The sequence below is a fragment of the Haliotis cracherodii genome, unplaced genomic scaffold (genome assembly GCF_022045235.1).
Source record: "Haliotis cracherodii isolate W230 unplaced genomic scaffold, xgHalCrac1.p SCAF_20, whole genome shotgun sequence".
Lineage (NCBI taxonomy): Eukaryota > Metazoa > Mollusca > Gastropoda > Lepetellida > Haliotidae > Haliotis > Haliotis cracherodii.
In genome coordinates this window covers 502,159-572,950 of record NW_027266276.1, presented here as the reverse complement: position 1 = coordinate 572,950, position 70,792 = coordinate 502,159, and the positions used below count along the sequence as shown (strand labels likewise).

The window sequence follows — 70,792 nt, the reverse complement described above, 5'->3', positions numbered from 1 at the left end:
GTAGAAGAATCAAATTGAGGGCTGATTGGTCATACCGGTGACATTTCCCATACTTCCTGGTGCCGAATGAACAAAAGTACAATTTGGTTGCGCCTGGATGACACAAACAGTTTGGGTCCACTGCGCATGACACCCACGGATCCATTATAAGACGTCTTGTGAATGGCTGGTTGTGTAGCATTATCACATTGGCTTCAGATTCGTGATAAACTGAAAAGTGGCATGGTTCAGTGTTGAAGTAGGAAAACATGTGCTTTGAACAATGTTGTGCAAAAGGATATTTTGGCCATGGCGACAAAAGCACACCTGTTTCTTTCAGCAAGTCGAACATCTCACGCAGGTTGCCCTTGTCGAACCGTCCAGAGGCGTCTAGCCAAAATGTGTACTCCGCATTGTCAAAATGAGCCTGAAAATATTACGTAATAATTATTTATGAATGGATAAGTGCGTAGAAAGGGTTTAAAGGTGTACAGATGCACAAAGCTGTTCAACCTGTCCAACTAGGTATCACACTAGTAAAAATATGACAATGTAGGAATAATTGACTGAGATGGATACTCATTCCCAAAATACACTTTTCTCGATTTTGAAGCATACTAATCGTATTGTTTGTTGGTTGGTTAACGCTGCATTCAGCAATAGTCCAGCCACGCTGCGGCGGTCTGTAAATAATCGAGACTGGATCAGACAGTCCATTAATTGAACGCATGAGCACTGATCCAAGCAATTGGGATACGATGACATGCATCACCCAAATCAGCGAGCCTGACCATGCAATCCCCTTAGTCGCCTTATGACAAGCGTGGATTGAGGAAGGTCAAGTAACCCGGATCTTCAGGTTAATCTTAGTGAATAAGGCAATATTCTTTCCGATCTAGGCCCCCGCCCTCGGGGGAAGACATTACCAATGATAACTGATCTGAAGTAAATCATTTCCGAGTTGAACACGACGGTAATCGAACCTTTTCTTAGGCTATGAACTTGAGGACATGACCTTGACTCTTGATATGTCCGAAAACCACGTGGTTACAAATGAAAGTCGGGTAGCGGGCAAACTTTTGTGGGACTGCGTAAAACACGTTGATGCACTCGTTTGCGTTTGTCTGTGTGTGTATGCATGTGCGTGAGCGAGTGCAGATGGTGTGTGCATGTGCGTGAGCGAGTGCAGATTGTGTATGCATGTGCGTGAGCGAGTGCAGATGGTGTATGCATGTGCGTGAGCGAGTGCAGATGGTGTATGCATGTGTGTGAGCGAGTGCAGATGGTGTGTGCCTAAAACTGATTCCTTTCCTTAACTGTACCTGCATGACGAGGGGCTTCCACGAGTAACACTTCAAGTAGGAAAAACGATCAGGCAGCAAATCAAACGGGTAGCGTTTTATTTCAGCCCTTCCATATTTCTGAAGCTGCAACAAATTTGAAATAACAAAAAACATATTTACATCACAGAAGCCGTGGTAGCTGCTTATCTCGTTATATATACTTGTATTAAGTGTTTATGGAAATATGGAGATTATCAACCACCCCCCCTCCTACTTAATATTTTAGATAACATCAACAGCGAATAGCTTGAATTAATGAAAAGTAATGGAAAAGGGAATATGGAGAATATCAACCAATACTACTACGACTACTGCTACTACTGCGTATATTTATATCATTGATATTATCATAAAGTCATAGCTTACCAGTTTGACCTGACTTCTGTTCAGTCCCATGTCGTAATAATAGAAGGAGTAGTTGCTCAAATGAGGGAAAATGTATTTGTCCAGAGTCATGATCATCTCCTGGGATTCATCAAAGTGATCCGCTGACGCTGCCGTAACAAAAGCATATTTCCTCCTCTCCTGTATGTTGAAAACATCCTTTATCCTTCTCAGTGCCCCCTCTTTGAGTTTGGTTACAGGTGTAAGAATATTGCGGATGTTTGCTCGGCTGTCAGCCGCAGGAAGTGGGTTTTTACAGGCAGCTGTGTCATTGCACATGTCCACTGAAACGTTCATAAATATCCACTTAGTGCTGCAGCAAACAGCGGAGAAGTAGTGTTGTGTTTTTTGCTTCATGTGTACTACTGTGATGTATTTCATGACTATAAAGGATCGATCGAGCGCCAGAAAGAAACAGTGGTTGATATCTTCAGCAACGTATGAACTACCTGTTCTATTTTAATCGTCAGTGCGACAGTACTAAAGTGCTCAGGACAATGCAATCCTGGAACCCTTTACAGCCAAACATGTTTTATCCAGTTAAAGAGGTTATAATTTTTGGAACACACATCCCAGCGCAAAAATCATAAACAAATACGAGGAGGAGTGGGTGCATGTGTGTGTGGCTGAGCGCAAGGCAGGGTAACAATAAGTATGACGCTGCAAAGGTACCACCGATTGTCGGCTCTCCGGGCAGACGTTCTGTAAAATAAACTATTGAGTCGGTGTCAGGGCAGACGTTCTCTCAAATACACCACGGAGGTGGTTTCCGTGCAGACGTTCTATCAAATACACCACGGAGATGCTTTCCCGGCAGACGTTCTATCAAATACACCGCAGAGGAGGTCTCCTGGCAGATGTTCTATCAAATACACCACGGGGGTAGTCTCCGCACAGACGTTCTAGCAAATACACCACGGGGGTAGTCTCCGCGCAGACGTTCTATCAAATACACCACGGAGGTGGTCTCCGGGCAGACGTTCTATCAAATACACAACGGAGGTGGTCTCCGCGCAGACGTTCTAACAAATACACCACGGGGGTAGTCTCCGCGCAGACGTTCTATCAAATACACCACGGAGGTGGTCTCCGGGTAGACGTTCTATCAAATACACCACGGAGGTGGTCTCCGGGCAGACGTTCTATCAAATACACAACGGAGGTAGTCTCCGCGCAGACGTTCTATCAAATACACCACGGAGGTGGTCTCCGGGTAGACGTTCTATCACATACACCACGGAGGTGGTCTCCGGGCAGATGTTCTATCACAAAACACCAAGGAGGTGGTCTCCGGGCAGATGTTCTATCAAATACATCATGGAGGTGGTCTCCGGGCAGATGTTCTATCACATACACCACGGAGGTGGTCTCTGGGCAGATGTTCTATCAAATACACCACGGAGGTGGTCCCCGGGCAGATGTTCTATCAAATACACCACGGAGGTGGTCTCCGGGCAGATGTTCTATCAAATACATCATGGAGGTGGTCTCCGGGCAGATGTTCTATCACATACTCCACGGGGGTAGTCTCCGCGCAGACGTTCTATCAAATACACCACGGAGGTAGTCTCCGGGCAGATGTTCTATCAAATACACCACGAGGGTGGTCTCCGGGCAGATGTTCTATCACATACACCACGGAGGTGGTCCCCGGGCAGACGTTCTATCAAATACACCACGGAGGTGGTCTCCAGGCAGGTGTTCTATCAAATACACCACGGAGGTGGTCTCCGGGCAGATGTTCTATCACATACACCACGGAGGTACATGTAGTCTCCGGGCAGACGTTCTATCAAATACACCACGAGGGTGGTCTCCGGGCAGATGTTCTATCACATACACCACGGAGGTGGTCCCCGGGCAGACGTTCTATCAAATACACCACGGAGGTGGTCTCCGGGCAGACGTTCTATCAAATACACCACGGAGGTGGTCTCCGGGCAGATGTTCTATCACAAAACACCACGGAGGGGGTCTCCGGGCAGACGTGCTATCAAATACATCACGACGATGGTTACGTTGTTATTTGCATAAACTTGACATTGACGTTCAATAACAGCAAACGCTTGGATGTCTTCATTGTGTACTGGGGGCACGGGTGGCCCAGTCGTCTAAGGCAACCCGATGATTGGCGAGCCAGAAACCTATGATTGTGGGTTCGAATCCCGGTTCAACCCGATTATGTTTCTATCTTTGTCAGCACCATACCCGTACACGTGGGTTTCACCGAAGTGGTAAATGTCTGAGACCTGCATCACTTCGGGCTTTCCTCCCACATTAAGCTGACACGCCGTGATTAAAATTGGAATACTGTTAAAAGCGGCGTTAAATCCAAATCACTCACTCACTCACACTGTGTGTAGTGATCAAGACGTTCGTAATTGTCTGTATTTGATGCCGATAATCCTGGATTCGAATATAACATTAACCTTACATGCTCTCTTTTCCTTGCCTGTGCATCGTGGCAAGGGCGGCAGCTCTGACCAAATATTCTGCTGCTTCAGCGCTGAAAGGGTATGAATAGTGAATCTCAATGTTTTATTTATTGATTTTTTAATTGTGTTGAACATTTATTGATCAGTGATAGCTGTGTAGGTAAACATGAAAATCTCTTTATTATGTTGGTTTACTAAATCTGACATATGACATAAGACTGCGTTCACTTCACTTAGTCTGGTCAGTCAGTCAACCACATGTACAATAGCTTGAATATAACAGCGAAAGCAGTGCCATCGTGTGTTTTGTATCTGTGTTTGTTTTAACGCCCGTTTCAGCAATATTCCAGCTATATAACGGCGTCCGTTTATAATAGTCTCTGGACAAGACAATCCAGTGATTATCATCATGAACATCAATCCATGGAATGGGATTCCCTATTTTTGCACCGCATGTTCCCGTGTTCTTCAAGTGAACAACTGACTTGCCTTTGCATGTGTTTGTGACGGGTGCTACCGGTGGGGCATGATACGCTCATATCTTCGCGAACATCTGGTGTCATCACTGTTTTGTAGTGATTCTTAAACACACGGAATCGGACAGTCGACTACGCTTTTAGCAGAGATTTCTTGTGAATATGGAAATGGTTGTGTCGCCTTTTTGAAACAGGTACCACCGATTGGGCGGACGACGCTCACCTTTTCTAGATCACCTGGTATAATCACCATTTCATTATGCTTTTAACATATGCATATGAGATCGTACAATGGCTTGTTTATCGCTCTTATTACTTAACGGATCTGTTTATAGAATAAAATATAGTAATGTCTCCTATTTGTTCACAGTGAATTAACAAAATTATGGAATCTTACTTGCTACTTTTTGCCGGAATATGTCAACTAATTGATTGACGTCGTCCTCCACGTCGATTTCCGCCACAAGCTGCATGTCTATAATAACAATGTCATTGAAAATCCGTGAAAGCGCAAGCATTTCATGAAGAAACAGAATCTGTTCCACAGGTCGTCTTACATTTGTGTTGGAACACAACATTATTATCTTTCGGTCATTGCTCTGAGATACACATTTGTTTTCGAAATTATTTTGTTCAGATCATCCAGTATGTCCAGCGAGCTATGTTTGGATAAAATTTGTGATAAATACTTTTTTCAGAATTCCCTACGTACATACAAGCTCACTAGAATCAGATCTAAGCAAAGATCTGAGGACATCCCATTACAGGTCACGTCAGAATGACACTTCGCCAACGTTTACCGACTAATGAAACAACCAACAAAAAATCGACATTAACCATTATCAGGAAATAGTTTTCTCGAGATACACGGTACTTGTTTAAAACTGACGACTTCCCTTCCAGGCTTGAAGAAATACGGATTCAAACATTGGACAAAAGAACATCCTGGAATGTCTAATAGCTGATCGAGATGGGATTGCAGTACTTCCCACGAGCTGTGGAAGATACGGAACCAGGCCTGTAACTGTCGTTCACAATACTCCTTTTCGAGGTTGCATTATCAGAAAACACATTCTTACTGTCATTTTCTCGATCTGGTAAGCGACGTTCTGATTGGTCGGATGAAAGGTCGTTCTGACGTGACGCGTAATGGGATGTCCTCAGATCTTTATTTAGAGGTAGCGAGAACTAAGATCTGATTTTAGTGATAAAACTAGGATCATAATCAGGGTGAATCTGTGATATATATACATGATGTCTGGATCCTGACACTCTGGACAGCGAAGTGCGGCATCTTTGGCAAAAGGGAGCACCCGTATACCCAGTATATAATAAATTGGTATAAAATGTCAAGTACATATTTGTATATATTTACCATCTAACTTCTCCATGTCATGCCTGAAGGTCGGACCAGGCCCACGTCGACACTTGAGTTCTAAAAATACAAAGTAATATATGGCGAGACTTTAATACAAATTGGTTTGCGCATTTCACCGTAAGTAAACATACCTAGAATAATATGTACATTTAATGTACAGTACAACTCAAATGGAATTCACCTACTAATGCATTTAACTAAGCGGTATTCGTATCTGCCACAAGAACCAGTTTCCCTACACTTCAAATTCAAAAATCTACACCTACCAACTAGAATGACTGACAACACTCGGTGTTCGCATGTTCTTCACGCATCAGTCAGTGAGTATAGTTTGATGCCGCTTTTAATAATATTCCAGCAATATCACGTCCAGGGACAACCACGTATCCCATCACGCACCACCCGGATGTAGAGATCGTTCTTCTCGAAACAGGAGGTAATTTACTTTTGAGATGTAGTGTATATTGTATGGTTTTGTGATCACTGTACAACTCAAACTGTTGAGTGTTCTAAAGATAAAAGGAAAGTCAAGTATTGCCGATATGAATATCAAACAACTTGGGGTTTAATTGATGACATGATGAGAGAAGTGCCGCAACGTTCTGTATACTATGACGTCATTGCATTGTTACATCGTGATGTCATAGCAATATCTGACGTCATTAATGAAATATCGCTGCAGATTAGACATTGAGTCAAATACGTAAATGAGCAAGTTTTTATCGATAAGTGAAAAAAGAACACACTAAATCGGGGTGTTTTTAAAGATAAACGTTGCATCCATATCTGTTTGACATATTTGAAACAGACCCGTGAAGATCCGGGGTAGAATAGGTCTTCAGCAACCCATTCTTGTCGTAAGAGGCGACAAGCGGGATCGGGTGGTCAGGTTCGCTGATTTGGTTGATGCATGTCTTCGTATCCCAATTGCTCTGATCGATGCTCATGATGTCAATCACTGGATTGTCTGGTCCAGACTCGATTATTTACAGACCGCCGTCATAAAGCGTGCAGCGTTAACAACAAACAACCAAACAAACAATATTTGAAACACTATTTACTATTAATCATACTTTTATGAGAAACTATGAACACTGAAGGAGTTCCATATGTGCCTGCACGTATATGCTAAAGTAAAATCTAAATTTGGCCTTGGAGTTACCAAGTGCGCCCCGCTCAACACAATGCAAACTAGACTTCTTTGATTTCAATTGGACTGTTAGATGAAATATTATGTGTTTGTAGAAATAAATTACTTCGGAAAACATTCGTAACAAAGACCAGCAAACATCTTCAATATAAACTGCAGGGCAAAAGAAAGTATCCACCCATGGTTGATGGTTGCTAATTATAAAGGGGATCTTTTTGATACGGGGATTATAATTGTTGGAAATTAAATCAGCATTGTACCTGCGACTGTTTTCAGCCTCGTAATTTTTGTAGTATAAGGTATTTTTTAAGGGTATACTTTCTTTTGCCCAGCAGTTTATTTTACTAATTCTACATACTCAGCTTCTTAACGTGTCTGCCTGTGGTTCTTCTTGCCTCCCCGATAAACAGTAAGCCAACAGCACACGCGAAACCAAGTAACGCCACTGAAAATTGTATAAGTGATAGTCCTTGACGAACATTGAAGGTAATTGCAATTAGGAAATCTGTATTCAATGCAGTAACCGCTTGTGGAATCAAAATGCTGAAATCCGTTTTGAAAACACGAGAGAGAGAGAGAGAGAGAGAGAGAGAGAGAGAGAGAGAGAGAGAGAGAGAGAGAGAGAGAGTTTCCACTTTGGTCCTTTGTAACTTCAGTGTGTGTGTGTGTTTCCACTTGGGCCCTTTGCAACTTCAGTGTGTGTGTGTGTGTGTTTCCACTTGGGCCCTTTGTAACTTCAGTGTGTGTGTGTGTGTGTGTGTGTGTGTGTGTGTGTGTGTGTGTGTGTGTGTGTGTGTGTGTGTGTGTGTGTGTGTGTGTGTGTGTGTGTGTGTGTGTTCCACTTGGACCCTTTGTAACTTCAGTGTGTGTGTGTGTGGGGGGGGGGGGGGGGGGGGGTGGGGGGTGGGGGGCACAAACACTATATGTATGCCATTATTAATACTTTTAAGTTAAAAACCAAATGAACATGACAGGCAGGAAATGCGCATCCAAAATCTCATCAGATGTAAAGAAAGGGGGGTGGCCACCCTCAGAAAATGACCTGCTACAACCCATTCGAGTCTTTGGGGGTGGATTCAAAGTCCTAATGGAAAAGGATGTGTGATATTGAATGATTAAAGTATGTTCATGCATACTATAGGCTTAGAATTCCATCAAAGGCTCGTGTACCTGTTATCATCTTCTGCAGCAGGTGCTCACTTGATGCTATAGTTTGCCACATTATCCTACATTTACATTTACTCGTTTGTGAGTAAAACATGTTGAAGTCACATAGGCATAATTTCCGCCATGTTGCGTACGCTTACTCGTATATGGAAACAGGTAAATGTAAGTGTACAGGTACAAGTAAATGAGCGCATTCCCATATGTGTTCGTATACCGGTGGGGGCGGTGGGGTAGCCTAGTGGTTAAAACGTTCGCTCGTCATGCCGCAGACCTGGGGTCGATTCCCGACATGGGTACTATGTGTGAAGCCCATTTCTAGTGTCTCCCGCCGTGATGTTGCTAAATGCGGCGTAAAACCATACTCACTCACTCGTGCACCGGTAAATAGGTGAGGTGAAAAGGGCTTAACGTCGCGCTTAAGATTATTTCACTCATATAGCGACGTACATTCACGTGTGTGACCGGAGTCCGGAGACACCATGCTGCAGTTTAAGACGGATGCCCCAGGTGTAAATGTACATGTACGTGTAAGTGTAAGAAACAATGGTCATTGTGACTTTTCTCTCACCAAATGCAACCTTAAGACGCGACATGATGGCTGCATCCGGGCTCTGCTGCTTGCACGTGCCTGAAATGATGACGTCATGCGTGAAACTAAGGTATAAAAGTATCCAGTTCCAGCTTCAGTGCTACAAAACTATACAGTGTCAAAAGAAGAAGATGGAAAAGTCCCCAAACGGAGCAGGTCGTAGTTCATATCCCTGGCACTACCAACGTCTCACCCGTGAACATCCGTGGTAGAATAGATCTTCGGCACCTATGCTTGCCGTAAAAGGCGACTACGCTTGTCGTAAGAGGCGACTAACAGGATCAGGTGGTCAAGCTCGCTGACTTGGTTGATGCATGTCACTGTATCCCAATTGCTAAAATGTAGATCGATGCTCATGATGTCAATCACTGGATTGTCTGGGGCAGTCTTGATTATTAACAGACCGCCGTCCTATAGCAGGAATATGGCTGAGTGCGGCGTTAAACAATAAATAAACAAAACAAAACCACCTACGCCTCGCCCATTCCCCCAGAGTACTTGCAAGGTACCCACCCACAGACATTGCGACATAGCAGTGACCCCCAGGTGCGGGACGGGCCCTGTAGTGTTGTCAGTTCGCCGCCACTTAAAAATATAAACGACGAAATATATTTCATAATCATAAGTAAACTGTGCTAAAAGCAGTCTCCATTGTGCTTACCACATGCTCCGGCTCCTCCTGAAGGGTGGGACGCAGTGTACATAATAACAGGTCCATTCATCCAGCAACTAATTACAGACAGTAGGCGATCATCGACACACATCACCTCTGTCTTGGCTCGACCTCAAGCATGTCAAGTAAATGTTGACTAGCACCGCCTGAACCCCTGCCTGTGTTGACTCTGTTGAATTTTTCCAATAAACAATAATCATATCATCTGTTGTCGTACACAGAGTGGTGATCACTGTGCTCTAATATGTACACCGTGTTTCGAGTTTTAAAGAGTTGGAGATAATAAATAAACGAATAGGCACAATGTTGTTTTCGATTATGTTTCACTTTTATATTTTCAAAATTAAAGGAAGGGCGTTGGTAAGCAGGCAATATTTCGGTAAATTATTATTTGGAGTAATGAAAATGTTTTTTGTTTTTTTGGATAAAGAAGACAGAACTAATGTGTACACGTACATCTGAGTTAATAAAGATTTAAATTTATACCTGGTTTCCACAAGAAGCGTGTGCATTACACGTACGACATGAGTACCGCCGAATCTAATCTGCCGGGAAAAGAAAGCATAGACTCGAAAATTGGATTTGACCAAAATATTATAAACGTTATCAAAATGTTACTAGGCTGAAAACAGTCGCCGAAACACTGTAAGGTCCAAGACACCCGTATAAAATACATCACCATCGAAAAACCATGTTTTGTTTGTTTCATTTTAATCCACCATCAAACATGGGTGTATACTTTTTTTAACGGAATTTACTTCTGTATAAAGACAAACAACTCCATTATTTGATTCTGGTGTTTTTTTCATTGACACTTATTTTTTCTACGTTGCATAAAACCCACTGCAATTGGATTGTGATGCCAAACAAGGGGAAGTAAGGTCGAGAAGCCCCACACGGGTGTGTAGTTATTAGGTGTCAGTCATGTACTCACATAGGGGACGCGGTGGGGTAGCCTAGTGGTTAAAGCGTTCGGTTGTCACGCCGAAGACCCGGGTTCGATTCCCCACATGGGAACAATGTGTGAAGCCCATTTCTGGTGTCTTCAACTGTGATATTGCCTGAAAACTGCTAAAAGCGTAAAACCATACTCACGTACTGATGCATCGAAAGGTTAGATTGCCAGGACATATTCTGGATAACATTTCAAGAAGTAGTTCCTGGTTTGAGGTTTGCATTGTCAGGGTACGCGGCGAGGTATTTGACTTGTTGTCTGATAAAGAACGGGCTGTGATATTCGACACAATAATGAGTTATCGCAAGGCGGCTTAAAAACAAGAAGTACAGGGTACTGCTGCAAACTGTTCAACAACATCACAAATTACAAACATCGTTACAAGTAAAATCAACACGGGCATATTTTCTCAAAGCCTGTCCTTGTTTTGCTTTCAGCGATTTTTCATGGATCCTATTACGGTATTTTTTAAGAGCCTGAAGTGATGAAGCATGCAGAGTGGAAAACATAGATAACGAATATATGAAGGGTGAAGTTGAAGGACATGGCACTTCAAGATAATACTGGACGTTGGACTCGGTGATTTCGGTGCGTAGGTTAATGTTCATACAACGTAGTGATTTTTTATTACATGCTACTCAAAAGAAGTCATGGCAGATTATTATGAAAGAATCGAGTGTTCTTGATTTTTTTTAGTAGTATATATATATATAAGCATCTTTACAGTTATTCATGATTTATGAACAGAAATATGTAGCAATCCACGGCAATACACAAGGTTTCATCACGAAAGCATACCGACTGATGTCATAAAGATTTCATACATTTATGACCGGGTCCGTTGTCATACTAAATGTCGGATTGCTGTCAATCTTTTCAATATTCTGTTTGTTGTTTAACGCCATACTCAGCAATATACCAGCTATATGACAGCGGTCTGTAAATAATCTGCAAATAGTCTTGACAAGACAATCCAGTGATTGACATCATGAGCATCGATCCACGCAATTGAGATACGAATAATATAGATATATTATAGTGTTATGTTATTGTATAATATGAATATGAATATATGTTCAGAAGCCGACACCGTGGTTTAGTAGAAAGAGCGTCTGCCCGGCGAGTGGAAGGTCGGTGGTTCGATCAACGGCAGCGTCATATCAAAAGACGTTAATAGACGCTTTTTGTTGTTTCCCTTCCTGGCGTCTGGCATCAGGCAGAAGAAACTAGGACCGGCGGCGCGGAGACAGTATACGGTATCGGAGTGGGGTATTCATATTAAACTTCGAAATGGTATATCTGTGAGCTGGTACTATAAACCGGAATAAGTCCTCTCTCGTACAACAATTAGCCACACACACACACACACACACACACACACACACACACACACACACACACACACACACACTCACACACACACACACACACACACACACACACACACACACACACACACACACACACACACACACACACTCACACACACACACACACACACACACACACACACACACACACACACACACACACTCACACACACACACACACACACACATACACACACACACTCACACACATACACACATATACACACACTCACTCACACACACACACACACACACACAGACACACACACACACACACACACACACACACACACACACACACACACACACACACACACACACACCGAAGTGGTAAACGTTTGAGACACGCATCACTTCGGGCTTTCCGCCTACATTAAACTAACAAGCCGTGATATAACTGGAATACTGTTAAAAGCGGCGTTAAATCCAACTCACTCACTCACTCAATGCGCCGTTAAGTCTCATTTCACACCACCTATATATTCCGTTTGTTTGTTTGTTGTTAAACACAGCATTCAGCAATTATTCCAGCTATATGACGGCGGTGTGTACATAATCGAGTCTGGACCTGAAAGTTCAGTGATTGATAGCATGAGCATTGATCCACGCAATTGGGATACGAAGACATGCATCAACCAAGTCAGCGAGCCTGACCACCCATCTCGTAAGTCGCCTCTTACGACAAGCATAGTCGCATCTTACGGCAATCATGGGTTGCTGAAGACCTATTCTAACCAGGATCTTCACGGGTCCGATTTAATGGGCGTCAGTTCACTTTCGCAGGAATAAATATGTGTCAAATGATTGTTTTGGTTTTAAATACCAACAAAAGTGAATCTAACAAGTTTACATTGAAACTATCATGAAATACGACGGACGATATGTGAATAAATGATGACTGGATAAAGAAAACTTGCTTACCTTCAAGTGACTCTCACACCAAGCCAGGTTCCGTCTACAGTAAACTAGGCAGCTGAACTTTCGGACTGACGACGATTGGGCGATCTTATTCCCCTTGTTAACTATTGAACGGTCCCTACTCCCACGCTATAAACTCTCGTCAACAGATAGCCTAGTCCCCCGGTCTCCGCTCTCCGGCATATTTTCTGATCACGTGACGCTGTGTAACTGTTATTTTTTGTCAGATGAAGTTTCCAGTTGTGTTGTTGGGGCGACGCCCAACACGCCATCGCGGCTGGAGACCCTGCTCGGTATACCGTATTCAGTGGAGTAATCGCCCAGGCGCATTTTTGTTGTTGACGTGCGATGATTAAAAAACCTTTTCATTTTAGACTACCGAGACTTAAGCTTCAGTCGAGCATCATATAACCGACACGGATATAACGTTCTGACGGTTATAACGATCTATTTCAAATGCCTGCATGCAAAATAGACGCAGGTAGGGAATTCTGTTAACGAAATAAATAAGGGCTATTGAGACCTGATTTTCCACCTCAAATATATAATATTTATAATATTTTCTGACGTGAGTAAACTGGTAATCTCAATCAGATAAAAAATGTATTTAATAACATAAATAATTGTTACGATATAAACGGACATGATATATCTACGTGGTATCTTGATCAAGGATTTTAGAAATTAGTTTTATACATTAATACCCATGGTTACAAGCCCATTCAACTCGTAAAACCCCGTACACCCCGATAATATTACATGGTCGTTATAAGACATCAAATACGGTACTTCATCCTGAGCTGCGAAGATGCATTTAGCAGATACGCAGTGAGTCTAACATCACGGGGCGAAATCAATGCAATGGGTTTAAAGTAGATTTTCAAAATATTTTAAGGCAATGATTATTATTTTATATAATAACCTCTAGATACTATAAATGATAAGAACACGTTGTCCCTATAAAAGACTGGCGTCCTTGTAGGATCGGCGTATCTAGACTTGCCAATTATAAGTAAAAGATTACTATACAAATACAGATTTATCCTTCAGTAGAGACTCGGAGCAAGACGATGTTGAACGTTTTAACCTTAGATAAACATATAAAGTTTGCACATGACTGAGACATAACAAACTCGCCTGAACATCTAGGCCATGTTCAGTCGAGGTAATAATTAACATGGAGTGTTTAGACAGACATTATTAAGACCACAGACCCATGATACGTGCATGTACAAACGTTCACAGAGCATGATTATTTGTTTGTTTGTTGTTTAACACCACACTGGGCAATGTTCCAGCTATATGACGTCGGCCTGTAAATAATCGAGTGTGGACAAGACAATCCAGTTATTCATATTATGATCAACTATCATTACCTACGCCGTCGGAGTTCGATCACATGCAATAAACCAATACCCAACCTGACCATTTCCTCGCCACATTAGGCCAGCACACATTGCTTGGAATAATGCTAGCGTATGGAAAACGAGTGAGTGAGTTCGAGTGTAGTTCAAAGCCTCTTTAAACAGTATTTCTGTCATATCACGGCGTGTCAGCTTGATGTGGGTAGAAGCCAAAAGCGTTTCATGTTATATACGTTTACCACTTTGGTGAAACCCTCGAGCATAGAGCATAGGGATAGAGCGCCAAAAGCTACATAAACAGGATGAAGGGGTATTCGAACCCACAGTCAATGGTTTCTGACACCCCTAATATAAAGAAGTGCGGCTCCTTTGTCAGCTTGAAATATTCGTAGAAAGAGCATGCTCTATTGTACCTCAAAAGTTGTGGCAAGGAATATTGTTCGACAGAAAGGGAAATCTGAGAAGGGGTCACAGGTAATTATAACTGTAACAAATATGACTAAAGTTCAACATTAAAATTCTCATTGTTCAAAATAACGATTCAAATTACATAGTTTTCCATAAGTAGTTGTCTAATAATACTCCGAAGATATATTTTTTAATTTCGGATATATTGACTAAACTTAGTCGTTCAGGAAACACCCCCACCCCAGTAAATTATACAAACTAAAAATTATGCCTCCCCCACCCTGAATTGAGAACTGTCCTAACTTGTCCCGGTTGCCATTGCGCTGCACTCTCAGTTATGGCTGCCAAAGAAATTGATATCAGTAACAGAGCTGTTCAAGAATTGCAGGAAACCAGAAGCCAACCCAGTACTGTGAGTGTGATGCTGTTCAACTTCAACTTGTTGACTAACTATTCCTGCTGGCATGACGTTGCTGTCACCCTGGAGCTTGGCTGAGCCTTTTTTGAGCCGAAGACATGAGTGACAGTTTCAGCGCCCTGTCAAGTTCATGATGTCGCGGCATTCCACGCCAGCATACGAAAGAAGTGTGATTGTTGTGGCCCTGACACAGTGCTTTGTGTATGCTTTGCTTAAGTTTGCCTCTTCAGAAATTGATTTAATCATTTTTGACAAACTGTTGCGGCCAAGTGCTGGTTCCGTGTACCATGCCAGTGGGCGGCGGGATATATTCTTGTGAGTTTTCTTGAAAATATTAATGATAATTTTTGCATTTCATACGGTAGGTTACGCGAGGCAAAGTCAACCCATTCAATGCCGACACGTAACATTTCCATATTTTCTTTGTTATATACATAAGTCATCAGTATGATTATTAAATATATTTCTTCTCTTCGTTTGAATATCTTAATCAAGATTTATGCGCTCCGAGTTTATCACTATTGACCTGATCTCCTCAGTGCCGAGGGTGATGAAGTGGGCGAGAGTCACCAGTAGCAGCAGACGTCATTCCGTCGCTAGCCAGTGTAGGCCATGTCGCCTGTGTCGGGCCTTAATGTGCTGTAAATACACTGTAGGTACAGTTTACATATACCGAAAACAAGTAACAATATATTGTCATGTTTGAAGCTTTTCATACATTTTTCTAATATTTTTGCTTGTTGTACACGTAGTTTATCGTGATTTTTTTTCAATGTGAGAATTACCAAACATGTCCCTATCAACGTTACAATTTGTATGCAATTAATGTTTGTACCCATCTCATCCATTGTCATCTCATCATGAAACTAGTCTGGGTTAACAACGCCTGTCACAATCGTCGCCAAAAACATCCGTAAGCGATCCGATATCGAACGATGGGTTTTCGGCAGCCATCTTTCATGGATCGATATGGATCGATGTATTCTTACTGTTACGTGTCGATTAACCAATTGAGACAATATGTAAATCCTGAAATCTGTACGTAAAAGAGCCAACAAGTGGTATACAATGAACAAATGTATTACAAAATTAACAAAGTTTACGGAGTTTACAAATCAGCACAAATTACTGCACTGCAGTTATGATGGCAGTACAATATTCAATGGCAATAAATATTATGATGGCAGTTGTCAGTATCAAATACAAAAATACAGTGGTAATAGCAAAAGTCAGTGATAATATATATATATATGTGTACTCACAACATAGAACATTACAAAAATTTCCATATGTTTCTATAACATACTCTCACTCACGGACCGGAAGTATACACACTGTACTAGCATCTAAAAATAGTAACTTTCTGACGACTGCTTACATTACCAAAATAAAATGCAATGAGCGTCTACCAAATCTCAACAGACACAATGTAACACCGTTACAATCATTGTTTAACAATACGATACAGTGCCATATAACAATACGCACTTTTGTGAAAAGAGGTTTCTGTTGTCCCGGACAGACCGAAGGGAGACAATGTCTGCCACGGGGAAGGGCGGGAAACGTTGACCAATTATCTGTGTAGGACAGCGTGAATAATTGACGTGTCAGGCTATAGGACTAAACATACAGTGTGCTTTGCATTTCGGGGGTAACTATTATAAGGGAGTACAATTCCTGATTATCTAAAAATACACACTCACAAAGTTGCGGATGTAATTTTAACAATATCTTAATGTCTCCAGTGATCTCCTTATCTGATAGGGGGACCAAAAGCTGGAATCTGTGGTTGAAGTAAGATATTTTACGATTGTGCCGACAATTTTAGTGAGTGCGTGAAAGTGGCTAAATGCCGCTTTAGACAAGTATAGTGGCGGCCAACGCTTAAAATGAGGCTTATTTAAGGAGTATCCCCTCCAAACAGTAGAACAGAGCACGACCACATGTTTCTTCACAAGATGTCATTTATGCATTAGAAAACGATGGTTGTGGTGATTTGTTTTGGTGATAAAATGCACACTGGTGTATCAAAATTAAGTGAATTAAATAAATGGCTCTAAACAAGTCAGTTTGCATATTCCAATGCTCATTGTATAAACTAAATCATTGTGCTGACTTAGGAAACCTACAAGTAATGGGCCAAAATGTGTAAAAAAACATGCCAAAATCACTCAATTTTCCATTTTCCAAGTACAGTAAACTACGGTTACAACGAACACGCTTATAACGAACTGACGGATATAGCGAATTTACTTTTTGGGTCCCGACCATCTGCTTTCATTATGCTGTATATATGCTTATATTTGAGTTCGTTATAACCGTACTTTACTGTATTACAAAACTAAAGATAATGTAACCTGCATATTGACAATCATGTCATGTGATATCTCAAAGTCTTCCTAAATGCTTAAGGTACTTATGAAAAGATCCACAATTAATGTAGGTATAATGTATGACAATTTAGTAAATGTGATCCCACCCATCTCATCCTGTCAAGGAAACAACAAATATATATTAATAACATGTTTAAAAAATACTATGACAACACTAAAATTCTTGTACACCAATTTCTTTTATTTGAACACATGAATCGTTTAAGTATCTTACAAATGTGAGCTCGAGAAATGTGATTAATCCAATATGGCGGCCAAATCGCCTGTAGGATGGCCGCCAATACAGTAAAATTACGATATTTCGTCTTCACTTCGGAATGTATGAGAAATGTAATTGTCAAAATTTAGGTTTCGACTAGGATCTCCATCTATCGTGTTTTTGTCATATATAAGATAATTATCGCCTCTGTCATGTACTATAATTGCCGATCATATTGACTTACTTTGAAGTCTCAATGTGAAGCACTTATATGCTACTGCTTCAATATTTTCAGTAACTCAAAACCAAATCCATTATTTTACTCCAATACGGTAAGATAATTCACTCTCTGCCAACACTGCCACTGTCACTCAAGCCTTCAGGTTCATATGATATATGATCTGTCACTGCAGATGAGATGTTGTCGTCTGAAACATGGCTCTCAACATGCGTTGCTTGAAAGCATCTTCTATAGGTGGAACACTGTAGCATGGAACATCTTCTATAGGTGGAACATTGTAGCGTGGAACATCTTTTAGACTCATGATATTATGATTGTGACGACAGAAGATGTATGTACACGTACCTCGTGTTGATTCGCATGCGGGAGGGGGTAACTAATGAATGGCACCAATAACTATATTCCACACTTTTCATGGACATGTTTAATGTTCAAATCATGTTGATATTGTGGAATATTGAGTCCCTGATATGTGTTACATGTCATTAACGTGTAGAGTTAAGACACACAAGACTTTGTTCCTTTTAACGACATAATCCAAATCCTGTTTACCGCTAAGTATGTTTAAAACCTGTGGTTACAAAATCACAAAAGTTATGTGAATCTCCTAATAAGACGTGTCGGCTTATTTTGATATATCAAATGGCTTGGTTGATAATACTAATAATTTATTACGGTTCCTTTTTCCCATTTATGCATCGGGTGAGTTTTGCTTCATGTACAGTAACCATGAGGAGAATCGGAAACGCCCTTACGCCTTAACCACTAGGGTACACATCGCTGCGTACTAACTGTCCTTTGCAAGAATCGAAACGTTTTATGGACTGTATGCGAGTAGCGTATATGCGTAGGCAGTGCTTCAATATTACATTATGAACAACAAAACTTTAATGTTACATTTTATTCATGAACAGTTACCAATACTTTATTTTGTGGCAGCGGCTGTCGGTCATTTGGTGGGCAACTTTTGAATAAGGCTCTGGATTCTGTAATAAAACACAGTTTGAGAAGTTGAAACTAAATGTACATCACTATTGTGACTTAGTTCAGGGCACCATGGTAGTAGCAGGTGTCTATCGATCATCACAAGAATGAATCAACAATGCGCTATAAGAGACTATCGATCATCACAAGAAAGAATCAACAATGCGCTATAAGAGACTATCGATCATCACAAGAAGGAATCAACAATGCACTATAAGTATAAAAGACTATCGATCATCACAAGAAAGAATCAACAATGCCCTATAAGTATAAGAGAATATCGATCATCACAAGAAGGAATCAACAATGCGCTATAAGTATAAGAGAATATCGATCATCACAAGAAGGAATCAACAATGTGCTATAAGTATAAGAGACTATCGATCATCACAAGAAGGAATCAATAATGTACTATAAGAGACTATCGACCATCACAAGAAAGAATCAACAATGCGCTATAAGAGACTATCGACCATCACAAGAAAGAATCAACAATGCGCTATAAGAGACTATCGATCATCACAAGAAGGAATCAACAATGCGCTATAAGAGACTATCGATCATCACAAGAAGGAATCAACAATGCGCTATAAGTATAAGAGAATATCGATCATCACAAGAAGGAATCAACAATGTGCTATAAGTATAAGAGACTATCGATCATCACAAGAAGGAATCAATAATGTACTATAAGAGACTATCGACCATCACAAGAAAGAATCAACAATGCGCTATAAGAGACTATCGACCATCACAAGAAGGAATCAACAATGCGCTATAAGAGACTATCGATCATCACAAGAAGGGGGGGGGCACGGGTGGTCCAGTCGTCTAAGGCGCCGCGATTCGCTGTGCAGAGTTGCGTCCCTTGGGCACGCCAGAAACCTATGATTGTGGGTTCGAATACCGGTTCACCCCGATTATGTTTCTAGGTTTGTCAGCACCATACCCGTGCTCGTGGGTTTCACCGAAGTGGTAAACGTCTGAGACCTGCATCACTTCGGGCTTTCCTCCCACATTAAGCTGACACGCCGTGATATAACTGGAATACTGTTAAAAGCGGCGTTAAACCCAACTCACTCACTCACTCACTCACAAGAAGGAATCAACAATGCGCTATAAGTATAAGAGACTATACATCATCACAAGAAGGAATCAACAATGTGCTATAAGAGACTATCGATCATCACAAGAAGGAATCAACAATGTGCTATAAGAGACTATGGATCATCACAAGAAGGAATCAACAATGTGCTATAAGTATAAGAGACTATCGATCATCACAAGAAGGAATCAACAATGCCCTATAAGTATAAGAGACTATCGATCATCACAAGAAGGAATCAACAATGTGCTATAAGTATAAGAGACTATCGATCATCACAAGAAGGAATCAACAATGTGCTCTAAGAGACTATCGGCACAATGATTCAAGGTTATACGATGCTGAGAATCATCCTACATATTAATAACAATTGTGCAGCATCCTAAGTATATAACCTGCTTGAACCATTTATTTCCTGTCATTACAACCACTGACTTACCCCTTGCAGGCGAAGTCGCAAGCCAGGTCGAGGATGTCGTTGGTGAAGAGGGTGATGCACTCCTGTTCACAATCCTGCTCTGTTGCGTCACTGCCAAACTTCTCAACCACTGATTTGACGAGATTGAGGATTTCGCCGGTGTCCAAGACTTTAAAAACACAATCGTGTCTTTAAATTGAATACTGATACTCTAAAGGTGTGTCTGGTTTTGAAGGTGATTGTCTGATCAGGGAAATAATACCCATTTCCAACAAAGCTGTCAACGTATATGCGTGTGCGTGCGTGCGTGCGTGCGTGCGTGCGTGCGTGCGTGCGTGCGTGTTTGCGTGCGTGCATGTTTGTATGTGTGTGTATGTGTGCGTGCGTGCGTGTTTGTATATGTGTGTGTGTGCGTGCGCGATTGTATGTGTGTGTATGTGTGTGTCTTTGTAGTGTGTGTGCGTGTGTGTGTGTGTGTGTGTGTGTGTGTGTGTGAGAGTGAGTGAGTGTGTGTATATGTGTGTATGTGTGTGAGTGTGTGTGTGTATATGTGTGTATGTGTGTGAGTGTGTGGGGGTGGGTGCTTGTGTTGGGCCGATGTCTGTGTGTATGTGTGGTGTGTGTGTCTGTGTGTGTGATGACTCTCTGTGTGTGTTTGTGTGTTTGTGTGTTTGTGTGTTTGTGTGTGTATTCAATTACATTATGAAACTCTACATGACTGCGAATGAGCCCAATTGTATCTGTGTCATGACACTTACTGTTTGCGAACAGGGCTTTCTTCTCGGCAAAGGCCAGAGGCAGGAGACAGAGGAGGAAGATGGCGACCTTCATGTTGATGTTCTTTCTGCCTCAGAGACAAGCACATGTGTCACGAACGACCAGGGAGATAAACAGACTACAGTCCTGTACTACCTCAGACAAACGCTGCGTTTAACTTATATGTGTATCTATGTACCACTAGATAAAACACACCACGTTCCACCACTGCATGGCTTGTACTAGCTGGGAGACAAACACACCACGTTCCACCACTGCATGGCTTGTACTAGCTGGGAGACAAACACACCACGTTCCACCACTGCATGGCTTGTACTAGCTGGGAGACAAACACACCACGTTCCACTACTGCCTGGCTTGTACTAGCTGGGAGACAAACACACCATGTACCACTACAGCGTGGCTTGTACTCACTGGGAGACAAACACACCATGTACCACTACAGCGTGGCTTGTACTAACTGGGAGACAAACACACCATGTACCACTACAGCGTGGCTTGTACTAGCTGGGAGACAAACACACCATGTACCACTACAGCGTGGCTTGTACTAACTGGGAGACAAACACACCATGTACCACTACAGCGTGGCTTGTACTAACTGGGAGACAAACACACCATGTACCACTACAGCATGGCTTGTACTAGCTGGGAGACAAACAAACACACTACATAAACATAAACAATCTTAAAGGCGACGTTCAAGCACAATTCACCATATTGCTGGAGTATTGCTGACTGCGGCGCAAACAACAGCCAAACCAAACCACGTTCAACGCCTCGGATAACTGGACCACCCTTCGCTATCTTCACCGATAATGATATTAAAAGAACGTGACACATTGTGCACGTACCCGTATGTACTGAAACACAAATGGATCCGCGACCCCATATATATGTGAAGATGCTCGATACTCGAGATACTCGTGTACCTGAGGAAGCTGATTCCAGTTTAACTGTAGAATTTCAATGAAATCTAACTCTCCCTCATATGTCATAACCACCATGGTATAACACACACCTCTCTCACACGATTAAACGCCTATCAGTTCCACTTACCGTCTTAGATAAGGAGAATGACTTAACAAAGAGTGAAGCTTTATACACCTATCCTTTGAACTTTTTCACAGCATCACATGGTCGCTGCAACCAATGGACACTAAGTTTATAAATGCCACGCGTTATCTGGAGAAAAGCACGATCTTGTGGGAAACGAACAAGTAAACACATGTGCAACGCATCGAGATCATGAAACATACAAAAAAATGCTCGGTTAAATATCTCTGAAGCAGATTTTATAATACAAGCAACAATCCCTTTCATAATCACAGTCCATAGTGCGATTCCGATTAAAACCACGTTTATAGCTTGAAGTTAAGTTTCCTTCTTTATACTCATCCTCCATTACTGAACTGACTTTGACGGGTATGGAAAGAGGGTGATGAGGTGAGAGCAAATTAATACTAGTATTTATGAATAATAAATACAAGAGATGGAGACAACCATGCAGACGGTGTCCACTAATATCTCTATATATTTGAATCCAAGAGGAAGGAGTTGTATAGTGCATTCTCAACAGGTTGCATGTACTTAGTACATTACCTTCCGGTTGTATATATATGCAGGCATCAAAGTGACACAGTCGCCTCTGTTGATGAGACTGGCTACTGCGCCGTCATCAAATATCTCCAACTGAAATATCTCAAGTCCAACAGCCATCCATGGGAACATGATGTCAACTTTAGGGGATGATGTTCCATCCTTTGCAAGATAGGCATTTCTGCAATATCACGGCGGGGGACACCAGAAATGGACTTTCCACATTGTACCCATGTCGCGAATCGAACCCGGATCTTCGGAGTGACGAGCGAACGCTTTAACCACTAGGCGAACCGACCGCGACAGAGAGCCTATAAGATGATCATGACCAGCAAGACCTTCAACTGCCACCATTAAGGAAAGTGTTGATAAATTACAGGATATCAGTATGGATGATCGATGTCTTGCAACACGCCACATCCAAATACAGAGGCATCTCTCGTGAGAGAGAGAGCTGAGAAATTAACTGGGCGTGACAAAGGTTTCAGCACGCTGTGTTATAAGGTTTCGGACTCCCGACTTGAAAGGTTCCAAGTTCCTCTTCTCTGGTGAGCATCTACACCGGTTTGTTGAACGATTTAGAACCATGGATGAGTATCAGGCAGAAACCATGGAAACCAACGAAACAGTGGAATAATCAAACGTCCTCTCCTCCTCCTAAGATACCGGTTTTCTGGGGTTCCAAGTGGGTCCTACTGATGACCATCTCCCAGATGTGCTGACATGTTTTGTTTAGATCTGAGAACTGAGATCTGATTGTAATGGGATTGCCAACTCCATCAACACAGTCCAACACAGTCAGTCTTTTCAGCCAACCCTCGTACATGGATACTAGACCTGTGAAGATCCGGGGTAGAATAGGTCTTCAGGAACCCATGCTTGCCATAAAAGGTGACTATGATTGTCGTAAGAGGTGACGAACGGGATCTAGTGGTCAGGCACGCTGTCTTGGTTGATGCATGTCATCGTATCCCAATTGTATGGATCGATGCTCATGATGCCAATCACTGGATTGTCAGGTCCAGTTCCGATTATTTACAATCCGCCGTCATATAGCTGGACTTTTGCTGAGTGGGGCGTTAAACAGCAAACAAACAAACAAATATGGATACTATCGTCATGAACTATCTGTACACGGTACTGTGATGGATGGGATATCTACTAACCCAACGTACAAAATCCAGTTCTTTGTCCGGAGAAGGAAATATTTGACTATCATGAATTGTTTCAAGGTAATCGTTGAATTTCTATAACACGTGAGGAGTATTGCACACACATCGTGTCACTACAGTGTTTGGCCCCCACTCACTATTACCTGAAACTCTGGTCCAGACTTCAATGTTTACAGGACGCCGACGTTCATCAGGATTATTGCTTGGAACGACGTAAGGCAACAGACGCTTACTGTTTATGCAGATTGTGGCGAGAGTTACCATTAGAGCTGGACATTCTTGTCATTTTCGCGAACACCTGGTGTCATAAATAATTTTCTGTGATCCAAACATATCTTGCTCTCATCACTGTTTTGCCTTTTGAGAACAACGAAGTCTGGTTTGTCAGATAATGAAATTTATCCTCTGGTGTTTTTATAGCTACATTCTTATTAAGAATCCATATAATCCTAAGATACATTAATTTGTAAGGTCCAGGAAATGAACCACTAAATCCTTATCAACACTACTAACAATTATTCTGACAACAATAAAGCTAAATCAAATACTTTCCGAGAATATAGGAGACAAGTGGAGTTGATCACACGTGGATCCTGAAAAGACCAGGACCAGGATCGCACCAAGTCAGTCCACGTGATAAGCGAACACTTTAACTTCTAGGCTATCCCACCACCCCTTTATAGTAGTGTGCAAGTTGATAACACGTTTTATCCACTGTGACTGTATTGTGCTTCAGTATGCCAATGTAAGCAATGTAAAAAGAGACTTGCTATAGGAGTTACACTTTATTCATGACTGGTTACAGGTGCTCTAGTTGGTGGCAGGGGCAGAGTTGTGATGAAACTTCTGAATAAGGCCTTGGATTCTGTAACAAAGTATTCACTTTTCCAAAAGCGGTTTGTTAAGTTATAACCTAAACGTACAGCAATAATGATTAAGTTCAAGGCAACATATAGTTGTACAAGAAGGTTATCGATCATTGCAACATGAAGTTGTACAAGAAAGTTATCGATCATTGTAACATGAAGCTGTACAAGAAGGTTATCGATCATTGCAACATGAAGTTCCATCTTAGGTCATTGCAACAAAAGAGTAACAATATGTAGTACTACAGGAGGCTAAAGAAATTTATGACACACAACGCGCAACAACCTATATCATCGTAGGTGTAACTGAGTGAGTTGGGTTTAACGCTGCTTTGAACAGTATTCCAGTTATATCGCGGCGTGTCAGCTTAATGTGGGAGGAAAGCCCGAAGTGATGTAGGTCTCAGACGTTTACCACTACGGTGAAACCCAAGAGCACGGGTATGATGCTGACAAACCTAGAACCATAATCGGGGCGAACCTGGATTCGAACCCACAATCATAGGTTTTTGGCGTGTCCAAGGGACACAACTTAGCGAATTGCGTCCGTGCCATCCGTGCGCCCCTCATTAGGTGTTACCGAGCAATGTTAACAACTGCGGCAGATGACACATGGTCATTGAAACAACAGATAGCATTGTGGTTGTTATCAAACTCTATCAACCATTGCAACATGTGACTCTGAGGGTTATTGTAACACCTTGCAGCCTCATACGTTTTTCTAACACAAGGTTACACCAAATAGAGAATCATCCCAGATTTGAATCCCAAACCTAGGCATGCCCCCTTTGGTTCACCCATTCATTCAATCTGTAAAATAAATGTAAAACTATGACTTACCCCCTGCAGGCGAAGTCGCAACCGAGGTCGATGATATCGTTGGTGAAGAGGGTGGTGCACTCCTTTTCACACTCTGTCTCGGTAGCATCACTGCCAAACTTCTCAATTACGGAACTGACGAGTTTGTGGATTTCGCCTCCGTCCAGAACTTAAAAGACAAAATAATTTAGATTTGATTAAACATTGAACATGATCGATGTACATGTATGTATGTATGTACGTATGTATGTATGTATGTATGTATGTATGTATGTATGTACGTTTATATATATATATATATATATATATGTGTGTGTGTGTGTGTGTGTATGTGTGTGTGTGTGTGTGTGTGTGTGTGTGTGTGTGTGTGTGTGTGTGTGTGTGTGTGTGTGTGTGTGTGTGTGTGTGTGTGTGTGTGTGTGTGTGTGTGTGAGTGTGTGTGTCGAATATGTTTTCGAGGTTTTCGTGTTACATACTGTTTCCCAGCAGGGCTTTTTTCTCGGCAAAGGCCAGAGGCAGGAGACAGAGCAGGAAGATGGCGACCTTCATTGTGATGTGTGGTTTATGTTCTACCTGAAAAACACAACACAACACACGTCACTACAATTTACATCTCCATAACAAGTCTCCGCCAAAAGCAGAGTCGATTGTTCGATTTCGACCACATCAGTAGCATGGTTATGAATCACTGTCAAATAGATATGATACAAGGTAGTCTGGAAAAGGTTCGCGTATCCTGCCCTCCGGTGGCTTCGGTCACAATCACATGCAAAGGCAAGTCCATTCATTCACATGACGAAACACCGGAAAGTATGGTACAATTAAAAAAAGGGACTTGTTTCGGACATCTTGTTTTGTCACTGATGCGTTAAATCTGGAAATGTCCTTCATATAACTACCATAAAAAGTTTTGAAAGCTTTACTGAGGCCTTGAATGTTGTCACCTTGATTAAACCACATTTGAGCAATAGTCGTATGACACTCTTTGAAATCTTACAGAAAGAGCATGCTCTTTTTCACCTCAAAAGTTGTTAAATGAAAAGACCAAAGGCTGGAGCTGCAGGAATATTGCTCGACCTTACTGGGAAAGTCGACTATTGGAAATATATAGGAAAATATATAGTAACTGTGATCACGTCAATATTTGTCTTAATTTTCCTTCTGTGCTTACGACGAACCTCTGTCCCAGGTGCTCCAGATTATCTTGATGTAATAACTGCGTATTAGGCTCAGTCAGAGAGTGCAGCGTCTGTTGTATTCTTTCTACATCTATTTTGGAAAACTAAACGTGTTTCGAAACCCGAAAATCTTTCGGTTTTTTTACTCCATATGAATACTTTTTGGCAATCTCAAATTTGATACCATGTTAATGGAGTGTTACTTTTCTATCAGTATCGATTGGAACGACTGCGCATTGATTTGTCTCGGAGAGAGAGAGAGAGAGAGAGAGAGAGAGGGGGGGGGGGGGGGGGGCATTTAGCGGTCACCTGATAAACTCACCGATTGATAGTGAATCATAAACATATGGTGTAGTCCGAATCGTACACCGACTTTATGCTATATCATTAAATTGTAAATCTCTCCACAAAATAAGCCTATAGCCGGTTTCAGGTATAGGATTCAAAAACACCCACATGAACGTAGAGTGTTAATTCAAACATGAATGCGAGGTAGCTAGCCGTGATTCAATCAAATGACCTCTGCAACATGAAACATGCTACTCGTGAAATTAATGCGTCACCAAATTAATGCGAGTGTAGTTTAATTTACAGTACATCATTTAAACATGCATATTTTCCTGGCAACGTCACACAAGACCTTAGACGATGGTATTCGTTGTTACCTTGTCTAGCGGTCGGCCTTAAGAAGATAAAACAAGGACTGGCCAGCTATAAGTTAACACAGTGTGTCTCAGTGGGTATCCATGTTAAACTGCGGCATGGTATCTCGGTGTTCTGGCACTATCAAACAGGCATACGTCCGGGCTAGTACAAGCAGCCACGCGCACACATGTCTGCATGTCTCAATGGAAGTGAAAGTATCGTGAACGCGACCATAAAACCTATTTCGCATCACATCTTAAGCGTGTCATACAAGATGTGGACTTATGACTAATTAAAACATTTCACTGTCACCTAACTGTACAATTTGTCGTAACTACAATGGCATTATGCTAACATTTATCACGCCCACACACGACAGTCACAATCAAGCAGTTCCACTTACCGTAAGAGACAAGGAGAATGAGTTCACAAACTATTACGCTTTTTATAGTTTTTTCTTTGCATAACGTGACCACTGCAACCAATGGACGTCAAGATAAAAATTTCCATGCGTTATCGGGTGAATAGGCCGTTATTGTGGGAAACGAACAAGAAAAAACATGTGTCACGCAACTAGATTATGAAACATACGAAATATTATGAACTCGGTTAAATATCTTTGACGAAGACTTTTAAATAAAAAGCAACAATCCCTTTACATAATCATGAGAAATTTCGCTAAACGTAAAGAGTCCAAAATGCGATCCCAACACTAAACTACGTCGCTGTTACATGGGACCATAAGAAATTTCCTTTAAACCATTCTGAATATACAAATGATATGAATCACTATTAAATAGTGATGATACCAGGTGTTCGGAAACAGGTAAGCCTATCCTGCCCCACAGTCGGCCCACGCAGAAACACATACAACGGCAAGTCAAATATTTACCTAAAATAAACCCACACAATATGGTACACGTAAAGCATGGATTTGTATTTGTGGTAAGTGATACGTCACATTTTGAAGCGTCCTCCACAAGCTACTTTAAAAGTTTATTGAGGCCTTGAGTGTTGTATCCGTGATCAAACAACTATTCAGCCAGAGCCGAATGGCGCTCTGTAAAACGTTCGTAGAAAGAGCATGCTCGATTGTATCTCAAAGGTTCTGAAATGTAGGCTGGAGCTGCAGGAATATTGCTCGACATAAAGGGAAAGTTGAAGTCATCTCTTTTGTCATACAGTCTCTTGGAGAGTTTTTTGTCACTCTGAATAGTGTTTCACCTGTCTCGTTCATTTCTTGTTCATACGAAGGTAATTGAAAATAAGGCTTCGAGGATGTTTAAAGTTTTATTTGCTCTGTGTAAGTTTTACCTTTTTTTACCAACTTTGGACAATAACCAACTTCGAAGGATGGATAAGACACTCTTTACACCTTGCATATATGAAGTACAACACTTTCCAGGCTTACGGGCTGCATTTGAACCAAAGTCACTACCAGGCACCAGGCAGGGTATTCTTTTGATGAAACGGGGCAAAATTATCTACTGCTCTGTCACAAAGTATTTCAGCACGCTGATCTATTCTGAACAACAAAAGTTCCTGTGACATTGAATAAGATTTAATGCAAAGTTTATTACCAAATCTGAAACAAATTTCGGTTTGCAACAGATAACAGACTCCTGTAAGTGTTCAAATAGTTTAATTTGCCATACTGACTTCAGAAAATGCGTGATTTCATTAAAAACATGAACATGCCAAAATGTCAATTTACAAATCTATAGCGAGTGTGTCCACCTCTGGATGCGATGCCAGCAACACATCTTCGTCTCATGGAATGGACCAGGCGTCGCACAAAGTCCTGTGGGATATCTGTCCATATCTACTGGAGCATGTTTCAAAGTTCCTGGAGTGTCTGTGGAACACGTGGTTGACGTCAAAGGGGCCGATCCATCTCATCCCACATGTGCTCGATTGGTGAGAGATCAGGGGAGCGAGCCGGCCAGGGGATGACATTCACGTTGTTTTGTTGAAGAGAATCCTGAACAAGTCGAGCAATATGAGTCCGGGCGTTGTCTGATGGGTAATGCCTGGGCCATGACGACGCAAAAACGGTAGAACATTAGAGCCGATGATCTCGTCGCGGTAGCAATGTCCATTGAGATTTCCCTCTACCACTATCAAACGGGTCCTCTATCTTGTTGTAATCCCACCCCATACCATAACGCTGCCGCCCCCGACACAATGATGGACGTAACGTTCACCTCGACGTCGGTACACTCGAATCTGTCCATCGCTGTGGCTGAGGTGAAAACGAGACTCGTTAGTGAATAGAACTTGTCCCCACTGCATGGCCATCCAGCGTGGACGCTGTCTGCACCACTTTAGACGTACTTGACGGTGGTTTCCTGTCAAAATGGGACGTCTGGCGGGTCTTCTTAGGACAATCCCTGCACATCTGATGCGGCGACGTACGGTTTGTGAAGATATTCGTCGAAGGCCAGGGATGCTTCTTGCAGTCACTGCTGCTGGCTAGAATCTATTTCGTAGTGTGTTGTTCGAATCCAGTTGTTTTATCGATTATTGGTTACACGTTGCCTGCCACTCCGAGGATGGTCTCTGACTGCATTCGTCTGTTGCCAACGTTGCCATAAACACCAAATGGTGTTTCTGTGGACGTTAAATTGTCTTGCAACATCACGTTGACTCGATCCTGCTTCAAGCCTACCAATGGCTCGCAGACGCTCATTTTCGGACAGGCGTGGCATTTCGTAATGTTGAATAATTGCGTAATTTTGTTGTTTTTCTGAGTGGTTGTTGTCAGCAAGATGCTAAACAATGCATATAGAATCCCGTTAAAGCACATGTTTTTATACCGATTCTTTGGTAGTGAAATGCATCGGGCTTGCATAAAAGTCAACTTTTGAATGGAATGGATGCTTTTCTGTAGCAGTTACGTTTTTGTGACTTGATTCCATACATGTGATACACTGTTTATAACCAAACTTTACTTGTTTGAAAAATATACTAAAATATTGGTGTCACAGGAACTTTTGTTGTTGATTATATTTGCTCCAGGTTCATCATCTCTCGTGATATTTTACGTGGCAGACCCAGCTGATTTTGTAAAGTGACTTGTATCTATGGGTCAACCGCTATCAGTCAGCGACCCAAGACGTACCCATGGTTACAAAGTAGCAAAACCAACAGGGTCCAGTTCACATGACTTTTTTCAGCTATTTTCAACTCTCCCATGGGAGAAACCAACTGGTGTGGCTATTGACATGTGGTGCGTCAAGATAGTAGAATACGCTGAAGTATCGTCCCCCGAAGAACCTATCAAGGTTATGGCTTCGGTGTTTTTGTTTGTTTTCTTTATTCCTTTCTGCGGTGGATTGTGGGAGGAGAGGGGAGGGGTACAAGGGTATCTTACTGGCGGACTACCTCCTGAAACATTCCATCAATGGCCAACATGATGCAACTTTGCCTTGGGATTATCGTGAGATTATCAAGGTTGAACGTCGTGGAAAACTCACCAAATGTGTGTTGTTCAGCTGGACAATGTAACTGTGTGCCAATCTGTAACCCGCAATGCATTCCTGTGGATTTGACCTAATTGAACAGCCTACTTGTTCACCAGATTTGGCACTGCCATATTTATAACCTCTTCCTAAATTAAAGAACAAACGTTTTGACAAGCACTATGCAAATGATGATGACGTTATTTTTGCTGTTCACGCACTCCAGCATCGTGGACAGACATGCGTACCTCCGAGGGGAGGATGTTGACAAACAATTAACAATCAACTCATCGACGCAGTCCAACATAGTCAGGCTCAGAACGTTTCCTTCACTCCTCGTACATACATGCAATCGTGATGAACTTGGGTTTTCCAGAACACCTGGTATCTACACATGCTCAGCGTTAAGTCGGAATCGTACAATCGATATTTCTTATGGATATGGAAAGGGTTTTTGTGGCTTCTATTTAAAAGCATTGGTGGAACATCTACAAATATACAAAGTCAACGCCAGGGAATAATCAGTCTCGATTATCCGCCCAAACAGACTCCATTTTGCAAAAAATGGAAAAATAGTTGTGAAAATTTTATTATTTTATGTTATTAAATTATTTTAATGTCTCAGCCCAAAGATGTTTTTGAAGTTTACTCAGCATAAGTTACAAATGCTACTGAGTTTATGATGAAACTCGGAGACTCCATCTCCAAAAACTTCGACTCAGTTCAGAAAATATCAGTGATAGCACCAGGTGTTCGCAAAAAGGTTAGCAAGACCTGCTCTACAGGTAGAACCCGCTACAAAAAAGTAAGCATTTGTTTGTTTTTAACGTCGCACAGCAGTAGGGAAATATCAGACTCTTGAAATTGTTTTTTTGCACTCGGAATTTCTAAACATTCTTTCCAAGCTAATACTGCATTCCCTAGCTTCAATGAGTCAGCCAGTTGATCAGTTATCCAACATTGCAACAAATCTGAGTCTGTGTAAGATTGCAGCAAATCTGAGTCTGTGTAACATTGCAGAAATCTGAGTCAGTGTAACATTGCAGCAAATCTGAGTCTGTGTAACATTGCAGCAAATCTGAGTCTGTGTAACATTGCAGCAAATCTGAGTCTGTGTAACATTGCAGCAAATCTGAGTCTGTGTAACATTGCAGCAAATCTGAGTTTGTGTAACATTGCACCTAATCTGAGTCTGTGTAACATTGCAGCAAATCTGAGTTTGTGTAACATTGCAGCAAATCTGAGTCTGTGTAACATTGCACCTAATCTGAGTCAGTGTAACATTGCAGCAAATCTGAGTCTGTGTAACATTGCAGCAAATCTGAGTCTGTGTAACATTGCAGCAAATCTGAGTCTGTGTAACATTGCAGCAAATCTGAGTCAGTGTAACATTGCAGCAAATCTGAGTCTGTGTAACATTGCAGCAAATCTGAGTCTGTGTAACATTGCAGCAAATCTGAGTCAGTGTAACATTGCAGCAAATCTGAGTCTGTGTAACATTGCAGCAAATCTGAGTCTGTGTAACATTGCAGCAAATCTGAGTCTGTGTAACATTGCAGCAAATCTGAGTCAGTGTAACATTGCAGCAAATCTGAGTCTGTGTAACATTGCAGCAAATCTGAGTCTGTGTAACATTGCAGCAAATCTGAGTCAGTGTAACATTGCAGCAAATCTGAGTCTGTGTAACATTGCAGCAAATCTGAGTCTGTGTAACATTGCAGCAAATCTGAGTCTGTGTAACATTGCAGCAAATCTGAGTCTGTGTAACATTGCAGCAAATCTGAGTCTGTGTAACATTGCAGCAAATCTGAGTCTGTGTAACATTGCAGCAAATCTGAGTCTGTGTAACATTGCAGCAAATCTGAGTTTGTGTAACATTGCACCTAATCTGAGTCTGTGTAACATTGCAGCAAATCTGAGTCTGTGTAACATTGCAGCAAATCTGAGTCTGTGTAACATTGCACCTAATCTGAGTCTGTGTAACATTGCACCTAATCTGAGTCAGTGTAACATTGCAGCAAATCTGAGTCTGTGTAACATTGCAGCAAATCTGAGTCTGTGTAACACCGTGTCTGTCTTTGTAACATTGTACCTGTCTGTGTAACTGAAACTTCACGTGAATTCCGGCTTGAAGCTTTACCACAAGGTTGAGGTACCTTGCGCCTTAGGTTGAGACCCCTTGTATCTAAGGTTTATGTACCTTGCATCTTAGGTTTACGTACCTTGCATCTTAGGTTAAGGTACCTTGCATCTTAGGTTAAGGTACCTTGCATCTTAGGTTAAGGTACCTTGCATCATAGGTTAAGGTACCTTGCATCATAGGTTAAGGCACCTTGCATCTTAGGTTAAGGTACCTTGCATCATAGGTTAAGGTACCTTGCATCATAGGTTAAGGTACCTTGCATCATAGCTTAGGTTAAGGTACCTTGCATCTTAGCTTAGGTTAAGGTACCTTGCATCTTAGGTTAAGGTACCTTGCATCATAGGTTAAGGTACCTTGCATCTTAGGTTTATGTACCTTGCATCTTAGGTTTACGTACCTTGCATCATAGGTTAAGGCACCTTGCATCTTAGGTTAAGGTACCTTGCATCATAGGTTAAGGTACCTTGCATCATAGGTTTATGTACCTTGCATCTTAGTTTAGGTTAAGGTACCTTGCATCATAGGTTAAGGTACCTTGCATCTTAGGTTAAGGTACCTTGCATCATAGGTTAAGGTACCTTGCATCTTAGGTTTGGGTACCTTGCATCTTAGGTTAAGGTACCTTGCATCTTAGGTTAAGGTACCTTGCATCTTAGGTTAAGGTACCTTGCATCTTAGGTTTACGTACCTTGCATCTTCGGTTTACGTACATTGCATCATAGGTTAAGGTACCTTGCATCTTAGGTTAAGGTACCTTGCATCTTAGGTTAAGGTACCTTGCATCTTAGGTTAAGGTACCTTGCATCTTAGGTTTACGTACCTAGGATCTTAGGTTTACGTACCTTGCATCTTAGCTTAGGTTAAGGTACCTTGCATCTTAGGTTAAGGTACCTTGCATCATAGGTTAAGGTACCTTGCATCTTAGGTTGAGGTACCTTGCATCTTAGGTTTACGTACCTTGCATCATAGGTTAAGGCACCTTGCATCTTAGGTTAAGGTACCTTGCATCATAGGTTAAGGTACCTTGCATCATAGGTTTATGTACCTTGCATTTTAGTTTAGGTTAAGGTACCTTGCATCATAGGTTAAGGTACCTTGCATCTTAGGTTAAGGTACCTTGCATCATAGGTTAAGGTACCTTGCATCTTAGGTTTGGGTACCTTGCATCTTAGGTTAAGGTACCTTGCATCTTAGGTTAAGGTACCTTGCATCTTAGGTTAAGGTACCTTGCATCTTAGGTTTACGTACCTTGCATCTTCGGTTTACGTACATTGCATCATAGGTTAAGGTACCTTGCATCTTAGGTTAAGGTACCTTGCATCTTAGGTTAAGGTACCTTGCATCTTAGGTTAAGGTACCTTGCATCTTAGGTTTACGTACCTAGCATCTTAGGTTTATGTACCTTGCATCTTAAGTTAAGGTACCTCGCATCTTAGGTTTACGTACCTTGCATCTTAGGTTAAAGCACCTTGCATCTTAAATTTACATACTTTGCAGCTTAGGTTAAAGCACCTTGCACCTTAGATTAAGGCACCTTGCATCTTAGGTTTTCTTACCTTGAATCTTATGTTTACGTACCTTGCATCTTAGGTTTACGTACCTTACATCTTAGGTTGAGGCACCTTGCATCTTAGGTTAAGGCACCTTGCATCTTAGGTTAAGGCACCTTGCATCTTAGGTTAAGGCACCTTGCATCTTAGGTTAAGACACCTTGCATCTTAGGTTAAGGCACCTTGCATCTTAGACAAACGCACCTGCGCCTTAGGCTAAGTTACCTTGCATCTTAGGTTGAGGCATCTTGCATCTTAGGTTTACGTATTTTGCATCTTAGGTTAAAGCACCTTGCATCTTAAATTTACATACTTTGCAGCTTAGGTTAAAGCACCTTGCATCTTAGATTAAGGCACCTTGCATCTTAGGTTAAGGTACCTTGCATTTTAGGTTAATGCACCTTGCATTTAAGGTTAAGGCACCTTGCATCTCCCGGATGTGCTGACATGTTTTGTTTAGATCTGAGAACTGAGATCTGATTGTAATGGGATTGCCAACTCCATCAACACAGTCCAACACAGTCAGTCTTTTCCGCCAACCCTCGTACATGGATACTAGACCCGTGAAGATCCGGTGTAGAATAGGTCTTCAGGAACCCATGCTTGCCATAAAAGGTGACTATGCTTGTCGTAAGAGGTGACGAACGGGATCGAGTGGTCAGGCACGCTGTCTTGGTTGATGCATGACATCGTATCCCATTTGCGTGGATCGATGCTCATGATGCCAATCACTGGATTGTCAGGTCCAGTTCCGATTATTTAGAGACCGCCGTCATATAGCTGGACTATTGCTGAGTGGGGCGTTAAACAGCAAACAAACAAACAAATATGGATACTATCGTCATGAACTATCTGTGCAAGGTAGTGTGATGGATACCTACTAACCCAACGTACAAAATCCAGTTCTTTGTCCGAAGAAGGAAATATCTGACTATCATGAATTGTTTCAAGGTAATCGTTGAATTTCTATAACACGTGAGGAGTATTCCACACACATCGTGTCACTACAGTGTTTGGCCCCCATTCACTATTACCTGAAACTCTGGTCCAGACTTCAATGTTTACAGGACGCCGACGTTCATCAGGATTATTGCTTGGAACGACGTAAGGCAACAGACGCTTACTGTTTATGCAAACTGTGGCGAGAGTTACCACATATATTGCTCTCATCACTGTTTTGCCTTTTGAGAACAAAGAAGTCTGGTTCGGCAGATAATGAAATTTATCCTCTGGTGTTTTTATACATGCATTCTTATTAAGAATCCATATATTCCTAAGATACATTAGTTTGTAGGTCCAGGAAATGTACCACTAAATCCTTATCAACACTACTAACAATAATTCTGACAAAAAAGTTAAATTAAATACTTTCCGAGGATATAGGAGACAAGTGGAGTTGATCACACATGGATCCTGAAAAGACCAGAACCAGGATCTCGGTCCGGGAAAAATATTTAAATTGATATTTCCATCTTTTAAGAGTGAGTGAGTGAGTGAGTGAGTGAGTGAGTGAGTGAGTGAGTGAGGCGGGCGATACTATCTTGCACCGACTCATGCATGCATATCTAATTGTTCTGAACGGCTACCAGTGAGTGGGTGAAATATTTTATGTCACTTTTTCAGTATTCCAAACGCGAAGGTCACACGTATGTGACATTTCCGTGCTGCACAGTCTGAACATGGGCTTCTCACGTAGTACCTGGAATCGCACCAAGTTCGTCCATGTGATAAGCGAACACTTCTAGGCTATCCCACCACCCCTTTATAGTAGCCCTGTGAAAGTTGAAACACGTTTTATCCACTGTGACTGTATTGTGCTTCAGTATACCATAGCAAAGAACAAGAGACTTGCTATAGGAGTTACACTTTATTCATGACTGGTTACAGGTGCTCTAGTTGGTGGCAGGGGCAGAGTTGTGATGAAACTTCTGAATAAGGCCTTGGATTCTGTAACAAAGTATTCAAATTTTCAAAAGCGGTTTGTTAAGTTATAACCTAAATGTACAGCAATAATGAGGCAACATAAAGTTGGAAAAGAAGGTTATCGATCATTGCAACATGAAGTTCAATCTTAGGTCATTGAGGGGCGGTCGGGTAGCCTAGTGGTTAAAGCGTTCGCTCGTCACGCCGAAGACCCGGGTTCGATTCCCGACATGGGTACAATGTGTGAAGCCCATTTCTGGTGTCCCCCGCCGTGATATTGCTGGAATATTGCTAAAAGCGGCGTAAAGCCATACTCACTCACTTAGGTCATTGCAACAAAAGAGCATCAATATGTAGCACTACAGGAGGCTGATGAAATATACGACACACAACATTGCAACAACCTATATCATCGTAGGTGTTATTGAGTGAGTGAGTTAGGTTTAACGCCGCTTTTAACAGTACTCCAGTTATATCTCGGAATGTCGCTGACAAATCTAGAAACATAATCGGGGCGAACCGGGATTCGAACCAACAATCATAGGTTTCTGGCGTGCCAAAGGGACGCAACTCTGCACACCAAATCTCGGCGCCTTAGACGACTGGGCCACCCGTGCCCTCCTTGTTAGGTGTTACTGAGCAGTGTTAACAACTGCGGCAGATGACAGATGGTCATTGTAACACCGTGCAGCCTCATATGTTTTTCTAACACAAGGTTACACCACATTGAGAATCATCCCAGATTTGAATCCCAAACCTAGGCATGCCCCCTTTGGTTCACCCATTCATTCATTCTGTAGAATTAATGCAAAACTATGACTTACCCCTTGCAGGCGAAGTCGCAACCGAGGTCGATGATATCGTTGGTGAAGAGGGTGGTGCACTCCTTTTCACACTCTGTCTCGGTAGCATCACTGCCAAACTTCTCAATTACGGAACTGACGAGTTTGTGGATTTCGCCTCCGTCCAGAACTTAAAAGACAAAATAATTTAGATTTGATTAAACATTGAACATGATCGATGTACATGTATGTATGTATGTATGTATGTATGTATGTATGTATGTATGTATGTATGTATGTATGTATGTATGTATGTATGTATGTATGTATGTGTACGTGTGTGTGTATATGTGTGTGTGTATGCATGCATGCATGCATGCATGCATGACAATGTATTTCCAGTATAATTTGAGACTGTAAATAACAGTGCACATGACAAATAGTATCAGAGTCACGACACTCACTGCCTCCCAGCAGGGCTTTCTTTTCGGCAAAGGCCAGAGGCAGGAGACAGAGCAGGAAGATGGCGACCTTCATTGTGATTTGTGGTTTATGTTCTACCTGAAAAACACAACACAACACACGTCACTACAATTTACATCTCCATAACAAGTCTCCGCCAAAAGCAGAGTCGATTGTTCGATTTCGACCACATCAGAAGCATTGTTATGAATCACTGTCAAATAGATATGATACAAGGTAGTCGCGAAAAGCTCAAACATAGGAAAATCGGACATCTTTTTTGTCACTGATGCGTTACATTTGGATTTGTCCTCCATATGCCTACCATAAAAAAAAATTGAAAGCTTTACTGAGGCCTTGAATGTTGTCACCTTGATCAAACCACATTTGAGCAAGTACCGTATGACACTCTTTGAAATCATTGCAGAAAAAGCATGCTCTTTTTCACCTCAAAAGTTGTTAATTGAAAAGACCAAAGGCTGGAGCTGCAGGAATATAACTCGACCTTACTGGGAAAGTTGACTATTGAAAATAAATAGGAAAAAATATAGTAACTGTGATCACGTCAATTTTGGAAAACTAAATATCCATATATGAGAGAGAGAGAGAGAGAGAGAGAGAGAGAGAGAGAGAGAGAGAGAGAGGGGGGGGGGGGATTTTAAATCCCCTGTGACTGTTACAGAAGACATTTAGCGGTCACCTGATAACCTCACCGATTGATAGTGAATCATAAACATATGGTGTAGTCCGAATCGTACACCGACTTTATGCTATATCATTAAATTGTAAATCTCTCCACAAAATAAGCCTATAGCCGGTTTCAGGTATAGGATTCAAAAACACCCACATGAACGTAGAGTGTTAATTCAAACATGAATGCGAGGTAGCTAGCCATGATTCAATCAAATGACCTCTGCAACATGAAGCATGCTACTCGTGAAATTAATGCGTCACCAAATTAATGCGAGTGTAGTTTAATTTACAATACATCATTTAAACATGCATATTTTCCTGGCAACGTCACACAAGACCTTAGACGATGGTATTCGTTGTTACCTTGTCTAGCGGTCGGCCTTAAGAAGATAAAACAAGGACTGGCCAGCTATAAGTTAACACAGTGTGTCTCAGTGGGTATCCATGTTAAACTGCGGCATGGTATCTCGGTGTTCTGGCACTATCAAACAGGCATACGTCCGGGCTAGTACAAGCAGCCACGCGCACACATGTCTGCATGTCTCAATGGAAGTGAAAGTATCGTGAACGCGACCTTAAAACCTATTTCGCATCACATCTTAAGCGTGTCATACAAGATGTGGACTTATGACTAATTAAAACATTTCACTGTCACCTAACTGTACAATTTGTCGTAACCACAATGGCATTATGCCAACATTTCTCACGCCCATACACGACAGTCACAATCAAGCAGTTCCACTTACCGTTTGAGACAAGGAGAATGAGTTCACAAACTATTACGCTTTTTATATATATTCTCTGAGGTGTTTTTTGCATAACGTGATCACTGCAACCAATGGACGTCAAGATAAAAATTTCCATGCGTTATCGGGTGAAAAGGCCGATATTGTGGGAAACGAACAAGAAAAAACATGTGTCACGCTACTAGATTATAAAACATACGAAATATTATGAACTCGGTTAAATAGAACTCGGTTAAATATCTCTGAAGTAGACTTTTAAATATAAAGCAACAATCCCTTTACATAATCATGAGAAATTTCGCTAAACGTAAAGAGTCCAAAGTGCGATTCCAACACTAAACTACGTCGTTGTTACATGGGACCATAAGAAATTGCCTTAAATGATTCTGAATATACAAATAACATATATTCATGAATCACTATTAAATAGTGATGGAATTGAAAATGAGGCTTCGAGGATGTTTAAAGTTTTATTTGCTCTGTGTAAGTTTTACCTTTTTTTACCAACTTTGGACAATAACCAACTTCGAAGGATGGATAAGACACTCTTAACACGTTGCCTATATGAAGTACAACACTCTCCAGGGTTACGGGCTGCATTTGAACCAAATACACAACCGGGCAGCATATTTCTGCAGACTTCAAAATGACTGGATATTCTTTTGATGAAACGGGGCAAAATTATCTACTGCTCTGTCACCAAGTATTTCCCGTGAAAGGACCAAATCTGCTTGAATGAACGATGCTCCTTCCTGTGCGACTGTGAGGAAGTGGGCAGCGGAGTTTAAGAGGGTAAGAGAAAGCCCCGGAAATGATCTAAGATGAGGAAGACCTTCAACCATCATCAGAATGATGAGTGAGTTAAAATTTAAAGTCACATCGGCAATAATTCAGCCATATACTGACTTCATCAGAATGGAAAATGTTTATAAAATACATGATTTGATTTTCAATGATCGATGACACACCATACGTCACATAGCCGATACAACAGGTTTCTCCCGTGAGAGAGTTGAAAATATTCTGCTGAATGAACTTGGCGTGACGTAGGGTTTCAGCACGCTGATCTTTACTAAACAACAAACGTTCCTGTGACATTGAATAAGATTTCATGCAAAGTTTATTACCAATTCTGAAACAATGTCAGTTTGCAACAGATAACAGACTCCTGTAAGTGTTCAAATGGTTTAATTTACCATAATGACTAAAGAAAATGCATGATTTCATAAAAAAACATGAACATGCCAAAATGTCAATTTACAAATCTATAGCGAGTGTGTCCACCTCTGGTTGCGACGCAAGCAACACATCTTCGTCTCATGGAATGGACCAGGCGTCGCACAAGTCCTGTGGGATATCTGTCCATATCTACTGGAGCATGTTTCGATGGAGTGTCTGTGGAACACGTGGTTGACGTCAAAGGGGCCGATCCATCTCATCCCACATGTGCTCGATTGGTGAGAGATCAGGGGAGCGAGCCGGCCAGGGGATGACATTCACGTTGTTTTGTTGAAGAGAATCCTGAACAAGTCGAGCAATATGAGTCCGGGCGTTGTCTGATGGGTAATGCCTGGGCCATGACGACGCAAAAACGGTAGAACATTAGAGCCGATGATCTCGTCGCGGTAGCACTGTCCATTGAAATTTCCCCCTACCACTATCAAACGGGTCCTCTATCTTGCTGTATTCCCACCCAATACCATAACGCTGCCGCCCCCGAACCGATCTTCTCCCATGACACAATGATGGACGTAACGTTCACCTCGACGACGGTTCAATCGAATCCGCCCATCGCTGTGGCTGAGGTGACAACGAGACTCGTTAGTGAATAGAACTTGTCCCCACTGCATGGCCATCCAGCGTAGACGCTGTCTGCACCACTTTAGACGTACTTGACGGTGGTTTCCTGTCAAAATGGGACGTCTGGCGGGTCTTCTTAGGACAATCCCTGCACATCTGAAGCGGCGACGTACGGTTTGTAAAGATATTCGTCGAAGGCCAGGGATGCTTCTTGCAGTCACTGCTGCTGGCTAGAATCTATTTCGTAGTGTGTTGTTCGAATCCAGTTGTTTTGTCGATTATTGGTTACACGTTGCCTGCTACTCCGAGGATGGTCTCTGACTGCATTCGTCTGTTGCCAACGTTGCCATAAACACCAAATGGTGTAACTGTGGTCGTTAAATTTTCTTGAAACATCACGGTGATTCGATCCTGCTTCAAGCCTACCAATGGCTCGCAGACGCTCATTTTCGGACAGGCGTGGCATTTCGTAATGTTGAATAATTGCGTAATTTTGTTGTTTTTCTGAGTGGTTGTTATCAGCAAGATGCTAAACAATGCATATAGAATCCCGTTAAAGCACATGTTTTTATACCGATTCTTTGGTAGTGAAATGCATCGGGCTTGTATAAAAGTCTACTTTTGCATGGAATACATGCTTTCTGTAGCAGTGACAAGTGACTTGTATCTATGGGTCAACCGCTATCAGTCAGCGACCCAAGACGTACCCATGGTTACAAAGTAGCAAAACCAACAGGGTCCAGTTCACATGACTTTTTTCAGCTATTTTCAACTCTCCCATGGGAGAAACCAACTGGTGTGGCTATTGACATGTGGTGCGTCAAGATAGTAGAATACGCTGAAGTATCGTCCCCCGAAGAACCTAGCAAGGTTATGGCTTCGGTGTTTTTGTTTGTTTTCTTTATTCCTTTCTGCGGTGGATTGTGGGAGGAGAGGGGAGGGGTACAAGGGTATCTTACTGGCGGACTACCTCCTGAAACATTCCATCAATGGCCAACATGATGCAACTTTGCCTTGGGATTATCGTGAGATTATCAAGGTTGAACGTCGTGGAAAACTCACCAAATGTGTGTTGTTCAGCTGGACAATGTAACTGTGTGCCAATCTGTAACCCGCAATGCATTCCTGTGGATTTGACCTAATTGAACAGCCTACTTGTTCACCAGATTTGGCACTGCCATATTTATAACCTCTTCCTAAATTAAAGAACAAACGTTTTGACAAGCACTATGCAAATGATGATGACGTTATTTTTGCTGTTCACGCACTCCAGCATCGTGGACAGACATGCGTACCTCCGAGGGGAGGATGTTGACAAACAATTAACAATCAACTCATCGACGCAGTCCAACATAGTCAGGCTCAGAACGTTTCCTTCACTCCTCGTACATACATGCAATCGTGATGAACTTGGGTTTTCCAGAACACCTGGTATCTACACATGCTCAGCGTTAAGTCGGAATCGTACAATCGATATTTCTTATGGATATGGAAAGGGTTTTTGTGGCTTCTATTTAAAAGCTTTGGTGGAACATCTACAAATATACAAAGTCAACGCCAGGGAATAATCAGTCTCGATTATCCGCCCAAACAGACTCCATTTTGCAAAAATGCAAAATAGTTGTGAAAATTTTATTATTTTATGTTATTAAATTATTTTAATGTCTCAGCCCAAAGATGTTTTTGAAGTTTACTCAGCATAAGTTACAAATGCTACTGAGTTTATGATGAAACTCGGAGACTCCATCTCCAAAAACTTCGACTCAGTTCAGAAAATATCAGTGATAGCACCAGGTGTTCGCAAAAAGGTTAGCAAGACCTGCTCTACAGGTAGAACCCGCTACAAAAAAGTAAGCGTTTGTTTGTTCTTAACGTCGCACAGCAGTAGGGAAATATCAGACTCTTGAAATTGTTTCTTTGCACTCTCGGAATTTCTAAACATCCTTTCCAAGCTAATTCTGTATTCCCTAGCTTCAATGAGTCAGCCAGTTGATCAGTTATCCAACATTGCACCCGTGTAAGATTGCAGCAAATCTGAGTCTGTGTAAGATTGCAGCAAATCTGAGTCTGTGTAAGATTGCAGCAAATCTGAGCCTGTTTAACACTGCAGCAAATCTGAGCCTGTGTTACAGTGCACCAAATCTGGGTCTGTGTAACAATGCACCTAATCTGAGTCTGTGTTACATTGCACCTAATCTGAGTCTGCATAACATTGCACCTAATCTGAGTCAGTGTAACATTGCAGCAAATCTGAGTCTGCATAACATTGCACCTAATCTGAGTCTGTGTAACAATGCACCAGATATGAGTCTGTGTAACATTGCACCTAATCTGAGTCTGCGTAACATTGCACCTAATCTGAGTCTGTGTAACATTGCACCTAATCTGAGTCTGCGTAACATTGCACCAAATCTGCGTCAATGTAACTTTGCACCAAATCTGAGTCTGTGTAACACCGTGTCTGTCTTTGTAACATTGTACCTGTCTGTGTCGCTGAAACGTCACGTGAATTCCGGCGTGAAGCTTTACCTCAAGTTAAGGTACCTTGCATCTTAGGTTAAGGCACCTTGCATCTTGGGTTAAGACACCTTGCATCCTAGATTAAGACACCTTGCATCCTAGATTAAGACTCCTTGCATCTTAGGTTTACATACCTTGCATCTTAGGTTTACATACCTTGCATCTTAGATTCGTCTATTTCTAACTTGGGAATATGGTCAGTGAATGGATACATTGATAAATGTAGACTAAAATTATTAGGAAGGCTTTGCAATAACGATTGTAACTTAATAACAAAAGACCTATTTTGTGCTCACATTGCTAACAACGCTATTGTTAATATTAGCCGTCCAGTAAGCATATGCAACATCCTTCTATATACTGCTAAAAATACCATTTAGATAACTATATAAAGGAATATACTGATAGTGGTTCATTCCCAACTAAATCGGCTTGGCGAGCTCTTGTAATCAGACGTCTATCAGAGAATAAACAGTACATCTGGAGAGAGAGACTAGCACAGAGACCAGATCTTTCACGATACCATAAAATTCATAAACGTTTACAAATGGATGTTTTTATAATGTAATGTATCTCTATCCACATTTAAGACAACCCCTGCAACTTTCTATTAAAATCGGATCAAGAGCAAAAGTGTCGAAAGAATGTAACCATTGTAATAGACATTGCTATGACTATGATTGCCATATTATTTTGCACTGTGAAATGTTTATGCCTGACAGAAATAATTTCTTCTCATGCCTGACTGATAAACTTGACGTGGATGTATACGGGAAATAGATATGCTTGACGATGATGATAGGCTTTCGTTCTTTCTCGGTGCAGATGTCCATGACTTGACTAACGAACTTGATTATGATACTTGGCAAAGCATCATAATGGCTTTCTGCCACTTCATATGGAATTTAAAGAAACACCTTATGTATATCTACTAGATACCTTATTGCTCTCAAAATGTACATTGTAAATTATTTATTAATAGCAGTGTATAACATGATTTCATTTTATATAGTCAAGTAATTTCATTGATGTATTGTAAATAATGTATATGCCCATGTAACATCTTCGGATTCAACTCGGGAGGAAATAAAGAAATTTATTCATTCATTCATTCTTAGGTTAAGGCACCTTGAATCTTAGGTTAAGGCACCTTGCATCTTAGATTAAGACACCTTGCATCTTAGATTAAGGCACCTTGCATCTTAGGTTACGGCACCTTGCATCTTAGATTAAGGCACCTTGTATCTTAGATTAAGACACCTTGCATCTTAGATTAAGACACCTTGTATCTTAGGTTAAGGCACCTTGCATCTTAGATTAAGACACCTTGCATCTTAGATTAAGACACCTTGTATCTTAGGTTAAGGCACCTTGCATCTTAGATTAAGGCACCTTGCATTTTAGGTTAAGGCATCTTGTATCTTAGCTTAAGGTCACCCGTGAAGATCTGGGTTAGAATAGGTCTTCAGCACCCATGCTTGTCGTAAGAGGCGACCACATCGGGTGGTCAGGCTAGTTTACGTGACTGATGCATGTCATCGCATCCCATTTACGTGGACCGATGCTCATGATGTCAATCACTGTGTTGTCTGATGTAGACTCGATTATTTAGCTGGAATATTGCTATTGAGTCCGGCGTTAACCACAACAAAAAAATAACAAACAAAACAACCTTGCATCTTGTAGATCTAAGGGACTGAATTTTTGTTTCGCTCGCCGCCTTTAGCAATATTCCAATTTTATCTTGAGAAACCAGAAATTTGCGTCACATACAGTACCCTAAAAGGAATCGAACCCGGGTCTTCGGCGTGACAAGCGAACGCGTTAACCACTAGGCTACCCAGCCGCACTATTCGTATAGTCGATGTAAGACTTGGCATAAATAGTGTTTCAATGTTATATTATTATCAACAGTGAGTGAGTAAGTGAGTGAGTAGGGTTTAACGCCGCTTTCTGCAATATTATAGCAATATCACGGCGGGGGACACCAGAAATGGGCTTCAAACATTGCACCAATGTCGGGAATCGAATCCGGGTCTTCGGCGTGACAAGCGAATGCGTTAACCTCTAGGCTACACTACTGCCCTATTCGTATAGTCACTGTTTTAAACGATGTAAGACTTGGCATAATTAGTGTTTCAATGTTACAATATTATCAACAGTGAGTGTGTGAGTGAGTGAGTGAGTATGGTTTAACGCCGCTTTAAGCAATATTCCAGCAATATCACGGTGGGGGACACCAGAAATGGGCTTCACACATTGTACCCATGTCGGGAATCGAACCCGGGTCTTCGTCGTGAGGAGCGAATGCGTTAACCCCTGCCCTATTCGTATAGTCAATGTTTTAAACGATGTAAGGCCTAGCATAAGTAGCGTTTCAATCTTACATTATTATCAACAACAAAGTTCATGGTGGCGAAGCTACATTTTATTAATGACCGGTGACAGACAGTTTATCATAGCGGACGTCGGTCAGTTCTTGTGAAACTTCTGAATAAGGCTCTGGATTCTGAAAAAAGAACAGTCACTATTAATGTCATGGGCCATACAGGGAAATAACAAGTATATTTTAACGGGGATCGAACAAGCGACTTTCTACTCTCCGGGCAGACCCTCTGCCCACTAGACTAGACCATACAGGTGGTACTTAGTTCAGGGCGCCATTATAGTAACTGAAGGCTATCAAACATTGCAACAACCAATGCAACATTCGACGTGACGGGTCTTGCAACAATGTGTTCAAGGTTACACGAAGCTGCATTTCAACTGACCCCTTTCTTAATTTTATTTAAAAAGTATTTGGCAAGAAAAACTTACTCCTTGCAGGCGAAGTCGCAGCCGAGGTCGAGGATGTCGTTGGTGAAGAGTGCGGTGCACTCCGTTTCACACTCTTTCTCGGTAGCATCACTGCCAAACTTCTCAACCACGGAATTGACGAGATTATGGATTTCGGCGCCGTCCAAAACTTAAAACACAATTGTGAGCTATTAACTTTGAATACATTGACAATTGCTCGTGTTTTCCTGTGAACAGTTGAATGACTTGTATGTATGTATGAATGTATGTATGTATGTTTGAATACCACTACAGTGAAGTTGTGTGACATTGACCTTGCTCTGTCATCATGACGGTTATTTTGGCAGTCAAAGAACGTGTGTCAGGGTGGGATGGGGTCTGGTGGTGGTGCGTATGCATTATGCGATGATTGTATGTGTATATTCTGATACAATATGTATATACAAACAAGTGTATATGCCCAGTAGTATCTGTGTCGTGACACTCACTGCCTCCAAGTAGGGCTTTCTTCTCGGCAAAGGCCAGAGGCAGGAGACAGAGGAGGAAGATGGCGACCTTCATTGTGATGTTGTTTCTACCTGGAAGACAAGCACAACATACGTCACTACAATAGCCATCTACGATCTGGGAGTCAACCACACGGTGACACTACAATGTGTCTTGTACAAGCTTAGAGACAAACAAACTATTTGTCACAACAATGTTTCAAATGCGATCAAGGAGATCACTACAATATGTGTAGCTGAGATACAAACACACATGTCACTGCAATGGGTTCCTTGTTCTAGCCGAGAGACAAACACGCACGTCACTGCAATGGGTTCCTTGTTCTTGCTGAGATACAAACACGCACGTGTCATTGCAATGGGTTCCTTGTTCTTGCTGAGATACAAACACGCACGTGTCATTGCAATGGGTTCCTTGTTCTTGCTGAGATACAAACACACACGTGTCACTGCAATGGGCTCCTGGTTCTAGCCGAGAGACAAACACGCACGTGTCATTGCAATGGGTACCTTGTTCTTGCTGAGATACAAACACACACGTGTCAATGCAATGGGTTCCTGGTTCTAGCCGAGACACATACACACACGTGTCACTGCAATAGGTTCCTGGTTCTAGCCGAGAGACAAACAGGCACGTGTCACTGCAATGGGTTCCTGGTTCTAGCCGAGACACAAACACACACGTGTCACTGCAATGGGTTCCTGGTTCTATCCGAGACACAAACACGCACGTGTCACTACAGTGGGTTCCTTGTTCTTGTCGAGATACAAACACACACGTGTCACTGCAATGGATTCCTTTTTCTAGCCGAGAGACAAAAACGCACGTGTCACTGCAATGGGTTCCTGGTTCTAGCCGAGAGACATACACTCACGTGTCACTACAATGTGTGCCCTTGTTTTAGCCGGGAAGACAAACACACACGCGTCACTGCAATATGTGCAACGTGCAAAGTGCCACGTTAATAAAAGGTTTAAAGTCTCGGCAAAAATGTTTTTTCTCGGGTTGACTCAGCATTATTGATAAAGAAATGTCAGTTAGAAACAATATCATAAATGTGATTGTGACCACAGTCAAGCGTGTCTTGGTGGTTTTCAGATATTTGATAGACACGTGGATTTTATTCCAAACGTGACGCATCAGTGACAAAAACGAGGTATTTTCCAATTTTGACATGTCCTCAATGTTCTCATGTTGTTCGGGTTAATATCCATGACTCAGTATCACAATAACTAAAAGCGAAACATTTGCGGTGGATATAACACATCTAGGATTCCAAAACGTCCCCATGAAAATACAGGGTTATAATTAATTCAAACATGAATGCTAAGCAACTCCCCGTGATTCAATCAAACAACCTCTTCACTATGTAGCATGCCACATGCTGCCCCGGTGATCATGAAATTAATTCGCAAAAAAACATACCACTTGCAACATACAACAAAAGTTGAACAGGTTTGCCATATGTTAATTTACATGCATATTAACATAAACACATATGCAACGGCATAATTCCTTGACAGCATCATTCAAACTACGTTAAAGGGTCGTACTTGTTTTTTCCATGACTGGCGCTCGGCAGTTACTGGACAAAACAAGGACCATCGTCGGCTTGGACCAGTACAATGACTCTGAAAGGGCTATCAATGTTAAACTGAGGCATGGTGTCTCAATAGGCTATCACAGTAAAACCGGAGTAGCACACGCATTGACACGTACACACGTGCATGCACGTCGCTATATGAGTGAATTATTCTTGAACGCGGCGTTGGACCACATTCCACCAAACCTCTTAAGCATGTCATACAATACGTATATATTACAAACTAAAACAATTGTCATAACCAACATGACGTTTCGCAAACCTCGATCACTCACACGTCTTTCTATCAGTTCCACTTACCGTCTTAGACAAGAAGAATGACTTTACATACTGATGTCTTATATATACATATTTTCTGATTTCTCTCTTTGTACCACGTGACCACTCAAACCAATGAACGCTAATATCATAACTCCCATGCGTTATCGGGTGAATAGGTCGATCTTGTGGGAAACGAACACGAAAACACACGTGTCACCTATCGAAATTATGAAGCATACAAAATAGTTAGAATCAAGTTAAATACACTCTCTCAAAAAAGAAACGCAACCCCTATATTTTCAAGATGTTTATCTCAATATTCAAGTTATTATAACACATTTATTATTGAAGACAACAACATGAAATTTGGCATGGTGGGAGTACAGTTATGCAAGTTTAAGTCCAAGATTCGACAGTTCTCTCACTAAGATTGACTTGACGCAAGGGGGCGTCTTTCTCAGTACCTCGTATGAGCGCCACGAGCTGCGATCACAGCATTGCACCTCCTTGGAACAGAACGGACAAGACGCCGGATTCTTTCCTGAGGGATTGCTCTCCACTCCTACTTCAGTGCAACGGCTAGTGCATCCAACGTCTCGGGCGGCGGTGTACGTGCACGTACTCGTCGATCCAGATAATCACAAAGATGTTCGATTGGGTTGATGTCTGGTGATCGGGAGGGCCATGGTAACACGTTGACGTTAGAATTCTGGAGAAAATTCACTGTTGCATGAACAGTGTGCGGCTGGGCGTTGTCGTGTTGATAGAGCTCCCTCTGTTGGTCGATAATCGGCAGACGATGAGGCTGTAAAACGTCATTGATATAGCGCTGGGCTGTCAAATTGCCACAAATGATCACCAAGTCTGATATTTGGTTGTAATACATGGCTCCCCACACCATGACGCTCCCTCCACCAAATCTGTCGACCTGCCGAACACATTTCGGGGCAAAACGTTAGTTTCCTCTTTGATAGACACGCTGTCTTCCGTCACGGCGTTGTAAGCGAAAACGTGATTCGTCACTAAACCAGACGCGCCTCCAGTTTCTGAGGGTCCATATCCGAACATTGGTGCACCACCTGAGTCGTTGGCGTCGATGTTCGTGGCGTAAAACAGGTCCAATAAGTGGTCTTCTTGCACGTAGACCGGCCTCTCGTAGACGGTTCCTAATTGTTTGTGCGGACACTCTTCTCAAAACTGGCACCTATGTTGCAGTGACCCTAGGTGTGGCTAGCCGATTACGTAGGTGGGTGACCTGGATGAATCGATCCTGAGGTGGTGTGGTAACACTTGGCCTACCACTTCTGGGGCGATCTTCAGTTGCATGAAACTGGGTGTATTCGCTCCAAAGTAGGGAATCGTTGTTTTATGAATATTGAGGTGCCAGGCAACGTTTCCAAAACTTTGTTCGGCCTCAATACGACAAATTGCGATATTTCGATCTGCAGCACTCAACCGTGGCATATTCGACCTTGTCTTTCGGTGAAAATGATAGAGTGAATTGCTAATCAACACGTGCTTTTATAAACCCATACTTCTACTGCTCTTTCCATGAATTGCACGTGCATGAGGCTTTTGGCATGGGCCACATGAAAATTTTGTTCACTATGATAAAAGTAACAATAAAATGCCCTTGTGCACGACAGTTAATGTGTTTGGGCGCTTACGTTAATAAACAGTGTACATGGTATACTTGCATATCAGAAAAACTGTATTTACAATCAACATTTTTCTTTTTGGGGCTTTCTAACATTTTCAGACTGGGGTTGCGTTTCTTTTTTGAGAGAGTGTTTTTCATCTGTTTCAAGAGTTTTGTTTAAAGTTCATTTTCTATATTTAGGTAATGGTTTAAGTTTCATTTATTTTTAGAAGAAAGTTTTTCTTAGTTAAATATTTGGTCTACTTAAAGTCATCTTCATTTGAACCTCCTCACTTTGGCTTAGTGGATAAAGTGTTTCGTCCTGATATGTCACATGAGCTTTGAAACCTAGAGATTGTGATTTCAAATCCCCATTTCTTTAAAAAACGTTTGGAGATAAATTAATAATTTGTTTACAGCGTCAATTTCATTTTTAAGTCCTTGATCTAAAAAGCACATGTTCCCCAAAACAATCAGTCAAATCTCCATCTTGTTAGGACCTTGGTTACATTCTCGAAAGTGTAAAGCAACACAATTTTTTCTCAATCTCACCCACCAAAGTATTCAACGTAAACACATGTACAAAGATAGTCGTCGTATAACGAGACTGAAATTGCCTCATTATAACGCCTTACAATGGAAACATAGTTTGAAGTTATTATGAATGGATCACTGAAAATCAGAGATGACACCAGGAAAAGCTTGCCCTGTCCTACTGGTAGCACACGCCGCTCATACAATCTGACATCACAAACCTGAAATCTCAACATCGTCTATTGTTTTTCAATGTGTGAACGGGCTTGAGCGTGGTTTTACTTACAGCGTGGATCGTGTTGTTACAATGTGTGGACGGGCTTGAGCGTGGTTTTACTTACAGCGTGGATCGTGTTGTTTCAATGTGTGGACGGGCTTGAGCGTGGTTTTACTTACAGCGTGGATCGTGTTGTTACAATGTGTGGACGGGCTTGAGCATGGTTTTACTTACAGCGTGGATCGTGTTGTTACAATGTGTGGACGGGCTTGAGCATGGTCTTACTTACAGCGTGGATCGTGTTGTTACAATGTGTGGACGGGCTTGAGCGTGGTCTTACTTAAAGCGTGGATCGTTACGATGCATGAACAAACTTGTGTGCCAGACACAGCATAATACTAGTGATGTGGTGATGTGGATTTATTACAGTACTAATGAAGTTGGTTGGATATACTACAGTAATAGCAGAGTTGGTCAGATATATTACACTACCAGCAATGCCGGTCAGATATATTACAGTACAATTGATTTCAGACAGATGTATTACAGTACCAGTGATGTAGTTCAGATATATCACAGAACTAATGACGTAGGACAGATATATCACAGAACTTTTGATGCAGGTCACATATTTTCAATACTTTTGATGTAGGTCAGCTATAAAATAACACTTTTGATGTAGGTCAGATATATCACAATACTTTTGATGTAGGTCAGACATATCACACTACTTTAAATGAAGGTCAGATATATCACAATACCTTTTATGTAGGTCAGATATATCACACCACTTTTGATGTAGGTCAGATATATCATACTTCTTTTGATGTAGGTCAGACATATCACACTACTTTTAATGAGGGTCAGATATATCACAATACCTTTTATGTAGGTCAGATATATCACACCACTTTTGATGTAGGTCAGATATATCATACTTCTTTTGATGTAGGTCAGATATATCAGAGTACTTTTGATGTACGTCAGATATATCACAATACTTTTTTATGTAGGTCTGATATATCATAATACTTTTGATGTAGGTCAGATACACCATGATACTTTTGATGTAGGTCAGATATATCACAATACTTTTTATGTAGGTCAGATATATCACAATACTTTTGATGTAGGTCATATACACCATAATACTTTTGATGTTTATCAGATATATCATACTTCTTTTGAAGTAGGTCAGATATATCACAATACTTTTAATGTTTGTCAGATACATTACAACCTTTTTTATATAGGTCAACAATATTACAATACTTTGAAGGTGCGATACACCACACTACATTTGGTGTAGGTCAGACATATCACACTACTTTTGATGCAGGTCAGATATATCACAATACTTTTGATGTAGGTCAGATATATCACAGTACTAGTGATTTTGGTGAGATACACCACATTACTAGTGATATATTACAGTCCTCAATTCATATCAACATGATCAAGATCACTTTGATGAGACCAGAAATATGAGATTAGTCCCACCTATGTTGCACTTTTAAAGGCTTGTAACGCATTTGGCTTTGGTGGAAGGTTTCAAGCTGTTTGTGCATGCTGAGATCAAGGCCCTTTTTCCGGGCACTGACCCTGTACTGAACACCTGTTTGATTCAGGTACACCATATCAATGCAAAAGTAGAAGCTATTACAAATTCAAAGTTTTGCCAAACAAAAAAGAACTAATAAAGTTTCCGAGTACGGTTGGTAACTATAGAAACTGGGGCATTTTTCTGATGTAGTATCTAACTTATCGGTCAAAACCAGGCAGTTTTGGGAATAGTAAATTCCATTATCATGCATTCTTCAGTCTTGAAAACACCTGCACTTCAGGAAAATATTTCGGCTGGTAATTGTAGCAAGTGACATCGGTGCTGATGGTCTTTTATTACAAGGAAATGGAAGTTATATCCATCATACTATTTGTTATTTTTCAAAGAAATTTGACAAGCAGCAGAAAGATTACTTTGCCACAGAGAAAAAAATACAAGTCATGCTTTCGTGTATTTGGAAACTATACAGTTTATCCCTTTGAAGTTTTCTCTCATCACAATCCACTGACTTTTCGTGATAAGATGAAGAACCAAAATCAGAGATTGGTGAATTGGCGTTTGTCTTTGCAAGATTTAATCTTCAAATCAAATATACCATGCAAAAAGACATCGTGATTGCGGATGTTCTGTCTAGAGTCAGTTCATTTACTCCGAACACATATGTTCATGCAGTTTTCATGATCTTGCTGGTAGAATGTATTTTGTGTTCTTTTGGAGTAATACAGTAATAAGTAAACTTTCTCCTTGAACGTGTCCATTTTACATAAAGTTTTCACTGGATTAAAACTTTCTTCTCTTGACGGAGGAGTGTGTAGTATGAAAGCAGCGACTGTCATACATGAACACATAGTATTTGTCAGTGGTAGCAGTTTCTAGATGTCTGCCTTTGCCTATATGAGCGACATCAGGGCGTTTCTAGGCCTTTTGCGACCCGATTTGCATCAAGTAGGATTGGATACTCACAAATAGTCATGTTTTCCAAATACTGTGTTAAGGGGCCACTTTAGGTAGCATTTCATTACATTGGTGCGTGTCAACGAAACGTGGAGGAAAGTCTAACTGATGAGAAAGACGTTTACGGCTTTGGTGAAACTAACAAGCCCGAGTGTGGTGCTGACAAATCAATTATCATAATCAGGGCGAGTCTCTGATTCGAACTTATGATCGGTTGATCAATACACTATAAGTGATAAGCCTTGGAAGTCTGGGCCTCCATGTTGAAGTCATGTTATTACCTTATAAGGTCTTGTAGATCTCGTTCTTAAAATCGAGCTACATCTGAAGTGTGACGCTTTACCTACAAGGTTGACGTACCCTGCATGTGGTGACCGCCTGGTGGACAGCGGAAGGTCAGCTGTTCGATCCCCGGCCTTGTCAGAGATACAGACGTTAAAGTTGGTAGTCGTTACCCGCCTGGAACTCTGCATTAAAGAGGTGGTCGGCTCGGAGTCAGTATACCGTGTGAGTGAGGTGTCCATGTTAAATTGAGGCACAGTTGCTCAATGGCGAGCACAAAGAGAGGCGTGTGGTGTTTCGGGGAAATCAGGATTTCGCTTCACGTGCAGTAACTATGAGGAGAATCGAAAACGCCTCAACAACTTAACAAGTGAGTACCCACCCATCTTCCTGTCCTTTGTAATTTTCGAAACGTTTTACGGACAGCGTATGAAGCGTTTATGCGTAGATTGTGCTTCAGTATTTTATTTTAAACAACAGAAACTGCATGGTGGCGAAGTTACATTTTATTCATGAACAGTTTCAGATACTTTATTTGGCAGCAGCATGAGTGGTTGGGTGGCGGTTAGCGCCATGGGTAGTTATTTTTGGGTGTACGGCATGGGTCGTGGGTAAGTGGTGCTGAATAAGGCTCTGGATTCTGTAAAAAACAGTTTGTTAAAGAAAACAACGATTTAGTCCAGGGCACCATGGTTGTAGCAGGTGGCTATCGATCATCGCAAAAAGAAATCAACAATGTGCTATAAGAAGCTATTGATAAATGCAACAAGAATGCCACAAGTGTGCTATGAAAGGCTATCGATCACTGCAACAAGTATGCATCTAGTCTGCTGCATGAGGCTAACGATCACTGCAACAAGAAGTTGATGTTACATTAACGTCACAGGGCGCTCTCAGACTTTCAACTTGTGACATCACTGGTCTTTGTAACTGTATAAGAATATCAGATGTTACAGGGCATTGCGGCACAATGATTCATAATACACGAGGCTGAGAATCACCCTACATTCTAATCACAAACCCTTTCGGAGGCATAATAACACCAGTGATTGAACCATTTATTCCCTGTCTTTTAAACGATTGACTTACCCCTTGCAGGTGAAGTCGCAGCCGAGGTCGAGGATGTGGTTGGTGAAGAGTTCCAGACACTCCTTCTCGCACTGCCAAACGTTTGCATGTATGCCATACCTCCTAATCACAGAAGTGATGAGATTTTGAATTTGGCCGCCGTTAAGGACTACAAAAACAAAATTATGCCTTTAAATATGAATACAACCACATTGAAGTTGTGTGACATTGACGTTGCTCGTGTATTCTTGTGATTAGTTGAATGCTGTCCATTTCCAACAAAGGCGTTCCTTGTATGAAACTGAGACGTCTTCATGTTATTCTGGCAGTCAAAGAACGTGTGTGAGGGTGGGGTTGGGTGGGGTAGGGTGGGGTTGGATGAGGAGAGATCTGGCGTTGGTGTGTATGCATTGTGTGATGACTGTGTGTTTATTCAAATACAATAAGAAACTCGTGTTTTATGTGAACATGTACATGTGTCGTGACACTTACTGTTTCCGAGCAGTTCCCTCTTCTCGGCAAAGGCCAGAGGCAGGAGATAGAGGAGGACGATGGCGACCTTCATGTTGTTGTTTTTCACCTTAGAGACACACACAACACATGTCACAATAGTGTCAAGTTGGATCTGGAGATACACATACTCTATGTCACTACAATGTCTGTCTTGTACTATGTGGGAGACGAGCACCCAAGCGCCACTACTTTGTGTGTCCTTGTGTCACATGATAGACATACACATTCGATCAGAATCACATCTGTCTTACAAAAGCACTTTGAGTGACCTGGTGTCTGAATGCTGGACTTCCTCATTGATAATATCTGTGTAAATTTTAGTGGTAAGAATTTTAGACAAGAAGTAGGCATCCCCATGGGCACCATTCAATACCAAGTAAAGCTTTCGAAATGTTTAATAGAAGACATGTGGAGGACATTTCTAAATGTGAAGCATCAGTAACAAAAACGATGTCCGATTTCCTAATTCCCTGTTTTGACTTCCGCCACAAGATCTTTGGAATAGACCTGTATACAGCCTCAGATGTATCCAGGTCAACAAACCTGATCTTGTCCTTTTTCATAAATGCAAAGAAATCATTTTATTGTTAGTTCAATATATGCAGCTCGTAGTATATAGCATACCACTTGCAACATAAAGCAAACTTAAACATTCACTAAATGTGTTAAAGGACACATTATACATGATCTCACCCGATTACGCAAAGGCACAATCATAACTTGTATCTGAAAGATGCATCCATCTGAAGCATATTCCCCTGTCGCGTCACACAAAAAGACGTAAAAAGAAAGTACTTGCTGCCCTGCATGACGCTCGGCACTAAGGGGCTAAAACAAGGACTGGTCGGCTCGGAGTAAGAATACTGTGAGTGGGGTATCCATGTTAAACTGCGGCATGGTATCTCAGTGGCATGTCAGTAGTCAGGACTAGCGCACACACGCACGCACGCAGCACGTGCCCGTCGCGATATGATTGAAGCACATTTAACCATATTGCTGGAGTATTGCTGACTGTGGCGCAAAACAACAACCATACCAAACGGACTAAACCATGTTCAACGCCTCGGATGCCTGGGCCAGCCTTCGCCGTCTTCACCGGTAATGATAATATACACATGCACAAAAATTAAGCGCCACCATATTCATAGTCTCTAGATTTCAGGTGTGGGAATCAGAAATACGAAATATGATGATAGATGACTGAATTAGGCTTCCATAGTTTCATGAACCTAAATTTGTCCAGATACCACATGGAAAGCGTGCTTTACGTGTTGCTACAGTTCCCCTACCCTATAAATAGTGAAATTCAAGTTTCAGACACGTGGTTGCACTTTGCTCCTGTGTCAATCCTGAACACACCGTTAAATATAAAACGATAGCAGCTAGAAAGCAAAATAAGAGCTTAAATCATCTTAAGATCACTTAAAATCAGTGAATAGAGCTACAACATCCTTTCCACATCCAAAAGAAATCTCTGCATAAAGCAGAGTCGATTGTACGATTCCGACTATATCATGAGCATGTGTTTATGAATCACTATCAAATAGAAATGATACCAGGTTTTCGCGAAAAGGGGAAACCCATATCACCTCACCTCACATGTAGCAGAAAATTATAAAAAGGTAACTAATTAAACAGTTGAATTTGACTGAAATCTAACTGTCCCCATGTATCATAACGAACATGATGTTACACAAACCTATCTCACGATTACACGTCTGTCCGTTCCACTTACCGTCTTAGATAAGAAGAATGACGTAACCCATTGCGACGCTATTTAAACCTATCCTCTGAACTTTTTCTCAGCACTAGATGGTCGCTGCAACCAATGGTGCCGTGGCTAAAATACTCAACAACAAAGGATGCAGATGAGCTGACATTTTTATGATACGAGAGTTTGAATATTCATGTTTGTGATCTGTCATTTTTTAAGATTTCACAGCAATTTCTCCTGTCAAATTCTAATTGGTGGTTGATAGAGATGGCAACGAATATAAAAAAAAGTTCTAAGATGCCATATATCCCTGACATGCCATATACCTCTAACATGCCATAAACCTCTAACAAGCCATATATACCTAACATGCCATACATCCCTAACATGCCATATACCTCTAACATACCATACAACCTTGCCATGCCATATATCCTTAACAGGCCATATATCTTTAACATGCCATATATCCCAAAGAGGCCATCTATCTCTAAGATGCCATATATCCCTAACATGCTATATATACCTAACGTGCCATACACCTCCAACATACCATACACCCCCAACATGCCATATACCTCTAACGTGCCTTATATCCCTAACAGGCCATATATCTCTAACATGCCACATATACCTAACAGGCCATAAATCCCTAACATGCCATATACCTATAACATGCTATATACCTCAAACATCCCATATACCTCTAACATGCGATATACCTCTAACATGCCATATACCCCTGACATGCCATATATCCCTAACAGGCCATTTATCTCTAACACACCATATATCCATAACATGCCATATATCTCTAACCTGCAATATATCTTTAGCATGCCATATGTCTCTAATGTCCCTCAATTGTGTTGGTTCTACATCACGTTTCGATTATGAACTTACTGCGATGAAAATTGTCTGACTTTCTCTTTAAGAGAAAACCATTGTATACCCAGATGTGCTGACTGAAACATATATCCCGTCTCCTCGGTTCCCTCCCCCCTCCCCAAGAATGTAGTTGGACGATCCTAACGGATTTTGTAGGTGAACTTTTAATTCTGTATGTAATAAGCTGTGTACCGAGATGTGAAGGAGTGACAGTGATATACACAAAGCGTCACAATCCCCATGTTAACCTTCAGTGCTGGGATAGACTGGTAGCTGCCACATGCCCCATGTCCATGATGTCACGTTCCTTACTTATTACGGTCGGGTAGCCTAGTGGTTAAAGCGTTCGCTCGTCACGCCAAAGACGGGGGTTCGATTTCCGACATGGGTACAATTTGTGAACCTCATTTATTGTGTATTGCTGGAATATTGCTAAAAGCGGCATAAACCATACTCACTCACTCACTCAACTATTGAGACCTCATCAAGATCTTGGGACACATCTTTCCTCCAGTCTATCCTAGGCCGACAAAAGGTTGGGTGACAGGATTTTACTACACTGTGACAACCAGCAACGACCGTTGTGAACTGGACTGGTGACATGTACACAATTCTAACAGAGCATATGCAGATTTCTTACATTTTCATACCGACCTTTGGCAGACGCGGATGCTGAAAGCTGGTGCGGGCATATTAGACGTTAAAGATGGTACTGGTTGTTACCCTGCCGCCGCTCGGCATTGAGGTGTATTACAAGAACTGTCGGCTCGCAGTCAGTATGCTGTGTCTGAGTGAGGTATTCATGTTAAAGTGCGCCATAGTATCGCTCTGGGCTGGCAGAAAAATGCGGTATTACTACTAGGTATAAACTACTGCAAGCAGCCACACACATACACACACACACACACACACACACACACACACACACACACACACACACACACACACACACACACACACACACTCACTCACTCACACACACTCACACACACACACACTCACACACACACACACACACACACACACACGTTGTTACGTAAATGGGATAATTTTAAACCCCATTTCACTTCACCTAACCTCACCTTGCAACATGGGAGTTGGGAAATCAGAAAATTGCCTCACATGCTGTAACCGTGAGGAGAATCGAAAATGCCTTAACACCTTAACCACTAGGCTACCCACCGACCCGAACTAATAGTCCATGGTAAGTTTTGAAAAAATGTGTGGACTGTGGATTTCTGGATATCCGTAGATAATGCTTCAATATTACATTTCTAACAACAAAACTTGCATTGTGGCGAAGTTAGATTTTATTCATGACCAGTTACAAAATTTAATACTTTATTTGGTGGCAGCGGTAGTCGGTGAGTCGTGGTGAAATCTTTGAATAAGGCTCTGGATTCTGAAATAAAACAGAATGCGTGAATACTGACTAAGGGTACATCCATCTTATGACTTAGTTCAAGGCACCATGATGGTAACAGGAGGCTATCGATCATGTCAACAGGGAATAATGTTATATGTTATATGTTATATGAATCCGGGCCTTATCGCCCATTGCAACGTGTCATCGCATGTCTTTTATACAGTATATTTCTCTGGGAAGTTATAGGATGTTATGGCACAATGATTCAATGTTTCAACGACGCTGAGAATCATCCTTCATTTTAATCAACAAACCCTGCGAAATCTTAAGTATAAAACCTGTGGTTGAACCCTGTCTTTATAATCACGGACTTACCCCTTGCAGGCGAAGTCGCAGCCAAGGTCGAGAATGTCGTTGGTGAAGAGAGCGGTGCACTCCTGTTCACACTCTTGTTCGGTAGCGTCGCTGCCAAACTTTGTCACTACTGATTGGACGAGGTTGCGGATTTCGCCACCGTCCAGAACTATAAAGCAAAATTTGGCCTTTCAGTTTGAATACTGCTACTCCTCTGAAGTTGTGGTTGAGAACTATAGTACAGAGTGGGTCAGTGAATATTATTTAACACCAGCCAACAATATTCAAGTTTATATCCAGGCAAACTGTCACACCAGAAGGGTCATCGTCCATATGCACAGTTTCTCTTCACAAACAAAACCTTTCGTCGGGGTAATTCTCCCAAGCATGTATCGGAAATTGTGGTATATGTGTTTGTTTCACTGAAGTCCATATCTGATTCAGTCAAATATATTTTTGAGGATTTCGTGTTACATACTGTTTCCGAGCAGGGCTTTCTTCTCGGCAAAGGCCAGAGGCAGGAGACAGAGGAGGAAGATAGCGACTTTCATGTTGAAGTTGTTTCTGCCTGAGATAATAAATCATAGACACGTTGTTTCAAAGCATCTTAGCTTTGTAGGAAGACATATATAATTTACAAAAACAAATTGATATTATGAAATTTTAGAATATCAAATGATGAATAATGTATTTTTGTTTGTGGCTTACTATTTCTTATTTCACAGAATAAGTCACAGATCTGTGATTCCATGGCTTGAATCAATACAATCAAACTTATAAAATTAAAAAAATACATTCCGAAAGCTTGGATGAGTGAGTGGTTTTTTTTTGCTTTCAGCAATACTACAGCAATATCGCGAGCTAAAAACAAGAAAATGGGTTTCACACAATGTACCGGTACATTGTGAGAAATCATACCTCGGCCTTTGGCTTAATAAGAACCCACTCAATGACTGAAATCGTCCATTGCGGGCTGCAGGATATTATCCACGGTCCCCCATCCATTACCTGACAGCCAAAATAACCTGTCTCCGAACATCAATGATTAAATTAAAGCACATGACGATATTGAGTTAAATAAACTTTTCTAATCGTTACACCCAGTCATACACACATCTAACAAATCGGGCGGATTGGTAGCCAAGTTGTTAAAGTGTTGGCTCGCCAAGCAAAGGTCCGCGTTCTATTCCCAGATCGGAATAATGGTGGAAGCCTTTCCTGGCAGGAACTGTTACAAGCGGCGAAAGTCCCATGTGCAATAACTGCACAAGTAGCATAAGATTTGTTCATTTACACTGCGTCCTATATGTTGCACTTACCGTTCAAATCAGGAAGACTGACACTCAGCAAATGTTTGATATTTAAAGCCCTTCAACACGTCTCACACGTTCCTTCCAACCAATCAACGCATACCTAGAGTTTAGTTCTAAATGCGCCTTATCTTGAAATAAATGCAGAATACATGGAAAGAGAACGTGTGCATTGCGATTGTAGGCTTTTTATGTAACTGATGTCAGTACCGATGAGCAACACATTACATAAATTGCACTACATTTCCTAATGTAGTCTGTATGAGCACACATACTGTCATGAAATCTTTGTGGACATCTACCAATGGCACGGTGAACAGAGTTACATAAAATATGTATTGAAATGGACGAGTTGTAAAACTCGCGGAATGTCATGGTGACTTATCGATGTAACCAAGGAGAAAATTGGAAATGTCTGGAAAAAAAGTACAAAAGTAGACTCTCCAATATTTGGTTAGGGCCACCGCCGCCACCAACACACCCTACCCCCCCCCCCCCCCCCCCCAACACACACACACAGACACAGAGTCCCCACACAGAGTCCCCCTTACACGTCCCGTCCGCATGTGACTTTCTAATAACTGAAGGTGTAGTGTTATTATACGGATAAATGTGGTAATAGCTATGCACATATCATTTTGTGCATCAGGCTCTTGCCCAGTCGTCTGAGGCACAATATGTACTTTCGCCGACTTGCATTCGTCAGGTGTGTCAAAATCACAGATTCCGAGTTTTGTTAGCATCACATCCGTGCTTGTTGGTTTCACCACAGTGGGAAACGTCTGAGACCTGCATCACTTCGGTCTTTCCTCCAACATTGAACTCACAAACCAAAACTGGAATGCCACGTCACATGGAATGTAATGACAAAAAAAGACGTCTTTCGAACCATCGAACAGCCAACGTCAGTGTAGTGAGTCTCCTCACGGCATACCAAGACACATTAACTACAGTAATATGAGGAAGAGTATTTATGGATATAAACTTCTTTATTATGAGAAATACCATGTTCGTGGTCCTCATACTAAAGAAGTTGACATCCATAAATTCTCTTCCTTATGTGTATCACTTCTAGACGCCTTTCAAAGACTTACAGTAATAGGAACAAATCGGGTGTTCTTTAATTTCTTTGAGAAGTATATTCTAGTCTGAATAAATTCAGACGCTAAATAATTTATTTTATGAATATTGATGATTTTTATTTTGTTTTTCAGTTTTCATTTGTAAGGGGAGTTATTTATGAAGACCTTAGTGCTAAAAGGGGCCAAAATGCATTTTGGCCCTTTTTGCATTTTATTGCACAAATAACATCTATGAGTTCTTGTCTATCTGTGAAAAGAATATTGTATGTTTTCATTGGTGCGTTTTTTTATAGCTACTTAAAATTCTAGAGGGCCAAAGTCAAGTTCCAAAAGAGCCAAAGTCCCTTTGCTGGATTTTGGCCGTTTTAGCTCTCATTTCCGTGTGTGGTTGAGACTGGTTGTCTGAGAGAGATTTTGAAAGTTTGGACACCTTATTATTATGTTTCAACTATTTCAACAAATTGGAAATAGTTTATATCATTTAAAATACTTCAATAGTATGTGTTTGTACTTTCAGCAGTAGTAGTTTACCAATCTCACATGTTAAATCCCATGCAAATGCCTGATGGTCAAAAAGGGCCAAAATACAGACATTGGCCCTTTCCACCCTTACACAAATTAAAAACGTAAGTTTATTTCCTTTTTTAAATGCTTCTTATAACAACATTTGTATCTCTGCTGTCAGAATGCGTTAATGTCTAGGAATTTATCAGTAAAAAAATTCATTAGCATGCATATGGTTATGGTTTTCATCACTTTTCTCCAAACAGACTCCACATGACATTGGCCCTTATGGCTCTCAGCTCTTCATTGTAAGGAGGTACTTATTCAAACTGACATGGTTTAACTTGGAAGTCCTGTTCACGCTATCTGTCATACAGATACATCTATTGGCATCTTCCGCGGAACAATAATGACGGGTAATTTATTACAAATGCCATAAGTCGCTGACATGAAAAATATTCCAAATATGGCACAATGCCCCTAACGTCTCCGAAATGTCATATTGCTCTAATGTCTAAAATATGTTGGTTCAATTCACGTTTGGTTATGATAAAGTTCCGCTCAGCTCACTCTTTCACGGAAAACCATTGTATATCTAGAAGAACTTGGTGACGAAATATATGTTGTCTCTTTGTCCCTACGCCCCTCCCGAAGAATGGTAGATGGACGGTCCTCAAGGACTTTGTAGGTGAACCATTATTTCTGTATGCAATAAGCTGTGTGTCGAGATGTGAAGGAGTGACAGTGCTTCTCTTAACAGATAACGTCACAATCCCCATGTTAACCTTCGGTGCTGGGATAGACTGGGAGCCGCCACATGTCCTGCGTTCACCTTCCGTGACGTCACGTTCCTTACCTATTGCAACCTCATCAAGATCATGGGATCATGGGACACATGTTTTCTCCAGTCTATCCTAGGCCGACAAAAGGTTGGGTGACAGGATTTTACTACACTGTGACGACCAGCGACGACCGTTGTGAACTGGACTGGTGACATGTACACAATTCTAACAGGGCATATGCAGATTTCTTACATTTTCATATCGACTTTTGGCAGACGCGGATGCTGAGGATTGGTGTAGGCATTTTAGACGTTAGAGATAGTACTCGTTTTACCCTGCCGCCACTCGGCATTGATGGGATAAGACAAGAACTGTCGACAAGAGTCAGTATGCTGTGTCTGAGTATATCCATGTTAACAGTGCGGCATGATATCGCAATGGGCTAGCACAAAAATGCGGCATTACTTAAATGTAATAATCTGGAATACAAGTTAAACCAAATTTCATTTCACCTAACCTCACTTTGCATCTTGTAACCATGAGGAGAATGGATCCATACTATTAGTCCTTTGCAATTTTTTAGAAGGTTTGTGGACTAGGTATATAATTTATATGCGCAGATAGTGCTTCAATATTACATTTTTAACCAAAAAAAATTGCATGGCTAGTTTATATTGATTACCATTTGAAAATACTTTATTTGGTGACAGCGGTAGTCGGTGAGTCGTGGTGAGACCTTTGAATCAGGCTCTGGATTCTGTAATAAAATACAGCGTGTGAAGCGTACATATGCATAACGACTTAGTTCAGGGCACCGTGATAATAACAGGAGGCTCTCGATCACTGCAACAAGCATGGACTAAGTGTGCAAGAAGACCATTGCAACACGAAATTATGTTACACATGTGTTACAGGGCCTTATCAACCATTTCAACATGTGTCATCGCGGGTCTTTTATACAGTATAATCCTCTAGGATGTTATGGGGCGTTATGGCACAATGATTCAATGTTTAAACGACGCTGAGAATCATCCATCATTTTAATCACAAGCCCTGCAGAATCCTAAGCATATCACCTGTGGTTGAACCATTTATTCCCTGTCTTTACAATCATTGACTTACACCTTGCAGACGAAGTCGCAGAAAAGGTCGAGAATGTCGTTGGTGAAGAGGGAGGTGAAATCCCGTTCCCACTCCTGTTCACAATCCAGGTGGTCAGCGTCCATGCCAAACTTGATCACTACTGAGTTGACGAGGTTGCGGATTTCGCCGCCGTTCAAAACTTCAAAACACAATTAGGCCTTTCAATTTAAATGCTGCTACTCTGAAGTTGTGTTTGAGAACTACAATACAGAGTGAATGAGGAAGTAAATATTATTTAACAACAGCCACCAGTAGTCAAGTTTATATCCAAGCAAACTGTCACACCAGAAGGGTCATCATCCATTTGCACAGTTTCTCTTCACAAACATAACCGTTCGTCGGGGTAATTCTCCCAAGCATGTATCGGAAATTGTGGTATATGTGTTTGTTTCACAGAAGTCCATATCTGATTCAGTCAAATATATTTTCTGGGACTTACACACTGTTTCCGAGCAGGGCTTTCTTCCCGGCAAAGGCCAGAGACAGGAGACAGAGGAGGAAGAGTTAGACTTTCCTGTTGATAATAAATCATAGACTCATTTCCAAGCATCTTAGCTCAATAGTAAGTCATAATTGATGAAGTAATGTGTTGTTATGTGAAGCAATTAGAGGTACATCCAAAAAATAATTACTTTCTACACAAAATTCATAATATGAAGATTTAGAATATTAAATGACAAATAAAATATGTTTATTTGAGGCTTAGTGTTGCTTATTCCACAGAATATGTCGCATATCTCTGATTCCATTGCTTGAATCAAAACAATAAAACTAACCAAAAAAATACATTCTGAAAGTCAATGCTTGAATGAGTGAGTGGTTTTACTTTGCTTTCAGCAATATTACAGCAACATGTCGATCCAAACACCAGAAAATGGATTTCACACATTGTATCCTTGTGTGGAATCGAACCAGGGCTGTTGGATCAATAAGAACCCACTCAGTGCCTTATATCGTCCATTGCTAGCTGCAGGATATTATCCACGGTCCCCCGTCCATTACCTGACACCAAAAATAACCTGTTGTTAAAGCCACTCCCGGACTATAAATAGCCCGCAAGGTGGCGGTGTTTCAGTTTCAAACAGTGACTGACAATGTAAACACAACCGATCGTGTTTGGCGTCTACCTCAATCACAGTGAGTGCTTTAGATAGCAAAGCACATGGTCATGTGTACATGTGACACATTAAATGCATTTGTGGTCAAAGTGTATTGTGTTTGATATTTTTATGGCAGATCAGCAGCAGAAAAACATTTCGGTTGATGTAACAGTAACAATACATAAATAAATACCAAAATGACGAGAAGATACTTTCAGTTCAATCCGAAAATTACAGATATGTGTTTAGTTTTGGTCATTTGCATTCAACAGTTAGATCTATATCACTCAATATTCAGATTATATTTATACAACTTACATTATTACACTGATTTTTCAACTAGTGTTTTGGAAGGGGCCTAATTTGAAGCACCAGAAGTAGTGTCAATATTTCTTAGCTCGACTACAATATATGAATATGTCACGTGTATCAACATAACAATGCACATAAGAAACTAATAAATAAGTAATGTAATATACTTCATGTTTTGATCTACATAAGGCGTATCTACATAATATTGTACTTATGATAAACGAAAACTCAAACACATATTCAAAGACAACTTTAATTATGCATTCCCCTTTCTTTCAAAGAATTTTCACACACAAAACTGAGTTCGATCATTAGATCCACACTTGTCCCATGTATTGTTTGTTCCGGGGATTTAGATACACTTCGTGCACAAGTTTTAAAATATAATCTGGGATCCCTTTGTCGTTTTGTCCACACCAATACCTCAACTGCTGCAACATTTAATATCCGTTTCTTCAAGTCCAAGTATCTATGATCTCGCCAAACACTTCTGTCTATTTAGCTCAGTAGACATGTATTGCACTGTTTTCGAATCGACGAAATTCAGCAACATTGTGGCCGCACCATTCCCTAACTGCCATTGCTTGTGCTGTGCCAAGCATGGTTGACAAAAGAAGTGTGAACATTCATATTCGGTTATATCTGGTTCCACAATGAAATATCGCTGTGACACTGATTCACTAATCCCAAGAATCTGCACTGAATTTGTCAAAGTTTCCGTTGCACTTGCAAGGGCGGGAAGAGAAGCGCCATCTTGTCGATTCGAATTGACGGTCGAAATCATGTCATTTTGAAATGGAACTTCTCGACGATAAAATCACCAATGTCATAATGGAAATGACCAAAGGCTCCCTGATCATCTCGAACAACTCTCCGTCAACTTGAGCGTCACATGAAAATGTTTTGATACGAAGACAAGCAAACTTGCAAAGGGCTTCACAGTTGTATACGTAAGCAGCAATCTAAGTCGGATGTGCTCATGTACAGGATGTTTTTTAATAATATTATTCACAAAAACATTTTTTTTCTAAAAATGCAAATTACTTTTTTAAGTCATCCCAAGGTTGTAACCCTGGTCACGTGGGTGGATACTTGGAAAGAATCTTGTGAATGAGGCTGTGTGTATTACATTGTTAAAATCAACTGACCAGGAAGATTGTCGAGGCATTGACATTATGACAGATGCTCGTCATGGATGGAGAAAATTGGATCTGAGAGAAACATTGTTGCATTGAGCTTCGAGACCAAACATGTGTTCACGCCGAAGTAGTTTGCAAGGGTGGATGGCCCCTGTAGCCAGCGACCTGAATAAACTTGATGAAAATAATGTTGAAAAACATTTTCACGCACGTGACAGAATTAATGTGAACAAATATTTATCCGAACATCGTTTCGAGGTATGTGAGGTATTTTATTTACATTCCGACGTGAACTAATATAAAATTTCCTGGTCTCAATTTTCCTTCCGCTTAGTAAAATTGTGCACCGATCTGATAAAAGAAATACTACTGGATCTACCACTGAACTGTCGTAAAATAACCAGGTCAACTGTATCTTTCTTCAGTTGTTTCTTAAAAATTCGTTTCCGAAGCAAAGCGACTCAATCTAGAATCTACATCATCGATTAATTCATAGACTTGATTTTAGTACCAAGTGTTTAAACTTTTTTTGTTATAAAATAACTTACACAATTATTGAAAGACATTTTTTTAATAAGTAATATATTTTATTTCGTCCGCCCGCTCTCTGGTTATATGATGCTTGAGGGGAGAAACACATGCAAAAAATATGGATGGCCTTATGTGAATGACACTTGGCATGCCAATCAAGAGGGAACCAACTGGTCCAAAGTTATTTAAACCATTTCAACACGCCTTACGTGATCCTTCCAATCAATCAACGCATACCCAGGGTTTAGTTCTAAATGCGTCTCATGTTGCAATAAACACAGAATACATGTAAAGAGAAAATGTGCATTGCGATTGTAGGTTTCTTCTGCAACTAATGTCAATACGCATGTGCGACATATCACAGATATTGCACTACAATTCCAAATGTAGTCTGTATAAGCACATATAGTAGCATGAAATCTTTGTGAACACTAACCTGGGGACAAGTGCACAGAGTAACGTAAAATATACGTTTTGAAATGTACGAGTTGTAAAACAGACACACACACACTCACCCTCCCCCGCACACACACTCCCACCAACACACACACACACTCTCCCCCTCACACACAGACACCCTCCCCACACACCAACACACACACACACACACCCTCCCCTCACACACACACACCCTCCCCGCACACCAACACACAGACACACACACCCTCCCCACACACACACACACCCTCCCCGCACACCAACACACAGACACACACATACACACACACACACCCTCCCCCTCACACACACACACACCCTCCCCGCACACCAACACACAGACACACACATACACACACACACCCTCCCCCTCACACACCATCTCGACCACCAAGCCAACCATCAACCCACCCATTCGCATCACCAGCCGATGATCCAAATTAGTCCCGTCCGCACGTGACTTTTTATTAGAAACTGTCAACTGAAGGTGTAGTGTTATTATACGGATGAGTGTGGTAATAGCTATGCACATATGATATGTGCATCATGCTCTTGCCAAGTTGTTTGAGGCACAAATGGACTTGCATTCGTCAGGCGTGTCAAAATCACAGATTCACAGCTTTGAGTGAGTGAGTGAGTATGGTTTTACGCCCCTTTAGCAATATTCCAGCAATATCACGGCGGGGGACACTACAAATTGGCTTCACACATTTGTAACCATGTCGGGAATCGAACCCGGGTCTTCGGCGTGACGAGCGAACGCTTTAACCACCAGGCTACCCGACCACCCCTCACAGCTTTGTCATCACGACACCCGAGCTCGTGGTTTTCACCAGACGTGGTAAACGTCAGAGACCCGCATCACTTCAGTCTTTCCTCCAACATTGAACTCACAAACCGCAACTTGAATGAAACGTGATATTGACGTAACCAGACGTTGGCAGTCTTGCCATTTTCACGTCATGCCAAGACATATTAAAAACAGTAATATGAACAAATGGTATGTTCTTTAATTTCTTTGAGTAGTATATTTTAGTCTATAACATTAAGACACTAGATAATGCATTTTCTTAATATTGTTGGTTTCTATTTTGGTTTTCAGTTTTTATTTCTGAGGGGTGTTATTTGAACTGACATGGTTTTACTTGGAAGTCACGCTGTTCTAATGTAATACAGATACGTCTATTGGCATCTTCCGCGGAACAACAATGACGGGTAATTTATTACAAATGCCATAAGTCCCTGACATGAAAAATATCCCAAATATGGCATATGTCCCTAGCATGTCATATTGCTCTAATGTCTAAAACATGTCTTGGTTCTAATCACGTTAGGCTAAGAACATGTTCCAATAAAATTTGTTCACCTCACCCTTTCTTAGGCAACCATTGTATATCTAGAGGAGCTGGCTGAAGAAATAGCTGTTGTCTCTTGGCCCCCCTGCCCATCCCCTAGTATGGTAGATGGACGGTCCTCGAGGACTGTGTAGGTGAACCATTAATTCTGTATGTAATAAGCTGTGTACCGAGATGTGAAGGAGTGATCATTCACCTCTCAACAGATAACGTCACAATCCCCATGTTAACCTTCAGTGTTGGGATAGGCTGGGAGCAGCATGTCCCGCATTCACCTTCCGTGACGTCACGTTCCTTACCTTTGGCAGACGCGGATGCTGAGGGTTGGGGTAGGCATGTCAGACGTCAATGATGGTGCATGTTAATACCCTGCTGCCACTCGCCATTGAGGGGATATGAAAATGTCTGGTTGGCTCGGCTTCAGTACACTATGTCTGGTTGAGGTATCCATGTTAAATTGTGGCATGGTATCGCAGTGGGCTAACACAAAAACGGCATTGATCCTAACTACTACAAGCAGCCAAACACACACACTCGTGTATGCACATCGTTACGTAGATGGAATAATCTTAAATACGAGCTTGAACCCCATTTCACTTCACCTAACCTCACCTAACCTCACCTAACCTCTACTGAGTGGGGGAAATCAGAATTTGGCCTCACGTGCAGTAAGCATGAGGATAATCGAAAACGCCTTAACGATTAGGCTACCCACCGACCCGTACTAATGGTCCATGGTAAGTTTTGAAAAGAATTGTGGACTGGGTATATGTGAATATGCGTAGATAGTGCTTCAATATTATATTATTAACAACAAAAATTGCATGGGGGCGAAGTTAGATTTTATTCATGAATACTTTATTTGGTGGCAGCGGTAGTCGGTGAGTCGTGGTGAAACCTTTGAATAAGGCTCTGGATTCTGTAAAAAAACACAGCGTGTGAAGCGTACAAATACATAATGACTTTGTTCAGGGCACCGTGATAGTAACAGGAGGCTATCGATCATTGCAACAAGAAAGCACCAAGTGTGCAAGAGGAAGCTATAGATCATTGCAACAAGAATGTGCTAAGTTATGTTATAAGAGGCAATCGATCATTGCAACAATAATGTACAAAGTGTGCTACATCATTGCAACAAGAAATTATGATACATATATGCTTCAGGGCCTTATCAACCATTAAAGCATGTGTCATCACGGGTCTGTAATACAGTATAATCCTCCAGGGTGTCATAGGACGTCATGGCACAATGATTCCGTGTTTCAATGATGTTGAGAATCATCCTTTTAATTCTAATCACAAATTCTGCAGAATCCTAAGCATATCACCTGTGTTTGAACCATTAATTCACGT

The 70,792-nt window shown here is 41.3% G+C and overlaps 8 protein-coding genes across 11 annotated transcripts in view; 1 reads left to right on the top strand and 7 right to left on the bottom strand.

The window, feature by feature from the left end:
* The window catches only part of LOC139470152 (uncharacterized), a 13,185-nt gene extending 113 nt beyond the window's left edge, over positions 1-13,072 (bottom strand). The window contains exons 1-9 of the mRNA XM_071252451.1: positions 12,821-13,072; positions 8,881-8,940; positions 7,504-7,590; positions 5,993-6,052; positions 5,015-5,092; positions 4,141-4,212; positions 1,689-1,990; positions 1,302-1,406; positions 1-406 (exon numbers count right to left, since the gene is read on the bottom strand). The exon at positions 1-406 is cut by the window's left edge and continues 113 nt beyond it. Of these exons, the coding sequence (XP_071108552.1) occupies positions 1-406; positions 1,302-1,406; positions 1,689-1,990; positions 4,141-4,212; positions 5,015-5,092; positions 5,993-6,052; positions 7,504-7,590; positions 8,881-8,905 (1,135 nt within the window). The 5' untranslated portion in view covers positions 8,906-8,940; positions 12,821-13,072. The remainder of the gene's footprint in view (positions 407-1,301; positions 1,407-1,688; positions 1,991-4,140; positions 4,213-5,014; positions 5,093-5,992; positions 6,053-7,503; positions 7,591-8,880; positions 8,941-12,820) is intronic.
* A 5,659-nt stretch (positions 13,073-18,731) lies between these two features.
* On the bottom strand, positions 18,732-21,218 carry LOC139470154 (uncharacterized). The gene is made up of 3 exons (XM_071252453.1): positions 21,106-21,218; positions 20,369-20,516; positions 18,732-18,826 (listed from the first exon to the last, which is right to left on the bottom strand). Exons 1-3 carry the CDS (start codon positions 21,176-21,178, stop codon positions 18,790-18,792), a joined length of 258 nt encoding a protein of 85 aa, XP_071108554.1. The 5' UTR covers positions 21,179-21,218; the 3' UTR covers positions 18,732-18,789.
* Positions 21,219-24,665: 3,447 nt separating this feature from the next.
* On the bottom strand, positions 24,666-26,175 carry LOC139470153 (uncharacterized). The gene is made up of 3 exons (XM_071252452.1): positions 26,057-26,175; positions 25,602-25,749; positions 24,666-24,760 (listed from the first exon to the last, which is right to left on the bottom strand). The coding sequence occupies exons 1-3, from the start codon at positions 26,127-26,129 to the stop codon at positions 24,706-24,708; spliced, it is 276 nt and encodes a 91-aa protein (XP_071108553.1). The 5' UTR covers positions 26,130-26,175; the 3' UTR covers positions 24,666-24,705.
* A 5,371-nt stretch (positions 26,176-31,546) lies between these two features.
* Positions 31,547-32,968, top strand: LOC139470415 (coagulation factor V-like). The gene is made up of 2 exons (XM_071252824.1): positions 31,547-31,649; positions 31,938-32,968. The coding sequence occupies exons 1-2, from the start codon at positions 31,547-31,549 to the stop codon at positions 32,966-32,968; spliced, it is 1,134 nt and encodes a 377-aa protein (XP_071108925.1).
* A 3,441-nt stretch (positions 32,969-36,409) lies between these two features.
* Positions 36,410-37,851, bottom strand: LOC139470161 (uncharacterized). Its single transcript, XM_071252462.1, has 3 exons — positions 37,727-37,851; positions 37,305-37,452; positions 36,410-36,504 (listed from the first exon to the last, which is right to left on the bottom strand). Exons 1-3 carry the CDS (start codon positions 37,797-37,799, stop codon positions 36,450-36,452), a joined length of 276 nt encoding a protein of 91 aa, XP_071108563.1. The 5' UTR covers positions 37,800-37,851; the 3' UTR covers positions 36,410-36,449.
* Positions 37,852-45,903: 8,052 nt separating this feature from the next.
* On the bottom strand, positions 45,904-57,211 carry LOC139470237 (uncharacterized). 3 transcript variants are annotated; one of them, XM_071252562.1, is made up of 5 exons: positions 57,157-57,211; positions 55,401-55,488; positions 46,768-46,857; positions 46,301-46,448; positions 45,904-45,992 (listed from the first exon to the last, which is right to left on the bottom strand). In XM_071252562.1, the coding sequence occupies exons 2-5, from the start codon at positions 55,471-55,473 to the stop codon at positions 45,956-45,958; spliced, it is 348 nt and encodes a 115-aa protein (XP_071108663.1). In that variant the 5' UTR covers positions 55,474-55,488; positions 57,157-57,211; the 3' UTR covers positions 45,904-45,955. The 3 variants fall into 3 exon arrangements, with proteins under 3 accessions (XP_071108663.1, XP_071108662.1, XP_071108665.1); XM_071252561.1 differs by having other exon boundaries at positions 57,121-57,161; XM_071252564.1 differs by lacking the exons at positions 45,904-45,992; positions 46,301-46,448; positions 46,768-46,857 and adding exons at positions 54,332-54,480; positions 54,930-55,077 and having other exon boundaries at positions 57,121-57,161.
* A 2,099-nt stretch (positions 57,212-59,310) lies between these two features.
* Positions 59,311-61,143, bottom strand: LOC139470128 (uncharacterized). Of its 2 annotated transcripts, none has more exons than XM_071252427.1 (4): positions 61,063-61,143; positions 60,222-60,311; positions 59,765-59,912; positions 59,311-59,425 (listed from the first exon to the last, which is right to left on the bottom strand). In XM_071252427.1, the coding sequence occupies exons 2-4, from the start codon at positions 60,292-60,294 to the stop codon at positions 59,365-59,367; spliced, it is 282 nt and encodes a 93-aa protein (XP_071108528.1). In that variant the 5' UTR covers positions 60,295-60,311; positions 61,063-61,143; the 3' UTR covers positions 59,311-59,364. The 2 variants fall into 2 exon arrangements, with proteins under 2 accessions (XP_071108528.1, XP_071108527.1); XM_071252426.1 differs by lacking the exon at positions 61,063-61,143 and adding an exon at positions 60,662-60,764.
* Positions 61,144-70,259: 9,116 nt separating this feature from the next.
* The window catches only part of LOC139470098 (uncharacterized), a 1,123-nt gene continuing 590 nt past the window's right edge, over positions 70,260-70,792 (bottom strand). Inside the window, exon 3 of the mRNA XM_071252389.1 lies at positions 70,260-70,358. Within this exon, the coding sequence (XP_071108490.1) occupies positions 70,298-70,358 (61 nt within the window). The 3' untranslated portion in view covers positions 70,260-70,297. The remainder of the gene's footprint in view (positions 70,359-70,792) is intronic.

What these genes read in the sequence shown, in the direction of transcription:
- LOC139470154 (XM_071252453.1), bottom strand. Translation starts at nt 21,178, where the DNA reads ATGAAGGTCGCCATCTTCCTCCTCTGTCTCCTGCCTCTGGCCTTTGCC. An exon ending in GAAAGCCCTGTTCGCAAACA is followed by an intron (nt 20,517 to 21,105) that starts GTAAGTGTCATG and finishes GTGTTTTTAAAG; the next exon opens with TCTTGGACACCGGCGAAATC. An exon ending in TGCGACTTCGCCTGCAAGGG is followed by an intron (nt 18,827 to 20,368) that starts GTAAGTCAGTGG and finishes GTTTTATTACAG; the next exon opens with AATCCAGAGCCTTATTCAAA.
- LOC139470153 (XM_071252452.1), bottom strand. Translation starts at nt 26,129, where the DNA reads ATGAAGGTCGCCATCTTCCTGCTCTGTCTCCTGCCTCTGGCCTTTGCC. An exon ending in AAAAGCCCTGCTGGGAAACA is followed by an intron (nt 25,750 to 26,056) that starts GTATGTAACACG and finishes TTGTCTTTTAAG; the next exon opens with TTCTGGACGGAGGCGAAATC. An exon ending in TGCGACTTCGCCTGCAGGGG is followed by an intron (nt 24,761 to 25,601) that starts GTAAGTCATAGT and finishes ACTTTGTTACAG; the next exon opens with AATCCAAGGCCTTATTCAGA.
- LOC139470415 (XM_071252824.1), top strand. Translation starts at nt 31,547, where the DNA reads ATGAAACTCGGAGACTCCATCTCCAAAAACTTCGACTCAGTTCAGAAA. An exon ending in TAGCAAGACCTGCTCTACAG is followed by an intron (nt 31,650 to 31,937) that starts GTAGAACCCGCT and finishes GTAACATTGCAG; the next exon opens with CAAATCTGAGTCTGTGTAAC.
- LOC139470161 (XM_071252462.1), bottom strand. Translation starts at nt 37,799, where the DNA reads ATGAAGGTCGCCATCTTCCTGCTCTGTCTCCTGCCTCTGGCCTTTGCC. An exon ending in GAAAGCCCTGCTGGGAGGCA is followed by an intron (nt 37,453 to 37,726) that starts GTGAGTGTCGTG and finishes TTGTCTTTTAAG; the next exon opens with TTCTGGACGGAGGCGAAATC. An exon ending in TGCGACTTCGCCTGCAAGGG is followed by an intron (nt 36,505 to 37,304) that starts GTAAGTCATAGT and finishes ACTTTGTTACAG; the next exon opens with AATCCAAGGCCTTATTCAGA.
- LOC139470237 (XM_071252562.1), bottom strand. Translation starts at nt 55,473, where the DNA reads ATGAAGGTCGCCATCGTCCTCCTCTATCTCCTGCCTCTGGCCTTTGCC. An exon ending in GAAAGCCCTACTTGGAGGCA is followed by an intron (nt 46,449 to 46,767) that starts GTGAGTGTCACG and finishes TTGTGTTTTAAG; the next exon opens with TTTTGGACGGCGCCGAAATC. An exon ending in TGCGACTTCGCCTGCAAGGA is followed by an intron (nt 45,993 to 46,300) that starts GTAAGTTTTTCT and finishes TTCTTTTTTCAG; the next exon opens with AATCCAGAGCCTTATTCAGA.
- LOC139470128 (XM_071252427.1), bottom strand. Translation starts at nt 60,294, where the DNA reads ATGAAAGTCGCTATCTTCCTCCTCTGTCTCCTGCCTCTGGCCTTTGCC. An exon ending in GAAAGCCCTGCTCGGAAACA is followed by an intron (nt 59,913 to 60,221) that starts GTATGTAACACG and finishes TTTGCTTTATAG; the next exon opens with TTCTGGACGGTGGCGAAATC. An exon ending in TGCGACTTCGCCTGCAAGGG is followed by an intron (nt 59,426 to 59,764) that starts GTAAGTCCGTGA and finishes GTTTTATTTCAG; the next exon opens with AATCCAGAGCCTTATTCAAA.